Here is a 72,089-nt window from a genome sequence, read left to right on the forward strand (position 1 = left end):
GGTGTGTGCCATTGTGCCAGAAATAAGATTTTTAAATGACAATGTGAAGCTCCTCTCCTCTCCTCTCCTCTCTCCTCTTCTCTCTTTTCTCTTCTCCTCTCCTCTTCTCTTTTCTTCCTCCTTCACTCCCTCCCTGTCTCCCTGCCTTCCTCCCTCTCTCTTCCTTCCTTTCTTCCTCTGTATCTCTTTCTTCCTTCCTTCCCTCCTTCCTTCCCTCCTTCCTTCCTCCTTCCTTCCTCCCTCCCTCCCTCCCTCCCTCCCCCCCTCCCTTCCTTCCTTTCTTCCTTCCTTCCTTCCTTTCTTTCTTTTTCAGGAGAACATCAAGTCAACAAACTGCCCTGGGCCTTTGTAACTGTGTATTTCTTATGCCAAGACACCTAGGTTTCACACTGTAAACAAAGGACTGAGGACTAAGAATAGCCTGACTCGCTGCAACCAGACTGGCTACTAAATCCATCGTCAAATGTTTACAGAACCTTCTCTACACTCCATTTTGACCTGAACTTTTCCCATTCTTCCAAAAACATTTTTTCTGTCGCAGATTTTTTGAATTCTTTCTTCTGCCCCCACTTCTCCTCTTTAAATGGGCCAAAGAAACAATCAGTATCACAGTGTGCTCAGCAGGGAAAGACTGCCGATGGTAACTGAGGGGACGAGCTCCTTCTAATGCAGTTTGAAGTTTCCTTTGGCTTTTGTGCCTACTCCAAAAAAAGCAAAGAAATTTGATTCATTACATTTGGAAGTATGGATCTAGGCAAGCACTTGGACAGAGGCAGATCGGGCTGGGTCAGGTCTATTTGTAGGTCAGTAAGTGGGGCTAATTCTGGTTTGTCTCAGCACAGCCACAGCCCTAGAGTGTGCTGAAATGTTGTTTCTATTTAGGGGTCAGAGTTAAAAGAAAACATGTGCCCTGTTTGAACTCTACATTTCAGAATTATAGCGTCACACCAGCCAGGCCAAGAACTGCAACTCTCCATGGGAAAAAAAAAAGAGAGAGAGAGAGAGAAGTTAAGAGAAAGGGAGAGAGATTGGGTTTAGAAGGCACATATAAGAGGGTTGAATACAAGGTTAAATTTCCATTAAAAAATTGCTGCGGGCTGGAAGTGTGACTCAGTGGTACAGAGGTTGCCTAGCACAAGCATCCCAATTTCATCACCAGTATCACAAACCACACACACACACATACACACACACACACACCAAAACCAAACACACTCACACAAATATACCAACATAAATATAATGCACACACACCCCAAAACCAAGCACACTCACACAAACATACAAACATAAATATAATGCACACACACACACACACACACACACACACACACACGGGGGGGGGAGTTAAAATCAGTACCCACATTTTAATGCATTTTAATTAATATTTCAAAGGAAATCTATTTATTTTAGCACACTATCATAGCATACATCTGCCTTATCTTTTTTTATCTACCCATCTCCTTCCTTTCAAGTAGTCAGCATTTACAGAGATCTTACACATCAGATAATGCAGAAAGCATTTCACAAGGAAACGCCCATTCCTTGCCCTCTGTCTGTCATTTGCTATGCAGACCTATGAGGCCACTGCAGTCTCTCACTGAACCTCCTCCCCCTCCCACTCTCTGATCCCCTTTGACCCTGATTTGAGGCCACGCCCAAATATCTGCACCGATCCAGTTGCTAACCACGCCGTCATTCTTCGGGCCTTCTCATTTTCTCTAAGTAATTAAGTTCCTAATGATAACGAAGCATCATTACAATAATATTGATACCTGCTGTAATCACCAGCATTCTGGCTTTTCAATCTCCAGTATTGCCTCGGATCAGGTAGTTCTATGCTAACACAGCAGAAGGTCACCCGATGAAGGGGCTGATAGCGGATCGGACCGTTCTACTTAGCATGCAAAAGGAGCTGCACTTTGCTGGCGTGGGCTGGCTAATCTTTCAAGTTGTCCTTTTTTGACTTTCTCAGTTTAATCAGTTTAATCTAATCTTCCCTCTCCTCTGATTACAAGGATTTTCCATAGAAACCTTGCCTCCTCAGTAAAGACCATGTGGCAATGTATTCTCATATTGATTTTGACATTTCTTTTCCTCTACCGATGGGCCAAAAAAATGGGCGGATGGGACGAAGCTAGAGAGACCAGAACTAGACAGAAGAGGAGAAGGTGATGCAGAGGCTGTTGTAGTACCCGATTCGGTAGATACACCATAGAATCTGAACATCTTGATGAGCTGTTTTTTGTTTTTTGTTTTTTGTTTTTAAATGCACAGAGAACAGAAATAACAGTCAAAGAGGGAAAGGTCTCCAGCAAATTACCATTAAAGGGAAGTATATCAGGGGCAAGCCTTGAATTCCACAGTGAAGACAGACAAATGGACACACACATAACCCAGACAGACAGACAGACATGCCCTTTGTGAAATCAGAGATGTATTGAAGAAGATGAGATACATACTTAACTCTCTAAGGATTCTCTGGATTCTCTTTCCTACCAGAGGAGGGAGCAGAGTCTCCCAGAGCCCTGGACAAAGACCAGGCACTTAGCCGATATCTATTGAGGGACAAAAGGGAAGAGCGCAAATCGTGTAGTGCAGACAGGGACTCTGGCTGGCAGCACCAAGTCTGGGGATGGATGCAGGGAGGAAATCACAGTAAGAGAGAGCTTGGCCTGTGGATACATTTAGAAAACAGCTGGCCCTGTAGGGCATATTTAAGTGTTACACAGTGAACTCATACAATTAACAATACCAGCCTTATAGATTTTAGACACTGTGGGAACTTGGTTACCATGTGTTTAACCACATGATGTGCACTGGGAATAAAGAACACATAAAATAAACTGGGTTTTGCTATTGTTGGTGTTGTTGTTGCTAACTAAGAAAACGTTAAATTTCTCTTTGGGCTTTGGATTTCCTGTAGGTCTCATGAGATGGCATACGATGGTGGGGGTGGGGTTCAGTGAAGTAAAGGAATGGGTCATGAAGGAGCAGAAGTGTCCACAGGAATCCGTGCAAAGTACAGAACTAAAATGAATTGCTTCTGTTCAGTTCTCAGCCGCCTTCCAGTTGTTCTGATATGCGCTACCACAATCATTAAATGCTCAGTGAGTGATGGAAACGGTTTTATTTGCAATGATTACACTTGGGTTTGAGAAGCATAAGCTTGTAATTCAAAATGGACTGTTACAGCTTAAAGAGAAATGCCCCCAAAGGCCTCCTGCTGAATGCTCAGTAGTCAGCCTGTGGTGCTGGTGGGACAATGGAAGCTTTAGGGTGCAGAGTCTAGCTTGAGGATATGGGTCAGGAATATGTGCGTTTGAAGGATGCATGGAGATCCTGGCTTACTCTCTATCTGCTTCCTGTCTATTGCAAAGGTAACTAGGCTCCCACTATCTCTGCATCTGCCTCACCACAAGCCTAAAATCAATGGGGCCAGCTAACTACTGCCTAAAAGCTTGGAAGCATTTAGCCAAAATAAACCTCTATTCCGTAAGCTGGTTTCCACTGAGCACCTTGTCCCAGGGACAATTCTCTGACTTCATTGTACTAACTGGTCTTTGGCAGAATGGTGCCTCACACTGACAGCAGCAAGGAAATGTTACAGCTTCTCCTGGGTAAATACACAGTTTCCATCCTCTGAATGGTGCACCTTTGTGTTTGATCTCTGGGATTTCTGGAGCTAATGATATACTGTAGCCAGCTAGAAAAAGCATCTGTTTTAGGAGCTGTGAACTTACAAGAGTCATTTGTCTAGCTGGTCTGTTTCTATTATTCTTTTCCCATTCTGCGTCCCTATATTTCTCCGATGATCAAATTTGCACAAAATAAAGGGATGAAGAAAAACACCAAGCAGCCATAATTTCCTCTCCTCTCCAAAGGCTACCCGGCACCTTCCTGAAGTTAAATAATTCTTTACACTATAAAACACTCAACTTTCTTTTTCCCTTTCTCTTGGTAAGTGTGAGTTTTCCTTTCCCTTTAAATGAAAGCCTTTCACTCACTGGGGCTTACACGCTTAAGGATAATGTGCTGGAGTTCGCCCAGGAGAACAATACGTCCATTAATCTGCCTCGTGCTTAATTGGTAACTACTGTATGGGCTGGCATTTCAAACACAGATTGCAAATGTACTTGAATTAGTTACTGTTTAATTGATACAAGTGCCACTCAGCTGAGAACCAACGTGCACTGCTACTGTAGGAGACTTGAAAGGAGAGATTGGGGGGAGAAAAAAAAAGAGAGACTTGATTGTGGCTCGCCCTTTGTATGTTTATATCAATTATTCACAGAATATAATTACATTTCTCTTCACATTGCTGTAGCAGGCAACAGAGCAAAACAGACGGCAGAGGCATACCTGTAAGGCTTGCTGACATAAGGAGAAGCAGCCACCTCCAATTCCCTCACCCACAGTCTTCATTTTATTCCTCCCCTTCCAGCGGTAGTTATGTATGTATGACCGAGGTTGGGGCGTGTGCTATTTATCACAAGATGGAATGCTTAAGAGGATAATTTTGACAATCTCTCCAGAATAGCAGGATTTCAAGGAAATAGAACACTATCGTGGCAATAATTCAACTCTATTGCCTTTCACACCAGTGTTTTCTTTGAACATATTTTTGACAGAGAAAAATTAATTCTTTGAGATTAATTCCCAAATAATTCTATGTAGGCAGGCCTGCCTTACAAGAACCATTCAGCTTGCCTTTGAACTGAAAACAGTTTGATCTGGGATGTGTGCTAAGACTGGGCCTCACACTGGATGTAGCTCACAGGCTACACAAAGCATGCACAAGGCTCCGGCTCCACCCTACGTTCTTCAAACAGAAAGGCAGAACCTCTGGGCTGACTATGTCCTATACACTCAGATTTACACTCAGGCATTCAACATACAGTTTCTTGCATAGCCCTCCAAACAGCCTTTCTTTCTTCTCTAGTAGTAATCTTTACATCATTTACTGAGTCTGTGCAAAGTAACTCAACAGAAAAAAAAAATCATTAAACCAAACTTTGTTAGAGTTTGCACATTTTCAGGCTTTAATGATTTTGATTTACATAAGGCAAAAAGCTGCTGTCTTGATTTTGCAGGTGCATGTGGATCACGGAGTAAATGAAAGCTTTTTTATACTCAGAGTTCACAGAAAACAATCAAATTTATTTTGTTCAATCTTCAGTGAAAATTTTGTCACTGGTCCAGAAAGTGGTTATTGAGTATCTATTGAACACCCACTTTAGTCTGATACTATGAAAAGCTCATCTCAATAGAAATGCCAATGAGTTTCTAGCTGACACAGAGAAATAGTTTCTATACCATTTAGGAAATTATCTAAGGGTAAGGAAAAAAACTAAGTAAAAATGCTTGCGAAGCAAACACAAGGACCTGAGTTCAATCCCTGGAGCTCAGGTAAGAAGTTTAGGTATGGTGCCACTTGCCATAATTCTGGTGAATTAGTCTAATTGGCAAACGTTCTGGGTCCTATTGAGAGATTTTTGTCTTAAAACACAGGATGGGTGTTGCCTGAGAAGGAGTAATACCCTGCATGGTGTTTTTGTTTCTCCATAGACATATTTACACAATGGCACACACATACATACACACACACACACACACTCATACAACTCGTTCTTCACTCTGTACATTGTAATTTATCTATAGTATGTGGACTTACTTATTTAGTTTGGTTTCTCTGATGCTAAAGTCCATCTAGTTTGTATTCAGCCCCTCAAAGGGCTGCTTTTCAATTGCTTCTGTAAGCATCACACTCCCTGCCCCCTACCCCCCCCCCACAACATTTAAAAATGGGATGACTGGCTGGAGAGATGGCTCAGGTAAGAGCACTTGCTGCTCCTGCAGAAACACAGGGTTTAGTTCTCAGCACCCATATGGTGACTCCTAAGTCCCTGCAACTCCAGTTTCAGAGGCTCTAGCACCCTCTTCTGGCCTCTGTGAGCACTGCACCATGTGGTACATATACAATCAGGCACATGTGCACATACAGATAGAAGGATAGATGGAAAGATAGATAGATAGATAGATAGATAGATAGATAGATAGATAGATAGATAGATAGATAGAGATAGATAGACGGATGGACGGACGGACGGACGGACAGACAGACAGACAGAAGACAGACAGACAGAGAGACAGACAGACAGAGAGAGAGACAGACAGATAGATAGATAGATAGATAGATAGATAGATAGATAGATAGATAGATAGATAGATATTGGAGGTTAACATCTCAGATATCTTCCATATTATGCACTGTCTTTGCATAATCTCATGTTGGCTTCTGACTCCCACCATATAACCTACTCATATAAGAAAGTAATTATGTATCATGATTCTTATGGATAATTTCCCCTGGGAAAATTTTTAAAGACTTTTCTAAAGACCTTTAGAAAAAAACTCAGATGAAGAACCAGTTGTGCTTTAGGTCCCTGTTTGGTTCCTTGGTTATCTGTAGCCATATTTATAAAGCCCTGGCCTCTGCTTGGTGGTTGGATAGCCATTAATGTTTACATGGAATACTCCCTCTCCAGCTCTTTTGTCTCTTCTCTCATTGAATGGTAACTCCACTTAGTCAATGACAAGAACTACAAGCTCTTGAGAGCGGTTCTTGGATTTTGACCCTTACCTTCATTCTTTACCACGTGCATCAACTTAATTTGGTCACTAAATTACATAAAGTTCAATGTTCACTTATTTAGTTTATCACATTCTTTCTGGCCTGGCCAAGTGTCTCTGTTAGTAGGCGTGTAGCCAGGATGGGAACTTGAGTTTGGAGCACGGCACGCATATGAAAGATGAGTCAGACAACATATATCCATAATCCCAGTGATGGAAGGTGGGTGGCAGAGATAAACAAACACTGGGGCCCATTGGCTAGATAGTCTAGACAAATGAGTGAGCTCCAGACTCAAGGAGAAACTCAATTTAAAAACTAAGGTCAAGAGTGATCAAGGAAATCATCCAACATCGACTTCTGTTTCTATACATAAACACATGCACATGTATGCACACCCATATGGTTATATAAATAACACACATATACACACTCACATACACACACACAAACACTTCCTCTTGATCCCATCTCTGTGTTGTGTAGGCCTTTCTTACTCCTCACTTGAAGTATGGAAGAGCCTGAAGCTAAGGTTTGGAATGCTTTGTTCCAAGGGTTTGTATGATGGAGTTAGTCCTCAGTATGATGGTACTAAGGGATGGGACATTTCAGAAGCAGAACCCCGGAGGAGGTCCTTGTTGTCACTACCATTAAAAAGAATTAAACAGCTCTAGTACAGCGGTTCTCAACTTGTAAGTTGTGACTCCTTCGAGGAGCAAATGACCATTGCTCAGGGTTACATATCAGATATCCCACATATCAGATTGATATTATGATTTATAATAGTAGCAAAATTACAGTTATGAAGTAGCAACAAAAATAATTTATGGGTGTGGGTCATCACGACTTAAGGAACTATGTTAAATGGTTGCAGCATTAGGAGGTTGAGACCCACAGTTCTAGTGGAATTCTCTTGAGGGTGAATTTTTATAAAATAACTATTCCAGTCTTTCTCCTTTCTCTGCCTTCCTCTCTCATCCTGTTTCCATTTTTTTCACACCAGCCCCAGACAATGATGCTGTGATGTGACATGGCCAAGGAGACCCTTGGAGAGCGAGTGCTTTGCCATTGAGGCTTTCAGCCTCTAAACCATGAGCTGAACACAACTCTGCCAAAAAGTGATCCATCCTCCAATGTTTCATTATTGCAACAAAAGACAGACAAGGCAAGCACACCATCTCAAAGTCATGCTGGCCCACTGCTGAGATTTTCTCCAACCACTGTGTAGAGATGATCTCAAAAGCATCGACAAGTACCACTCCTTCCTGGAAACTTTCCAGACCTCCCAAGAGTTAGGGAAACAGACCATTACCTTCTGCTCCTTGCCTCCTTCTCCACCACTGTCCACTCTCTGGAATGACCTCATTTCATTATTTCCACTTTTTTCTTGAAGCCCCTATTTATTTGCCATCATTGAATGTGGTAGGTCTTCATCCTCTGCCCTCCTCAGATCTCCACAATCCTTCTCTCTCCAGCGCAGCCACCTTTACTGCATCTATACACTGCCCTTGGCTTTCTTGTTAGCCAATAATCTGATTTTTCTTGCCTGGATTTTTAACCATTCAGTTACTTCTCTACATTTAAAAAGTCTTGTTTCTTAACATTCTTAGGCGAACTAGAAAAAGATAAAACAGCATATGGACATTTATTCTCTCGCTTTCTTTTAAATTTCCTTTGTCATTAATTAGCTGAATGACATTGGGTAAATCATTTGGCCTTTCTCACATGAGCGTTACACTCTGTGGAATTATCTCAGAGGCCCTTGTTCACTAATCTTTATACTTATGTGGTTCTGTCCACATTATGTTGTGAAATTAGGCATTTAATAAAAGTTTTGGTGGTTTTTATGGTTGAATAAAAATGATCCCAGAAGTTCAGCTTGTAAGTGCTCTTAAGTGCTGATTTTTTTGTCTTTACACTAAGGGCACAGTTGTGGTATGTCATTTATTTTCATGCATCGTGATTCTATTAACCCAACTTAAAGTTTAAATTTAGGAGTATATCCCACAGACAGTGAGAAGGAGAGAAATCTGACATGGTGGACTGTGAGGAGAATCAACACAAAGTCCAAGCTACATACCAATAGAAGGAGATGTCTCTACAGCATTGGTGAGAAGCAACGGTGATAGGCACCCTTTCAAATGTGATTCTCAGCTTTCTGCATTCACATTGAAAAGAGCAACAGTCTCAGATGTAGAAATTATCATCGGGAAAGCTAAGCTTTCCAGCACAAACTTCTTAAGTGAAGATTTCCTCTCCGCATACCAAATACCAAATGGTGCACCAGATGTTGGCACAAAGGAAGTGTCTACAGACAGCATGGGTATGGGATTAGTAAGGCTTTACTTCCCAGCACATGAGACCATCATTCCCAAAGGAAGATTGATCCTGAAGATGGGACTATGATACACTCCATTACACAATTTTCTGATGACTCAATGAAAGTCTGGAAGACCTAGATAAGTCGATCAAACATCATATTCTGTGAGGTCAACATGGTAGCCCAGAAAACAACAATTATTCTCTGCTTCAAACGTGTGTGTGTGTGTGTGTGTGTGTGTGTGTGTGCATGTATTTGTGGAAGACATATATTCTTACTGAACTTGGAAAGTACTTACTCAGCCTCCCTGGCTAACCAGGAAACCCCAGAAGCTCCTGTCTCTTCCTCTCCAGCATTAGGATTCCAAGCCTAGGTTATCATACCCTGATTTTTCATGTGGTTGCTAGGGATATAATTGAGGTACTCATGTGTATATGGCAAGCACACTACCAACTCAGTCATTTTCTCAGTCTAACTAGCAATAATGTATGTATGTACGTATGTATATATGTATGTATGTATATGTATGTATGAACACTCTTCATGTATCTTCTCTTGGTTACGCTATTAACAGACCATGACTTTGAACAAATAGACCAAGGTCTCTGCCATTTAGTTCCGTTGTCTATGAAATGGAGTGGGCTGAAACACTTAGCTCACAGAGCTGTCACAGGGTCGGAATCAAGACGACCATGTATCAGGAAGTGCTATTTCAGTAGACCATGCTACATTTTATCATCATAACATGTACTTTTGATAAGTACTAGAATGTGGAAACACAACATAAAAAGAAATGCATCTTTGTGGCTCAGATTACTTGTTTTTTTTTTTTTTCAGTGTGGAGGAAATATCCAGGATCCTTGCATGTGACAGGAAAACATCCTGGGAAGTTATCACTGGACATGATCTCAGATACTTTGGTAACATAACACACATAGTTATAGGAAGTGTTTTTCCAGTTCATATACAGGGAGCTCTTATCAATAGGTATGCTGCAGCTGTGTATATGGGCATGGAGCGCAGGTCAGAGGGTAAGCTCCGAGTTATTCTTCTGAGCTTTCACCTTTTTAATCAGTTGATTAATTTTGATGCAAGGTCTCTCGTATCCTGAGCTCACTAAGCAGAACAGGTTGGCTGGCCGGCAATCCATCTGTCTCTGCCCGGCCCCCAAGCTGGCATTCCCCATGTGTGCCACGCACCCTTCTTTCTTTCAGTGCATGTTCTAGGCACAAAACTCAGGTCCCTTATGTGACATAGCAAGCACTTTATTGAATTTTGAAAACATCGGTTTTAAACACTTCTAAGCACTCTTATACCACTTGCTGAATAGAGGAAGACGTCCTACAAGCCTGAAAGCTTGACTATAGCCTAGCCTAGCGTCCCCACATCTTCACCCTGATCTGTGGCATGGTGTTTTCTACCTTCGAAATTCCTGGTTCTAGAATTTCTACTTTGGTTTCTGCTTTTTTTTTTTTAGATCAAGGAAAACAAATGCTTAAATATCTGGCTGCGAAATAGCACTTCTCTCTGATGTATAGCCCTTATTTCCCTAAATTTCTTCAACTCCACAGAGGACCGATGCTTTCCCAGTCAACTTTCAGCTCCCTTTGAAGTTCCAGACGATTTGAGGCTAATCAACCCCCGGAGGGTATCTTTCTAAGCACTATCCTCTGCCGCAAGAAGCATCTCTCTGAGCTGCAGACCTAATTTTTCTGCGTGTTCTCACCCCATTTCAGTGGAGGCAAGCTTCTCATGCCTGGACCTAATCCTCCTTTCTCCATTCCCATTTTTTGATCAAGACTACAGGCTCTGGCCTCTGGGAGAAGAAAGCTCATGGGGAACATGTCCTCTCTCCTCACGTCCTGTCTCATCTACCCAAGAATGAGGCAAGATCAAAGATGCCTTTCCTGAAGGGATCAAGAATTGTGATCTGAATTGTTCATACCTTGGTGAAATTTTCTGGGGAACACAAGAAGCAGTTCCTGGAGGAAAGAATTATAACAATGGGCTGGAGCCATTTGCTTTATGGGAATATCAGCAATCTCACTTTATATGTGAGTCTCTCTGTCTCTAACTATGTCTCGGGCCTTACAGAGCAGCCTTGGATAAAGGCGAGATTTGAGCAGGCTTGCAGTAGGATGCCCAGCAGTAAACCATTAGGGCTTCTGCGCCCGCCCCCATCCTCTCCATCACTCTTGGCTTCCTCCTCCTGCCACCATTTGGAGATGTGCTTTACCCGATGTTAACATGAGAGCCCCACCTGTGGGTTTAGTGACTAGCTACATAGCTGTGTAATCAAGACCAGTGATTCAATGGTGACTGAATGATAGCACAAAATTAAAGATGGACATCAAATCCCAGGATCCAACCAACCAGGCAGTGTCTGGCTTGTGACCAAGTGACCATGTGACCATGTGACCATGCTGCCCTCGGGTACATATCTATGACAGGGCAGCACACAGTTATGTGTGAGTTCTGCAAATAATACCACAGTTACCTTTAATTGTAAATGAATTTCATAGTTAAGACCTATAGTTGATGTTAAGCTACCCCACTATTTTCCTACCAGACAGGCAAATCCCTGTTCCCCTCTGCACTGCTCTCTATCTGTGGCCAACTGAGGTGGAAGGTTTTCTCCTTTACAGTTCCTGTTGATTTCCTGTACACATCACATAGCTTGCAGAGATGCTTAAACTAGATAATATTTAATGCCCTAAGCCTCAGTAAATATGAGTACACTGTCACTGTCATCAGACACACCAGAAGAGGGCATCAGATCCCATCACAGATGGTTGTGAGCCACCATGTGGTTGCTGGGAATTGAACTCAGGACCTCTGGAAGAGCAGTCAGTGTTCTTAACCACTGAGCCATCTCTCCAGTAAATAAACACTGCTGTTTTAGAAGCTTTTTCCAATCCTGTTCCTGTAAAACTTTTGGATTTTTTTCCTTAATTATTTTTCAGTAAAATCAATTTCTGAGCATCCTCATGGTAATTATTTCCAATATAATCTATTCTTTTGTGGACCAAATAAAGTCTGGAGCATAGAGTCTATATTCTGTAATTATCCCCTATTTTGCAAAGCATATAATAATCTTGTAATAAATATTGACTAGAAAACGGCTAAAAATCATAGAATGATAATTACAGGGAAATACGCATAACCAATAAATATTCTAAAATATTCATTCTTTCTAGTTATCACAAAAATTCACATTGAAACTACTAAATTGGGAATAATTTTAATATTTGATTAATATTACAAGAGAGCTAGCTATCACAGAATAATTCTGAGAGATAAAAATCTTCCTGAGAAGCAATTTGGTAACAGGTTTTAGAGATCTTTAAATTTTATATTATCAGAAATACTTAACACCATAGACCATTACATAGAATGAAATGCTAATATATATATTATTTTTATAATATATTATATCATATATTATTCAGACAATGTTTATCAAAGGTTCAATCTGTACTAGGTATTGTTATATGTGTATATATGTGTATATTACATGTATGTGTATATTACATGTATGTGTATACTATGTATGTATATATGTGTATGTATTATACTTTTTATATACACACATAATATACACATACATATGGTATACATTTACATATATATACACACACACATACACATGTGTATATAAATATAACCCTTGTCTTCAAGGAACTGAAGTAAATAAAGTCCAGCTGACATGTGACAAGAATACAGGTCTTGTCCCTAAATAATTGCTAACATCAGAGTGCTACACTAAAACAGTGAAGAGGACATATTATTTTCAGCAGGGAAGTCTCGGGAGCTCCCTCTCAGAGACAGTGACTGGAACAGAGACAGAAATACAGTGACGTGAGCCCCATGTTTCCCTGGAATGGGGAGGGCACAGCAGGAAGGATCTCATCACTGGGAACTCCTGAGGGCTTTGAGGAACTCAAGTCCAGTGCTTGGCTGATGTCCTGGGAACAAAGGGGAGATCGGGGAGATTTGGGATCAGAAGAGGCTGAAAATAAGAGACAACCTTATGTAAGTGTTCCGTTGACTTTTCTGGGAATGTTAAAGCAAATCGGAGTCATGTGGAATTCAGCTTCATGGCCTGGCCTGGACAAAGCCTGTTCTGTAGAAATCGCTACAGGATCCTACAGCTTCCATGGTCGTAGCAAGATCAGAGTACCTGTTGGCAGTGGGGTTCATCTCTCTGGGGAGAGCCGGTTTTTGTCATAACAAACAGAGAGGCGGGAACAAAGGCTCCTTTGCCCAATATCCTTGTCAAAACCCTTTTTCATTTATGTATTTTTAATGTGTGTGTGTGTGTGTGTGTGTGTGTGTATGTGTATGCATGTGTGCATGATTTGTGATTGTGTGTACACATGTGTGCATGTTTTGTATGTTTATGTGTAGGAGAGTATATGTGATTTGTGTGTGTATGTGTGTGTATAATTTGTGTGTTTCCATGCGTGTGTATTCCATATGTGTGATTCCTGTGTGAAGGCCAGGTCTGTGCATGTCACAATGTGGGAGTAAAGTCAGAGGACGGCTTCAAGCATCAACTCTCATATCCCGTCCTTGTTTGTGTCTTACACAGAGATTAATTCGCCAAACTCTTTTTTTTTTATTAACAGTCCTAAGAAGATAAAATATCAAGGGAATTTATTTTTTTAAATCTTTTAAGTGAAATTCAGAGACCCACGTGAGCTGTACAGAAGATGAAAATTATAGCGTGTGCTTTTCTCCTTGCACTTTGACCAGTGATGCAGATTCTTCATTGGAGAAAACCAGCTGCGACCAGTGTTCCATCTATACAGGACTTTGAAAATGCCCCTCACAGTCACTGAGTCACACCACGTGGGTACCAGGCATTCTGTCTTCCTGGCGGCTGCTTTCCAAGTCCTCTCTGTTCCTAAACCCGAAAATGCTTTTAAGAACTCGAGCATATTCTCACGTATATTTTGGGTTGACTTCTAAATTTTTAATCGCAAGTTCAAATTATTGCAAATGATTTGATTTCTTGTAGGTTACAACTCTTGACATTTTTAAAGAAAACTAGTCTATCTCTCTCTGAGCTGTATCAAATGGAATATAAATACCGGAGCAATTTGCTACCCACCATTATCCATTTAAACATATTAACAAGGTGTTTCAGAGTCAGGAATTTTACAATGTTCATTTTTCTTCTTAGCTCACTCTTTTCATTACAATTAAACATCATATCTGTACACAGAAGACATATTGCACAAAAAGCTGCATGCATATTTCTCTTAGGCATCAGGACGTTAAGTGTTGAATAATGTTCTGCAATGACTTATTATTAATATTATATTACAAATCTTGATAATTGTTAAAAATAAAGGTTAAATTTTATAAATGCTTCCTTTGTGCTGAGATTATCTCTGACCTAACATTAAATCCCATTTTACATTTGTTTTTGTAAAGGTAATTGCTAGAAAATTCCATTGCCATTAATAAGCAGAGAGGAATGGACGTCTAATGTACCATCACTGACCTCTCTCTAAAATATATAGCAAACGCAGCAGACAGATTAATGGTGAAAAACTTTTATGACTAGCTGGAAACTTGTTTAGTATGTTTTTCAATTTTCAGAAAATAAAAGTAAAAAACAAACAAACAAACATGACTTGTAAAAAATATTTTAAAATAAATTTAAAAATCTACCCAGATAGAGCATGAATCTCTCTCAGTGGGGAACAAATACATAAAGGCTTTATCAAGATTTATCAAATGACAATTATCACATCATTTATCCTCTCATTCTTGGAGGCATTTTGTAATAAATATTTATACATAACCTACTAAAAATATTTGTTTAAAACATTTCATTTCAAAACTCTTGCTGACATAATGAATCTGACATGAATAAATAAATATTTTTTAAAGATTTATTCATTATTATATGTAAGTACACTGTAGCTGTCTTCAGACAGGCCATAAGAGGGTGTCAGACCCCCTTATGGATGATTGTGAGGCACCATGTGACTGCTGGGATTTGAACTCAGGACCTTCGGAAGAGCAGTTAGTATTCTTGACCGCTGAGCCACCTCTCCAGCCCAAAGCATTCTCTTCTGTATCACACACTTTGAACATATTTTGTCAACTTTTGGGGATTCATAGTCAGCTCATTTGATGTATAGAACCATCCACCCTGTAAGCTAAGTGGCAAATGGCTTCTCCTTGCCAAAGTCACCAGCCAAGTCAGATTTCTATCTACAAAGTTATAGCTATGCTTTCCTGATCAAAGAAATGAATTAATATGTGTCCCACAATAACCATCTCCCACCTGCATCCTAATTTCAGGATGGAGACAATGACAGGAGTGATGAGAGTCTCCATGGACCTGTTACACAGCAGAGTGGGAAGCCTCTGTGCCCACATGATGCAGCATTTGAAATGGGATGGACACAGTGCTGTGCATACACGAGCAGCTCAGTCCTTTGCCCGGCCCTCAAGATCTTCTTACATCTTAAGGTCACAGAGTTAAGATGGTGAGAATACAGAGTATTTTTGTTTTTTTGATTTTGTTTTTTGTTTTTTTGGTTAGTATGTTAGCTGTACTTCTTGTGACTGTTGTCATATACCTGACAGAAACAACTTAAGAAAAGAAACGCTGGGTTGGAGAGATGGCTCAGGAGTTACGAGGGCAGACTGCTCTTCTGAAGGTCCTGAGTTCAAATCCCAGCAACCACATAGTGGATCACAACCATCCATAATGAGATCTGATGCCCTCTTCTGGTGTGTCTGAAGAGAGCTACAGTGTACTTACATATAATAATAAATAAACTTTTAAGAGAGAGAGAGAGAGAGAGAGAGAGAGAGAGAGAGAGAGAGAGAGAGAGAGAGGTTGACTTTGAGTCATGGTTTCAGAGAATTTCTGTCCATAATAGGATGTAAGAAGGAGACCAACTGACAGGCTCTGTGATGACCAGGTTGTGTAGCTTTTCCTCCTCACATTGTGACTGGCCAGGAAGTTGAGAGTACAGACTGGAGGCAGAACTGAGTATACCCTGAAAGAGGCCTTCCTATTATGATTTCTTTCTAATCAGACTGGCCCCACTTCTGAAAGAATTCTTCAGATTCCCAGAACAGCGCCACCTACTGGGAGCCAATGATTCCAAACATGCTCCTGTGGAGGATATCTCACATTCAAACAATTGCAAACAGTGCAATGTGTGAAGATAGTTAGGCAGGGAGAGGTGAGGCAGTGCCCAGAACACCTCTATACCATGACCTCCTTCTATGTGGGGAAGGAGTACTCGAGGAAGCCAAGGACCTGGACACTGCTTCCTCCTAAGCCTTCCATATTTGTCTACATGTATACAACAGTGTTCATCTATGGACATTAATGTCGAGGAAGAAGGCTCAAGGCTCTCAAGGAAAGCATCACTTAGAGGGGATGCATGCATTTTTCAGCCTGTGAGACTCATTTGGAGCTTGATGAATTCAGGTAGCCGAGGTTGGAACGGCCATGTGGGGGTGACACAGAAATGGCTCAGTTAAGGATCTTCTGTGTCACCATAGCAATGGTCTGGCCATAGGACAAAAGGTGCAGTTGCTGGGGGAGCAATGGAAACCCGGAACCAAGTGTGTTCAGAAGTGGTAAAGGCCAGTCCCTGTTTGCTCCCCATGAAGGAGCTTATGCGAGAGGGAAGAGGAACATCCCGTGATATATCTGTCACACAAAGAAACACAAGCAGGTGAAACAAAAGCACATACGGTACACCTGGTGTGTGAACCTGGGAAAGAATGATGACAAAGGAGTTAGGGTGTGACACACAAGCCTAATAGATCTCATATTGATTCTGAAGGCATTGTAGCTGGTAGACTTGCCATAGAAGGCCCTTGAACATGGCAGGAATCTGTAATCCTAACAATCGGTAAGGCTGAGGCAGGAGGATCTCAAGTTCTAATGAACCTGGGCTATGGCTGAGATGTTACCTTCAAAGAAGTGTAGGACCTAATAGAGACCCATGAGCAGCTGGAAGACTTTACTAGCAGTAAAATTCAGTGTGTTGTTGGGGGAAGTATGTAAAAAGTAGATCCCGCACGTTCCTGTGCTCCTGCCTCTACCCTGGCAGCCTGGCTGGCAATGGCTGACCTGTTTTTATCTCATGGAGATTCTGACTCTGAATTCCACAATCTCTTCACCCAGCTCACTAGTTTCCCCTGGCGAGTCACTACCACACCATCCTTGTGCTTCAAATCCTCTATGGCCTTTGTGAAGCACCTCAGGCAAACCCACACGTGGCCACCGTACCCTTCTCTCTTGAAATCAGATGAGCCATCATATGAAGGAAAATGCAACACAAACTTAGTTCAAAAACAATGGTAACTCAATCTCTGGGTGCAACAACTAAAACCTAATCTTGTAAACCTTATTAAAATCTGATCCCTTTGGTGGTGGATCCTTGTGGATCCACCATGATACTAGGAAACTGTAAGTTACATCTTACCCCTCTGCTGTCTCGGCTCCAACAGGAAGTCCCTTTCTCGTGCTTCCTCTCTTCTTCCATCCAACTTGGAAGTCCTGCCTACTGTCCCAGTGATTGACTCCTGTATTCTTTAGGGGATTGGTTCACAAGAACAGCACCAGGCCTATTGTAAAAAAAAATATATACATACATATATATATATATTTAATTATATTTAATTATATTTTTTAATTATATTTATATAATATATTTTATAAATATATATTTATATATATATATATATATATGTGTGTGTGTGTGTGTGTGTGTGTATGTATATATAATATACATTCAAACCTTCTGTACATGAGTTAGTACCCATTGTAGGCCCACATTTATATTTTTCACATAAATGTGTACTGCAAAATATTTTCCTATCAGTCAATTGTTTGTGCACCATGCTTTTTATAGATGATGGCATTAATCATATGAATATATGTACGTAAATGCATACATACATATGTGTGTGCACTCTAGGGCAATAAACCTAGAGCCCAGGTTCAATCACTACCTAATAATATCCTTTACCACTAAGCTACACTATCAGACCTTTTCCAGAATCGTTACTAAGTTGTAGCTTTAATGAAGAATGCTGCAATTAAGAAATTGGCACACTGGGTTGGAGAGATGGCTCAGCCACTAAAGGCTAGACTCACAACCAAAAATATAAGAAATAAGCACAGATTACTCAGCCTTACTTGTCTGAAATTATGCATATGTGATTTAGGAGAATTTTAAGAGATTACAGCACTTCACACAAACCATTGTTCACAAACTGTGTTTGTTTAACTTCAATCTCAATCATGTTAGGCACTTTTTAAAGCTTACTAAGAAAGATAAAGCTAAGGAAACTCATTCTGTGAGTCATGTTTCTTTGCTTTCTGGTGATAATCCGTAGGACTCCTCAGAGGCTTCTGGCAACTCTTTGAATATCTCTGTTAAGTAGTGTGTGTGTGTGTGTGTGTATGTGTGTGTGTGTGTATGAAAATGAAGAGGGCTCAGAGAACTACATTTAAGGAAGTGTCTAGGTTGGTATTTAGAATAAACCCCAGAGAAAACTGTAAGCTTAGTTTTTTTTTTTAATTTTATTCGATATATTTTTATTTACATTTCAAATGATTTCCTCTTTTCTGGTTCCCCATTCCCCGAAAGTCACATAAGCCCCCTTCCCTCCCTCTATTCTCCCACCCATCCCACTTCCCTGTTCTGGTTTTGTCTTATACTGCTACACTGGGTCTTTCCAGAACTAGGGGCCACTCCTCCATTCTTCTTGTACCTTATTTGAAGTGTGGATTATGTTTTGCATATTCCAGTTTTCCAAGCTAATATCCACTTATTAGTGAGTGCATACCATGACTGATCTTTTGAGACTGGGTTACCTCACTTAGTATGATGTTCCCCAGCTCCATCCATTTGCCTAAGAATTTCATGAATTCATTGTTTCTAATGGCTGAATAGTACTCCATAGATTTTTAAAAATCTACTTTAATAAGGATTCTTAAATGCCTCAACCCCCCCACCACCACTGCTAGCCCACTACCCTCTAGAGGTAGTGGAAAGGAAAGTTAATAAGGCAAAGAGGGATGTGGACCTGTTTAGAAATAATTCTTTGGTCCAGGTAGTTGTGGTGCATGCCTTTAATCCCAGTATTTGGGAGGCAGAGGCAGCTTCAGCCTGGTCTACAGAGTGAGTTCCAGGACAGCCAGGGCTATACAGAGAAACCCTGTCTCAAAAAACAAAAACAAAACAAAACAAAAAACAAAAAACAAAAAGATATAGTTATTTGGTACTATTCCAGTACTTGTTGTCAGCAATCTACTCCTCTAGCAAAACACCAACACGAATCAGCAGCTGCAGTACAGTCCACTCGGCAATGACAGTTTGATTCAGAAGTAAGCAAGAGTTTCCACCAATCTGCCCGAGTCTGAGGAAGCATTAAGAAGCCTCAGGGCTATCACTAGAAGTATGGAGTCATGACAAGTGAAGATCAGCAGTGCAGTGCCAGGCAAAGCAATCCAAGAGTGTCTTCACTGAACATTATCAAGGCAGAGCAAGGTGAACCAATGCCAGAGCCTCCTCCTACGATCTGTGGGGTCATATTTATATTCTCTGTAAACATAACTGATCTGCTTCATCAAAACATCTTACCTTGTATCTGCTTTAACAAACCATCCTTTCACCTGTGTCTGCTTCAGCAAAGCATCACATGACATAACTGAGTTTCCAAAGAAACCCGAAATTTCCACTTCAGAGAAGAATCAGACTTAGGTAACAGAGGGATTAGTAAATTGGAAACCATAGATGTTGGAGGACTCCTCTGCTGAAGGTCACAATCCTCCATGTTTGGACAGTTCTCTTGAGCTCAGTGCAAGATGGAAGACTCCCTTGTCTCAACAGGGCTTCCTCTTCTCTGCCTGATCTAGGGACCCTCTATTTGGGGATGTGTCCTGGGAGAGATTACAGGTTCAGCTTCCTTTCTGCCAATAAGAGCCTGTCCAGTTTGCACCTGGAATTCTTGTAATATTTCTCCATGCAAACGAGGCACTTCTCATAGCCTAAACTCCAGACAATGGTACACACCCATCCTGGAAACCTCTATCCTCTTCCTAAAAACTATATAACCCTTGATTCACCCCAAATAAAATTGAACTGCCTCTCTGGAGTTAATCTTGGAGGTCTTTCACTTGCTTATTACTCACTGGCCATTAGAACCCTGCCTTTCCACTCTGCTTCCTTTGTCCTTCAGGGATAAAGGAAGACCACACACAGAGAGCAGTTTCTGTAGAGCATCCTCAGTCCTACGGCTGGGTACAAATCACCCAGCAACAGATAACCTCTTCACACCTCCATGGAGAATGAAAGTGTTAGGAGGGCATGGGACTCTTATAGAACTTAACACACTGTGGCTAAGAGCTCTGAGATGGAAGTTAAGCAAAGGAGATGAGTGTTAAAACCTGGCCTCTGGCTTTGCGAGGCCCACCAGTGAGGCTAGACTCTGGACCAAAAGCAAGAGAGACAAGGGATAAAAAGCCAGAGCCTGAGAATTCCCGTCTGAGGAAACCCGAATGGCTTTAAGGCACCTAAAGAAATGTTCAGCATCCTTAGTTATCAGGGAAATGCAAATCAAAACAACACTGAGATTCCACCTCACACCGGTCAGAGTAGCTAAGATGAAAAACTCGGGACAGCAGATGCTGGAGAGGATGTGAGGGAAAAGGAACACTTCTTCACTGTTGGTGGGATTGCAAGCTGGTAAAACCACTCTGGAAATCAGTTTGGGGATTTCTCAGAAAATTAGTCATAGTACTACCTGAGGACCCAGCAATACCACTCCTGGGCATATGCCCAGAAGATGTTCCTGCATGTAATAAGGACACATGCTCCACTATGTTCATTGCAGCCATATTTATAATAGCCAGAAGCTGGAAAGAACCCAGATGTCCTTCAACAGTGGAATGGATACAGAAAATGTGGTATATTTACACAATGGAGTACTACTCAGCTATTAAAAACAATGAATTCATGAAATTCTTGGGCAAATGGATGGAACTAGAGAGTGTCATCCTGAGCAAGATAACCCAGTCACAAAAGAAGACACATGGTATGAACTCACTAATAAGTGGATGTTAGCCCAAAAGCTCAAAATAAACAAGTTACAATTCACCCAGCATAGGAAGCTCAAGAAGAAGGAGGACTTAAGTGAGGGTGCTTTGCTTCCTCTAAGAAAGGGAACAAAATCCTCACAGGAGCAATAAGGGAGACAATGGGTGGAGCAGAGACTGAAGTAAAGGCCACCCAGAGACTGCCCTACCTGGGGATTCAACATATAAACAATGAGCAAAACCCAACACTACTATGGATGAGAAGAAGTGTATACCAAAAGGAACATGCCATGGTTGTCTCCAGAGGGGCCCTGCCAGAGTCTTACAATTACAGAGGCAGATGTTAGCAGCCAACCATTCATTGGACTGGGTATGGGGTCCCCAATGGAGGAACTGGAGGGTGGTCCGGAGGAGCTGAAGGAGTTTACAGCCCCATGGGAAGAACAATGATTTCGGCCACCCAGACACCCCAGGATTCCCAGGGATTCCCATCAACCAAGGGGTACACATGGTTCCAACCAAAAATGTGGCAGAGGAATGCCTTGTTGGGCATAAGTGGGAGGAGTGGTCCTTGGTCAGGTAAAGGCTCAATAGATGCCCCAACAAAGAGAAATCGAGGTGGGGAGGTAGGAGTGAGTCGGGTGGAGGGGCATATACATGGAGATGGGAGGAAGGGTAAGGGGTCTTTGCTGAGGGGGCAAATTGGGAAAGGTTTTACCACTGGCAATATAAATGAAGATGATATTCAATAAAAACTAAACAAACAAACAAACAAATAAATAAATAAATAAATAAATAAATAAATAAATAAAAGAACATCCTAGGGTGGGGGAGCTGGAGCCTGTTCCTGATAGGACCCAATGCATGCTGTTATATAAGAATATCAAGGAATATTTAACATAGCAAGTGTTGTTTGCATGGGTATAACATGCAGCAGTAGCAGCAGCAGGGAGCCCAGGAGGCATGGGCATTTCCTATTGAATACTACAGGGCATGGAGGGTATGGAGAAAAGTTATGGAGCCCTTTGGCAGGGCAGATAGGGTCTGCAGAGTGGGGGAACCTGCTAGCTTAGAGGGACTTGTGTGAGGGACACCCAGGATGGGGAAATAGGGTTTCATATTGCATCTGTGTCTTAGATTTACATCCAATCTACACCTGAAAACCCCCTCCTGTATCCCTCTGAGCCCCCCCCCCCAGTATTTCGACTTGTTATTCTTATTCCCCAGATGAAAGCTCAAGGCCTAGAAGGCTCACAATGATTGAAGGTCAAGAGCAGAACTGATAGGAGCTCGCAGGGCTCCTGACTTCAAGGACAATGCTTTAGCTTGCCCTAAATGCCTCCATCTGGCGTAGGGGGCGGTTAAGAAATCCCATGAAGACTTCAGGGCCCATCAGAGGTAGCGGGCAATGTTACAAAACCAAACACATTAGTCACTTTCTCTCCTTTGAAAGTTCTCAAAGAAGAGAGGAGAACTTGTCCGTGACTGGCATATTTTTATCTAGTTCAAAGGTTCATCAAAGTCCCTCAGAGCTTAAATGAGTTAAAGTTTGCTTCGACCTGGTAGGTAAACGCGGCAACCTAATTATGCTCTCTGCATATCAAAGGCTGCAGCTCACTTTGCCTAAATCTAATTTAGATATTTATATACTTTCTAAAAATAGAAAATTGAGAATTATCCATTATCCAGAACTAGTCATTCAATTAACAAGGAGGAAAATACTAAAGAACCCTGGTCCCAGTCATCAGAAAAATGAGGGCACTGTGAGATCAAGGACATAAAAGCTACTTACCCTTACAGCTTACCTTAGTAGGGGAAGTCTTGGTGGCCATGAGGCCCACATTTCCTCAACTCTACTGCCTGTACTGGAGCCATCACATGTTTGTAGCCTTCTATGGGGTATTACCACTGTCCCTTCACTGACAGAATGTTAAGTGTGTCCCATTGACCGGGAAGGCATCTGTAATACCACAGCACACCCATTGAAGGTAGGAAGTTGAGACAGAAAACGTCCTGCGAGTTTGAAGGCCATGTAGTCTGGTGTTTGCATGATTAACGAGAGAGAGAGAGAGAGAGAGAGAGAGAGAGAGAGGGCCCTGTCTTAGACAAGGAGGAAATAAGAAGGGTTATTTGCAGTTATTGTCCACCCTCCACATGCAGACATAGACATGAGCACATACACATTAACATGCATTAGGGCACAACTTGCATGCATATAGACTATACACATGAGAAAGAGAGGGGGGAAGGAAAGAAGGAAGGAAGGAGGGAGAGGGAGGAAAAAGGGAGGAGGAGGTAGAAAGAAAGGCAGGGGAGAAGAAGATAGGGAAAGAAGTGAGGGAGGAGGAGAGAAAGGAGGGGGAGGAGGGAAGGAGGGGAGAGGAGGAGGGAGGGAGGGGGAGGAGGGAGGGAGGGAGGGAGGATGGAGGGAGGGGAGGATGGAGGGAGGGAGGGAGGTGAGCGAGGAGGGAGAGGAAGAGGGAGGGAAGGAGAGGGAGAGAGGGAGGGAAAAGGGAGGGAGGGAGGGAGGGAGAGAGGGAGGGAGGGAGGGAGGGAGGGAAGAGCTATGTAGAGTTCTGTGACACTGGCACATATTTATACCCCTGCTACTCACTAACAGACATGTGTCCGCAGTGGCCCACAGTGATCATCCTCATCCTCACAGTACCTAATCCATCTACCTGATCCTTCACAGAGGAAATAATGAGGAATTGGGGTGAGGATACCACAAATAAAGCATTTACCTCTCAAACCTGAGGACCAGAGTTCCAATCCTCTAGAACCACAATGATAGAACAAGGAATCTTGTCCTCCTCCTCCACCTCTCCTCCCCTCCTCCTCTCCTCCTCCTCCTCCTCCTCCTCCTCCTCCTCCTCCTCCTTCTTCTTCTCCTCCTCCTCCTCCTCCTCCTCCTCCTCCTCCTCCCCTCCTCCTCCTTCCTTCCTTCCTTCCTTCCTTCTTTCTTTTTCTTTCTTTATTTCTTTCTTTCTTCTTTCTTTCTTTCTTTCTTTCTTTCTTCTTTCTTTCTTTCTTTCTTTCTTTCTTCTTTCCCTCCTCCTCTTCCTCCTATTTCTTTCATTCTTTCTTTCTTCTTTTTTTTCTTTTTGTTCCCCTCCTCTTCTTCCTCCCCCTCCCTCCTCCCCCTTTTCCTCCTCCTCTTCCTTTTCTTCCTCCTCCTCCTCCCCTCCTCCTCTTCCTCCTCCTCCTTCTTCTTCTTCCAATTAGCAAAATATGAGTTAGTTCCTTTAAAATGTTCATGCCAAGTGGGCTCTTTTGCAGATTCTCAGGTATTTGTTATAGGATCTGACTGGGTGGTGGCTGGTGTGACAACTGAGCAAATGTTAATGCAATCGGCCACTATGCAAATGAACACTTGCATCGAGTGCAGGTATCGTGTCCTGATTTCTCCCTGGGGTCCCAGAGGGTCCTAACGCCATGTCAATAGGTTGAGGGATACATATTTCAGAAGGGGTGTGGCAAGCTGAGGAAGGAGTACTTAGCTGAGGTTCAAGAAACCTTTTAGGAGACACAGGCCATGATGATATATAGCAAGCAATGAGGCTAGGTATGACTCAGTTGGTTAAGCATGTGTCTTGCAAGCCCAAAGAACCCATGCTTAATAAGCCAGTCACAGAAGAATGTGATTATAATAGAAGAGCCAGAGATACGGGGACAGAAGGATCCCAGGATTCCCTGGCCATCCAGCCTAGTCAACTACTTAGTGAATGTCAGACCAGCGAGAGCCAGTCCCTGAGCATTCCCTTCTCCATAGCCTCCGACACACAAGGAGGCAGAATCTGAGGATAACATCTAAGCTTATCCTTTAGTTTAAATACAAGCATGAACATGTAGACAAGTACACACACACACACACACACAAACACACACACATACACAGAAACAAAGGCCATTGTTAAATCAGACACATCTTGGTTCAAATGCTACCTCTATCTTATCCAAACACCATGATTCCAATGGCTTGCCTTGCATGAAGCCCAGTTGTTAACATTTGCAAAGTAGAAAATAACTTGCTTTTCCCTATTTGCATTACAGGAGTTAGTGAAATACATGTGGAGTAACTTGCAAGGAGCTCCTAGCTCACTGCCTCCCACAGCGAAAGGGCATAGTAAAGGCTGACATCCCTTATCGTCCAGGGAGAAATCAAGCTATGAAATGAATTCTAGCATCTGTACAGTATCTCTAAAAGTATCCTTGCATCTTGCAGGAGGAAAAAGTATATATGCTGGCAACTGGCTGATATCATCTATATTTAATGATACATGATATAAATAAAAGTGATAAATATTTTTACTTCCATATAAATCAAAATGTTTTGGTCATGGGTTATGGAGGCAATAATAAAATATGCACAGTGGTTTATTTGAAAGGCTTACTATTTCAGATCCCAAATCAATTCGGAAGCGTGGTATTTTATTGGAGTTTAGTTCCTTTCAAATGTAGCTATTCTCAGCAAGGACCGTTTCCTAACCTAACAAAATCTTTAGTTTCAGTAAACACTTCCCATTATAGGTTAAACTTTGCCTCCCACTGAAAGAGCCACACTGCTGGCAACTTCCATTACCTGTAAAATCAGAAGATCAAAACGCTTTCTGGAAGGGCCCAGAGACCTCAGTTGCTGCTGCCTGGTTCTCAAGGTGAGCTACACCTACCAAGAGGATCGATGAGAAATAGATCTGCGAATCAATTAACAGAACAGGAAGACCAAACTGGGCCTCATTCTCTCAATTAGGGGAGATTATAGCTTCAAACACACGGTTGATTCCTGGGACTCAATTGTTTTGGACATACTTCCAAGATCCTTGCTTTCAGTGGGAACGTTATTTCCTGTATCCCTTCCGCCAAGAATACGCGAGCATTTTCTCATTTGGTCCTGATTCTTTGATGCAGGCTGCTTTGTTTGAATTGTGGAGACTTTTGAGGCCCATTCTCATAATTCAAGATGGAGAATCCAATTGCTAAACAGTGAGGTCAAGTCAGGGAGAATCTGTTGAGTGGTCCATTGTATTTTATTTTTATTTGGGTTTTGTTGTTGTTGTTGGTGGTGGTGGTGGTGGGTTTGTTGTTGTTTTCTTTTTTAATTAGATATATTCATTTACATTTCAAATGATTTCCCCTTTCCTGGTCCCCCCCCCAAAAAAAAATTCCATCAGCCATCTCCTTTCCCCCTGTTCCCCAATCAACCCTCTCCTGCTTCCCTGTCCTGGCATTCCCCTACACTGCAGCATCGAGCCTTCCCAGGACCAAGGGCCTCTCCTACCTTTGATGTCTATCAAGGCCATCCTCTGCTACCTATGTGTCTGGAACCATGGGTAACTCCATGTGTTCTCTTTGGCTAATGATTTTGTCCCTGGGAGCTCTGGGAGTACTTGGTGACTCATATTGTTGTTCCTCCTATGGCACTGCAAACCCCTTCAGCTCCTTGGGTCCTGTCTCTAGTTCCTCCATTGGGACCCTCTGCTCAGTTCAATGGCCGGCTGAGAATGTCCCCCTCTGTATTTGTCATGTACTAGCAGAGCCTCCCAGGTGACAGTTATATCCGACTCCGGTCAGCAAACACTGTGGGCATCGATAATAGTGTCTGGGTTTTGTAACTCTATATGGGATGGATTCCTAGATGGGGTAGTCTTTGGATGTACCTCGGACTCAGACTCTGCTCCACACTTTGTTTCTGTATCTCCTTCTGTGGGTATTTTGTTCCCCCTTCTAAGAAGGACCAGAGTATCCATACTTTGTTCTTCCTCCTTCTTGGGCATCATTTGATATGTGAAATATGTCTTGGATATTCCAAGCTTCTGGGCTAATACCCACTTGTCAATGAGTGCATACCATGTGTGTTCTTTGTGATTGGGTTGTCTTTTGACAGATAGACCATCCTTAAATTTACATAGTTGAGAAATGACCTTGAATTTCTGATCCTCCTGCCACAGCCTTCCAAATGCTGGGATTGCAACAGGTTTATGACATTCTGCAGATCTAACACAAGGTTTGACCCCCCAAAGTGAAATACACTCTCGTTCCTTCCTTGCCCATTTTAATAACAACAAAATCTGTCATTCAGTATTGCAGCAATATGGTTACAAGTACTTTTAAAGCATATGGTACCTCAAACTTGAGCATAAATTCAATTTCTGGGGCCCTACTCTATATATTTAAGGAATTACAATTTTTTTTTCATTTTTCAAGTTTGCTAATTTAAATAGGAACAAATCAGGATACTGTACTGTGTGAATTTGCCCTACAAAAGATGAATTTTGTTTTAGACACAGGAACACTGGTGAAAGAAGGGTTAGCTCTTGAGTTAAATCCAGAGACTCTCTTTGATAAGAGGGGAACAGGACCAGAGTCTGTGCTATAGTACCATAGGGTGTGTGAGAGTGTATGTTATCTTCAATGGCATACCATGCCCCTGGTTACCTCATCTTCTTCTTGAGCTGATCTTCACTGAGCTTGTCTTCCAGGAAAAGCTACTTGTCTGAGAGCAATCAAGCGTTAAAACTGGGATTTAGCCACGTACCAATTCCAAAGACCCCATGCTACTTGTCACAAGTAAAACTACTCATCCCACACTGTGGGTCTCAGGTTAGGTGGCCCAAGGCAGAGTCACCAAGGGACTTTGTACCTTCCTACACATGGGAGTACTAGCAAGGTGACCTGCAGCTCTTGGCTGTACAGTTCTTATGGGAGCCCCATCTCTGCTTCCTACCGGACATCACAGGTCTTTACTTACCCAGCTCCTTGATTTTTTCCTTCCCCTGGTTCCATGCAGACCCCTTACCTCATATACCTAAGTTCTCCCACAACCTGTAGGACAGAGTCTTTGGCTGTGGACACATCTTGCAACTACTGTTAGGATGCACGAATATGTATGCACCTCAAAGACATATACCTATATGTCAAAGGGTGCACACTCAATGCCTTTATTCTGATGGAACTAAAATGCTGTTTAAAACAACTGCCTTAATGCAGCTGGAATAGTTATCTCTTCCTCTTGAGTCCCATTTAGCCTACCTTGGGTTAAAAATTGGCCATCAAACCAATTATGCATCCTTTTCTTGTGCAGCTGGATAGATATGTCATGTTTCAAGCTTGGAGTGAGAGAGTTATGTACTGTGTGGACTGCACAGCTACATGGTGGGGCCTTCTGGAATGCATCCAGGTTGTCTTGCACTCAAGCTATGTACCTCCTTTGTGGTCAACCCCATGAAAACAGCGTCTTTCTGGACCACATCCGCCCTTTAGAAATGCCGTTTGGATACCTAATGAGGTCCACCCTCCCTTTCCGGTTAACTTGAGTACCTGCTGCCAACGTTAATAATTAACAAGGTGTCACCATGCCTCTCACAGCGCTCTATTCTTGCTCACCTGCCTCCCTGCCTTTTCCTGCTGCTTCGGAATTGCTTGAACTCCCCAGGGATACAAACTCCCCATAATAACTCTGGGCACAAAGGCACAGACTTTTGTCGCTCTAACTGAAATTCAAAATTGGGCAAACGCAGGAGGCAATCACCTGGCCATTGCCCTAACCTGCATGCCGCCCCTCAGTGCTGCTGGAGCGCAGGTGAGCATGAAGCTTTAATGAGGCCTTAGCTGCAAATACATTGTGCAATTACTGCTAAGATGGGCGAGCATTTGGCCCGGAAAGAATTGCATTTTAAGCAATAGGGTTTCCCTATTAGCTGCTCCCAGCTATTAATTCAGCCAGTTTGTTTATACATTTTGACAATTGTTCGTGTGAACGAGACCTAGGGATTTTATTTGACCACAATTTCATTATGAGCTAACAGTGTGATATGGATGCTAATACAAGTTAATACAAGTTTAGGCCGCATTAAGTGAATGGTCTAAATAAGGTGGAGACAGCGTTCCCACTGTCCTTTATCCTTATAGGTACATGGGTCTTACTTTTTCAGACTATAAAATCTGGCAAATAGTGCAGAGACACTGGCATGCACCATCTGAAATATTATCTGTCCTCAAAAGTCCAGGACTTGTGGGCTAGCATATAGAAGAGTCATCTATCTATTTAAACTTGGACTTGCTCTTTTGCCAATGGGAGCCATGCTGCTGATCTGTCATCTACATTATGCACGGATCATTTCTGCTGGCTTCTTTGACTCTAGATTGTAGAATCTGCCTCTTCAGCTGTCTCCCTCTACCTACCAGCTCTAACCATTTGTCTCTCCTCATCTATTCTATAAGTGTCTCTCTGGCTCCTGCAGCCTGCTGTGCCTCCTAGGGACCATCTCTGGCATCAGGAACCTACTAAACGCCCTCAACATGAGCATCTACTAAAGACACTTCTTCCCTCCCTAGTCCCCAGAACCTCTCCCTGTCCACCTCCTCAACTGCTTTCTCCCCCCTCCTCTGTTGGATAAATATCACCCTGGAGTTGACTTCTCTGTCTCCTATTACTACAAAAGTCACACTGCTGTGCCAGGACACTCCTGTTGCCCTATTGGGCCCTTATCACATGGAAAGGGACATCTCTTCTCTGTGGCATTTGGGACACTTCTTTCCAACAAGTTTCTCAGTCTGCCTTGCAGTGCCCTGGATTGGAATTCTGGTCACTAGAACACTGACCTCTCTCCTCCCTTTGTTTTCAGCTCCTTCCTGAAGCTTCCTGGCCTCCCACAGGAGATGCCTGCTAAGTTCCTCAGCTTCCTGACATCCTCATCTCCCACTCAGATTTGCTTGCAGCTCCCCCTAGAGTCTCCTCAACTCCCCCTGCCTGCTCTGTCTCTTCCACAAGCCCTCCTGGGCTTCTACAATATTGGAATGTCCTCTTGGGTGGAACTCCTATATATTGAGACTCTGGTCCCTCTCAGCTCCCTTCTGAAAGTCCCAAAGCTTCTTTTTGCCCTCCTGAGCCTCCCCTCCCCTTGGCACTGCCCGCTCTGTCTCTTTCTTGTGCCCTCCTGGGCCTCTAGCTTCTCTTTGGCAGACTTCATTTTGTGTCCCATTCTCTCCTCTTCCTCAAACTCAGAGATTTCATTAAAGCCTCGCTGTCTTACTGCAAATATCTTGGCCTCAGAACAGCTCAATCGGTGGTCAAAATTGGCTACACATTCAATTTTCAAATTCTCTCTTATGGTAACAATTTCTGCCACTGCACAAATAAATGATCCCCCAAAGCTCTGACATCTAACTTTCTCTGCTCCACACTACCAAGAGTATCTTATCTCTAAGGCTTGTCTACTTTCGACTCTTAAAATTGTTTGTCTGTATGCTTTCTTTGCGTTCTGCTCTAAAAAAAAAAAAAATAAAGAAACTCTTAAGATTATGCTGTAAACTATCTCAAGCTTTGTAAGTTCACTGGGTATAGTTTTTAAAAGTCTGTAAAAAAAAATTTAGCCTAAAACTTATAACAAAAGGCTGATACTTAAAAAATAATAATATCAACAGGGCTCATCTTAATTTGCTTCCACATACTATTTATGTGATTCAATTCTTATTTAGAGAGTATATCTGCTTACTGTATATGTTACTTGAACTCAATTCTTGTTTAGGAAAATAGATGTTTTTAAAGTAGCAACTGGGTGGCTGGTTTGTTGCAAATGAAACTTATAAATGGAGCAGGTACCACAGCCTTGAGAAAGGCAGGGCTAAAAAAGTAGTGTCTATGAAGGAACCTGACAGCTTGCTAGAGATAAAGAACATGGAAGTGTTATGAAGGAAGAGGGAAGGAAGAGGGCCCCAGGCAGAGGGAGCAGGATTCAGTTAAGCTGCTGTATCCATCAATGAAAGCAGGGGGTCCAGAGAGGCTAGTGGGAACCTCTTAGAACTAAGGGATCACTTGATCTTTAAACACAATAAAGAAATGAATGTAAAAACCAAACATATAAGCCAAGCAAGCAAACATGTCTGCCTTTCTGTATCACCAAGGGTTGTGGGAATGCCCAGGTGTCAGTGTGTGACTCTTCCTGCAGCGAGCCATGGTGAACGGATGGTTAAGTTGGTAATGGTGAGGACTGGCCACACAGATCAGATCAGGGTTGTCTGTGCAAAACTCAGAGTAAACAGCTGGCTGTGATGGAGAGTGTGGGGAGAGGAAAGAAAGGAGGAAGAGCAATAGGGGCTGGTGTGTCCTGATGTTGCATGTCTGACCTGCTGTGGAATTTTCACTTCATCCTGTGAAGAAACCAATGAAGGATTTTCAACAAAGCCATGATCCTTCTCATTTCGACTCCAGCATCACAAAACACTTCAAATTTCAAGGGCTAAAAATAGCATCAGTGTTTAAGCTGTCCTGATTCCAGGGTCAGCAAAGCAGTCTTTGTTGGAGGCCGGGGCTGAGGGTTGGCTGCTGTCTGCACAGCTGTATCCAGCTGGGGACTCAAGAAGGGGCTGGAAGTCCAAGATGTCTCACTCATGTTCAGGAATGACACAGCTGGAGTGCCAGTTCCTCCTCTTCCCCGGCCCTTGGTTCTTCCTTAGTTTATGTTGCAGGATTCCAAAGCGAAGGCTTTGACAAGCTGACCCCCACGATCTTGCACTTATAAAGTCTTCAGCTCCATCATAATAGGGAACATAGCAGGTAAAGCAGGTCTACTGCTGTACCTCAGGGTCCATGCTATTTGTAGCCATTGTGGGTCATGAGTACTACAAGACACAGTGTATTGGGGGTGGCTGGTGTGGTAGACTTCCACAAACCTGATAAGGATATGAAAGGGTAAAGAAGGAGAGTATAGACAAGCTATTTGAGTGAATAGCAAGTGCTCAGTCCTAAATAAGCCATATAGCCCTTCCCAGAGAAGGTTAGAAAGGGGTTCAGAAGGATTATAAAGCAGAATAGAGAGGAGCTCCGAAGAACGCTGGCTTCAGAGATGGCATGGTCACTGCAATCAGGAGCACATGGCAGATTTGCCTACCTGCACACAGACATGCACACACAAACAGACGCACACATACAGACACAAGTACACACACATACATACACACATATACATACATGCACACATACAGACAGACAGACACATACAGACACATGCACATGCACACACACATACACATGAACATACAGACACACACATATACACATACACACATAGACACTCACCCATATACACACATACACACATATATACACACTCAGACATACTCACAAATACATATATACACACACACATACACACACATATCTACAGACATACACATATATACACACATACACATATATACACATACAGACACAAACATATGCATATACACATATTTACAAATACACACACATACATATACACACAGACACACACATATATATATACACATACACACATATACACACATACATGCACATACACACAAATACACACACATATACACATCTACATACACACATGCACTCACACATACAGACACACATATACTGACAGACACACACACAGAGGTGGAACTAATTTGAAAGAAGTGTGCTAACAGAAGTGTAGGAGCAGTAAGAGGCTAATGGGGTGAATACCTTTGTAATGCACTATACATACATAAATGTATATATAACTATTAAATAAGTGTAAATGAAGCTATTGTTACATTTTAGTAAAAAGTGAAGAGAAACTATATTTACATAGAGAATAATATTGCCTACAACCATTGATAGAGTCAAATAAATAACACTTGGTGAGGGTCATAGAACATAGAAGGTAAGGAATAAGTAGCTTCTTAAGAGATACGCAACAGAGAACTATACATATATACATATACACATACACATACACATACATATACATGTATACACACATATGCATATATACATACACACATATATCAGCCTAAGACTACTCTTAAAATCAAGGTGATACTTTGTAAATGATATATAAAGCCAAGGTAATACATTTGATCATAGGGGAAAAGGGGAAAGCAACCACCAAAAGAGACCATGCCAAGGACGTAGACATATCAAAGCCGACGTCTCACTTTGGGAACTCTGCACATCGCGAACAAAATAAGGACCTGTATAGTCAAACGTGAGACCAGACACAAAGATGGAAATTTGCCATTGTGATCAGCAATCAGGAGGCTGATGTTTTGCTTTGAGATTCAGAACAGCTGAGTCTTTGAAGAGGATAAGAAACTGTAGAGAACCAGAATGAACCGGCCAAGGAGACTAGAAACACAGCTTCCTTGGTTTTTTCAGGTCTCCAGCTCCTGTCAACGCTGAAGTCTAAATTGGTCCCCATCAAAGAGGATCTGTAAACAGGGAGACTGAGCTATCTGCCCTCCACTAGATGTCAAACAAGTTGGGATGTGGTTTCCAAGGTCACGTGCCCAGTCAGCAGCGCAGCAGGGGCATTAAACCTTCAGCAGGTGTAAGCACATAACATAAGGTGCTAGTTACCAATCTAAGCAGACATAGTTTAAAAGGGGATGGGAGAGCAAGGAAGGAAAAAGAATGAGTTTAAAAGAAAAGCAAAGCAAGAAAGATGTGAAGACTGAAGGAAAGGATTATGTAAATCAGTTATGCCGCTTCCGCTGTAAAGTCTGTATCACCACTCAAAGCTAAAGTCCATGTTGAGGGTTCTAACCCTGTGACTCATTTAGAAAATCCTCTGGTACCAGGGATGTGCCATAGGAAGACACCCTGGTGAGCAACAGCATCTTCTATGAAACAAAATCCAGTTAGCTAAAACGCCATTCCAGCTGTGACCAGTCTTCTGCTCTGGAGTGGAAAGCTAGGCTTTCTTTTGTACAGAAGTCACAGAGCACACAAATTCATGCCCCAGGCTGTGCTGGGACAGGGAGAAGAAGTCCTTCTTTTCTCTATGCATTAAATGTTGCCAAAGCCAAACAAAGGGTGTCTGTGAGTGCAATTCCAGTATCACAGGGAGGGCCTTCCCCAGCACTTCACTAACAGGTGCTATGGCCTATGTGTCCTGTTCCCCACCCTTTTGTGTAATCCGGTCACCTAAAACTTCCCCTGATATTGTCAAGCATGTTCAAAGCAAGAAGAGTGGAATTAAGGCTGCTTCGGGACCCTTGTACTGCCTGGACTCCTACTCCTCTAGGTTTGTTTTCTGTTCTACCTTTATTGATGTCAACCCTTTATTCTCCACTGTAAAATTGTCAAAAACAAACAAACAAAAAAGAAAAACAAACAAACAAACAAAACCCTCCTGCAAAGACCCTGTTTAAGCTTGCCCCAGGCAGACTTAGGTGTAGTACACACTCGTAGAAGTGCAGCTGGGTCTTCATATGTGTCCCCAGCAATTGCAGCAGGGGTTGTCTCTGACTCTGTTGCCTGCCATTGATTGCATCCCTTTTACCTAGACTGCTTGATTGAGCCTCCATGGGGGAGGATGTGTTTAGTTTCGCTGTGAGATGATGCCCAGGGCAGGATAGTACACCCAGTAGGGCTTCCCCTCTCCTCAGAGAAGGGGTAACAGGGAGAGGGACTAATAATCACGGGCCTGGAAAGAGAGGAGGGCCATGATCTAGAATTAAAGTGAATAATTAATTACTGAGCAAGACATGATAGATCCACCTTGGGTTGTCTCCTTCTGGTGTCTCTTTGTCCCTCACGCCAAGGTACTAGCATTCCACGCCTCTCTAATCCCATTCTCCATTGCTTCTGGCTTCATTCAATGGACCCATTTCCTGACATTGGGATCTCACATCCCTAAGCAAAATGCTTAGTGCTTCCTTCCCCAGTGAAGATAATCTCAAAGACAAAGAAGAGCTTTAGCAATTGAGGGGCACCCGCGTCACTAATGAATATTCGTTAGCTGTCCAAAGTCTCACAACTGCTATGAGATACACACCAGAGAAGACCACTTGGACAATAGAAAACCTTTATGAGCTTCGCCTGTGACTACACGGGGTGTTAGGGAGCCACAGGCAGTCCAGAGCCTTTCTCAGGGTGGGTGTTTGTGCATAAAAAGCACATCCCAGCACTTCACCTAGCAAGAACAGCTGGACAGAAGCAGAATTACTGAAAAAGCTTAGTACATTTAGGGACTTTCCCAGCACTATGGAGTTTGATGCATTAGGCCTTTGTTTTGGCGGGTGGGGCTATCGGTGTGCTGGACTTCCATCATGGTTCATGGCGTCAGTTGTGTTAGGACCTGGGGACTTTCTAAAGTCTGGGGGCCTGTAGCACAGATTTAAATTTTTGTTTATTTCTTATACATATAATGTCTATGCTTCCTTGTCTACATGTACACCATGTGTGTTCAATGCCCACAGAGGCCAGAAAAGAACATTGGATCCCCTTAAATTGGAGTTGTAGGCATTTGTGAGCCACCATGAGGGTGCTGGAAAATGATTCTGGGCTCTCTGCAAGATCCCAAGTGCTCTTAACCACTGAGCTAGATTTCTAGACTGCTGGTAATTTTTTTTTTGAGAGCCATGTTAAATGTTATAGCACATTATTATTTTCGACACATGCGATTCAGTCTACACAATTGGAATTTAAATGATAAAAATTTAAAAGTTAAATAATAATTTTAAAACTAAATAAGTATGCTTTTGTAGCAGTCTATAAGTAGTGGCATGTGGTCAAATTAAATGTCCTATAGCCATATGTATACAAACATATGAATAACTTCAAAAAATTCATTCATCAGGTGATGGGCACAGATTTATTATTTAGAAAGCACTGTAATTTTATTGGTAGTGATCGTGGCTTAAAAATATGAAGATAAGAGATTAGAAGCTCATGCAATGACAGTCATGCTTCTTCTTTTGCAGAAAGAAACTAGATAAACATGGATATAGTGTCTTATAATTAATAACATGCCTCACCTCCAAGGACCCCCCACCGAGAGCAGCCAAGGACCAATAGAAACAGTACCAGACTTAACCCAGTTCAGCGTAACTCATTATAGACTTTGTAATGATGCAAATGTGCACCCACATAGCCTTGTGCTTGTCACTTTCAAAAGGTATCCAATATTTTATTACAAAATTGACCATGCTGTCTAATTTTACCCAGTTGACAGCAAACATAATGTTGTGAGCATATCTAGAGTACACTAAACTCTTCTACGATGTCTGGGAGGTTATCAAGTGTACTTTGACTCAGTAGTTCAACATCATGACGGTTTTGTCGGGGCATGGTACACAACTGTATGTCATAAGGAGTGTCTTTACCCCTTCTGCAGCTCACACAAGCCCTCATGACACCCTGGAGACCCAGAAGTTGAGTTGTAGTGCTTCCTTCCTACACAAAGATACCACATTTTAGGAAAGAATACAAAACTGGTCTCCACAAGTTCTCTAATGGTAACAAAATGTTTGCCTCTAGAGTGAAGAGGCTTCAGTTCTGCCTCCAGCATATGAATTGGGGTTCCAACTTTAAACATATTGCTTAACTGTTCTGTGTCCCAAGGTTGATATCTGGGAAAGAACTGCATCTGCCTCCTTTGCTTATTGTGAATACTAAATGAATCAACGTGTATGACGCTCCCGGAAGAAGCCTTGGCAGCCAGGATGTACTCATTGAAGTCCACCTGCTGTTGCTATTTCCAGACTCCTATGAAGAGGCAATTTCAAAAGGTAACATCTGAACATGTTGCTGGTCTCCCCACAGTAGTAGAGATAAGGGCCAACATAGTGACATCTATTTGATGAACATTTCATCAAGGCTTTGATATTTCATTTATTGCTTACCTCCAGCAGTATGAGGAACCAAGGGAACACCAAATGCCTTGGGCTCTGGGTGGCTTCTGCAGGTTCACCCCAGACTAGTGGAGCACATCACATGCTCCCGGTCCCAATAGCATGCAACATCTGCAGAGATGTCAGTGCCTGGGTTTCTTCTTCAAAGAACACTGGTCACATGCTCATCACAGAGTACACTGAGTCAGAGAATTTTGCTGACATTTCTGTTTGGAGTCTCAGAATTCAAATCACATATTACCTTGGAGCGAACTTTCACGATCTTTTTTATTCACAAGCAATAAAATACTGTACTTACAATAAGCCAGTTCTTAGCACTAATTTTTACCAAAGGGAGTTGACTGCGTTCTGTGAAGTGAATTTTTCTTTTCCAGGCTATTATAGTAGTGTGTGTCTTAGAGTTGGGATTATAATTTGCTATGAGTTTGTTTTTAAAGAATTACATAGCACTTTATATTAATTATGAAATATAAATTTGGCAGTCAGAAAAAGTTAATAAAATAATCTTATTGACAGATGGTAGTTATTTTAAAATTTTGTGCATACATTCAGAATTATCTATGTTCATAAGCCTTTTAAGAATTTCATATTTGTATACAATATATTCACACATTGCAATTCATACAATTAGGTGTGGGGCCCTTGTAGGTTAGCCATGGAGACCCTACCCTTGCACAAATGGACAATACTAATTAGACTCAGTGGGCTATAAAAAAGAATATAATTAATTCTTGCACTACATACCCGCTAATATTCACACTTTCAATAATTTTTAAAGTGTCTTCATTTACATTTTAAAAAAATGTAAAAAAGAACATGAGTCCCTGAAAAATGGTACTAAAGTAGCACTGTGAATGTCAACATTTCCTGGGCATGTCACTCCTCATAGGAAACAGTGACAGAATTGGCTGCTTGAAATGTTTATGATGCAAAAGAGTTGTTTATACACACTGGTACTTAAATTTAACTGTGTTTTACCATGTGCCTTTGTGTGTGTATATGTGTGTGTATGTGTATGTTTGTGTGTGCATGTGTGTATTCATGTGTTTATGCATGTGTATGTGTATGTATGATGTGTATGTGTGTGTGTTTATATGTATGATGTGATATGTATGTGTGGATGTGAAGTTTGTGTGTGGATGATGTATGTGTTTATGTGTGTGTATTTATGTGAGTACATATGTATATTGCATGTGTGTCTGCATATGATGTATGTGTATGTCTGTGTGTTTATGTGTGTGTGCATGTCTGTGTATGTGTATGCATATGTGTGTATGTGTGTATATATGTGTGTGTATATATACATATTGATGCTTATTTCTATATAAATATCAGGAAATGCAAACCTCTAGCACTTTCCTGGTTACATTGATAAGCATCATTAGGAGTTTACGTTGAAATTTACTAAGGCTTCTAGCTCAGAGCAACACATTGTTTTTAGTTTTTTAAGAGTCAGCTTAATACTAGCTCCCACTTAGTACAGTAGCTTCATCCAGGAGGATCCCCAGAGCTCAGCACAATGCATAGAATCAGGATTCCTCACCCAGCAGAGGGAGGCATGTGGAATCCAATAGCCATTCCTCACCTGCCACGTTACTAAACCCGACGCAGTACGATTTAAGAGCATGATCAAAGAGTTACTTTTCTAACTAAGTCTCCAGGGGGATATAGGACGACAGTATAATTACCCAAGTTAGAATTTAGCCAGACACAGAATTAATACTACCACCAGTCTTGTAGGAAACAGAGAAACTGCAGGTTCCCTGCAGGTTTTTAATGGACCAAAGAGGTCAAGCCCTTGGTTTTATATCTTACCCCAGAGACACGTGAGATATTTCCCCCATGACCAGGATGCCATCCAAGCCTGCCTGCTCTATTTCTTAACCAGACTGGAGAAAATGGTCATAATTTTAATAGGACATTGACCTTGTGTTGCAAAGGTCTCTTAGAGACTGCAAGGACCTAAGGGCTATATAGGTAATCGTAGTGGAAATGACAGCTTGGTCCTCATGTCATGGTCATGGGCAGAGCTGACTCGGCCTTCATGTTGGATGGAGGAAGACGCACAGAGTCCAGGGGTATCTTTGGCATGTGAAACTGGATTCATCTGACTGCACTGCCTTAACTCAGAACCTTTGTATGAGGAGCATTTTGGGGGTGGTTTCCGGTGAGGTCCTTACAGCAGCAGTCACTAGAGGCAGGCACAAGCTGCTGTCTCTTCCTTACAAGGTTCTGCTTTATAAACACCCACATCTCAGCAACACTCAAGTTCCCTTCGCAGAACTGAAAGCTGGAAGCTGTCGAGTCAGCCCTGTTGCTGCCTTCGAAGGGCAACTCCAGGCTCACAGACACAGCTACTAGGGCTCTTGGAAGATGCATTCTAAAAGTTGATCAAAAGTTTTCAAGTATTCGCACATCCTTAATTAGGAGCACCATGGGAACTCTCCCAAGATGCAGGATGTACTCGTGCCCTCAAGAGAAGCAGGCTGGATTGAGGCATTTTCTTCCTCTGTACAGGGAAGGTCTGAAGAATAATTTTTACAATTAGATACCATTAAGGATGATGAAAGTCAGAGAGCGGAAAGCAGAATTAATTACTTACTTGAGGGTCTGCTCAGGCCTCTTTGGTAGTGTTCATGCTGATGGCAAATTAACCCTTGGTCCCTAGTTCTGAGAAGGCTCAGGGCCACTGCAGGCTCCAGGGCTCCTCTGAGTGGAGGAAGCCAAGCTACATCTGTTTCCTCCTGCAGTCGATATCCTGCTCCTCTCCTTTCAAGCAAGTCAAGCATCGCCAGCCTCCGCCTCGGCCTCCGCCTCCGCCTCTGCCTCCGCCTCCGCCACCGCCACCGCCACATCTCCCCATCATCACCATTCTCCTGTTAATTTCATTTCTGTGTGATCGCCACATGGACATGGTATTTCTGAAAATCAGATTGTTGGATTCCACTTTCCAGCTCTGTATCCTGCTCCAGCTCCCCTGAAGGCTTCACTCAAAAGTCCTCTTGTAGTAGACGAGTTTCTGAATAAATGATGTGCAAGACCGAGAAACTCTTTCTGCTCTGTTCTCCAGAACACATGTGACTACTATTGATGGTGTTCTATGCACCAGGAGCATGAGAGGGTTATGAGAAAGTCATGTGTATAATTATGAAAACACAGGGGACGTGCTCAGTGGCACAACACCTGTTTCTTGCTCAGAACACAGCCATAGGTTGCATGTTCTATTTCAGAAAATGATGCATGTTTTCATAAAATATCATGAAATTACACATCTTAAGCATAGATTCACGTGCATGTTCAAGGTAAAAAGTAATCATTTAGGGAAACATGGAGAAATAATTACCTTGGAGACCATGAAAGCCATTTAGGAATTTAATCAATCCAGGAAGTCAAAAATCCTGCATCAGCGTTGGACACTGATGGATGTCTAGCTCAACATGAGTTGAGTCAGAAGCAGTATTAACCATACTGAAATACAAGACTGAGCCATGGTCACCAATCTTTCAGAAGAAACTGGAAACAACTTTTAAAAAACCTGTAAAATATAACAAGTGTTTAATTGAAAAATTATTATGCATGTGATAAGAGATAGACTTGCATAGGAAACTCTAGATCCTGGTGTATTAGTGTTTACCTACAATCCCAGAACTTGGGAATGAGGTAGGACAATCTCAGGGTTATCATGGAGTACATGAGACACTATGTAAACAGTCCAAAAAAAATCTAAGGCAACATCATTTCATTATTAAAAAGATAAGTTCAAGCAGTCAAGTACAATGGCTTATTCCTTTATCAGAAGTTCAGAAGTTAAAACAGGAAAATCACCTTGTAGTGGTTACTAAGGACTGATAAGTTGACTTTCTTCAAGGAACTCTGAAAACAGGACCTCAACAATTTTGTAAAATGTGCAGGAGAGGGTTTTTTCATATTTTCCCCTTAAATCAAGTATTAATGAATTTTTGAAATAGGACAAAAAATTCACTAAACATAGGTAAAACTGGTGAGCAGACATTTCTTCAAAAATATCATCACAAGTAATTAATAAGCATACAAAAAGACACTAATGCCCAGGTATCAGGGAAGTGTAAGTTTAAGCTTCAAGTAAATACTGCCTTATACCCACTGCAAGGGGTAAAATAAAGACCTCAGGACTGGCAAAGATATAGAAGAACTTGAACTTGCATTCATTTCTGGTGGGAATTCAAAATGGTAGACCTTTGGAAAACAGTTTCTTCTACATTTAAATGCCCTTCCTATCAATATTTGACCAAAAATGTCCATGTTGAGGCAATAGAAATGAAAATGTGTGTCGCCACAAAACCCTGTATATATGTGTTCTTACTAGCTGTAATTTAACTCAAGGCAATGAAACCTGATGACTCCCAAACATCACTGTGTACACCAAGAGTTTGTCATTGGATAAATATTTAAGAAAAGAGTTCTCTCTTGACCCTCTTGGCATTTCCATTCCTAGAAGAAGCATTAACCAAGTGTCTTAGTTAGGGTCTTAATGCTGTGAACAGATACCATGACCATGGCAAGTCTTATAAAGGGCAACATTTAATTGGGGCTGGCTTACAGGTTCAGAGGTTCACTCCATTGTCAACAAGGTGAGAGCATGGCAGCGTCCAGGCAGGCATGGTGCAGGAGGAGCTGAGAGTTCTACATCTACCTCTGAAGGCTGCTAGGAGGAAATTGACTTCCAGGCAGATAGGACAAGGGTTTTAAAGCCCAAGCCCACAGTGATATACTTCCTCCAACAAGGCCAAACCTACTCAACAAGGCCACACCTCCTAATAGTGCCACTCCCTGGACCAAGCATATTGAAACCACTACGCCAAGCAAAGAAATATCTGTGAATTTTCCTAAGTAGTAGTCAGTCTCCCAAAGATAGTTTACAGGGCAAAAAGCAAGAAAGGTAGACAGCAAGACCTTCTGAGGACTGTACAGTGGGTAGTGAGGGGAGCTATGTAAGGGTTGAATGGAAATATGAAGAAAGAAAAGGAAGGAGCTGAGAAATAATCTGTGTGTACCTGGGCAGAAGAAATGGAAAGTGGAAGGAAGTGATATGATGTCCTGGGTCAAGAGAAGACATCTTGGGCATGAGGACCACAAGAAGCAAGGCAAGTATGGGAGGAGAAACAGATGTTATACGGCCCAGTAAGCCTTGGACAAAAGTAGAACAGTTTATCAACAGACAGGAAGTCATTATCTCCTCAGCATGTTAAGAAAATTGTCCTTCCAACTTTAATCTTCCCAACTTTAGTACCCTGTCAGTAGACCTTATGATAGCAACATGCGTTTGGACACTGTAGCCCCAGATGACAATATGTGCCGTGTTTCTCCACCAAAGTAATGTTATTCAAAAGTACCTTTGACACTTTCTATGAAGTGTATTAACAGGTAGCAATTTGGTGACACAAAATTCAAGAGGAGCATATACTTTTTGATTCTCCAGGAACACTTTCTAACAGGCTACCACATCTGCCGTGAGTTGGAGACTTTTACATAGGATGTGCTGTTACCATGGCAACGTTAACACACCACTCCTTCCAGCAAGTGCAAGAGCAAGGTGTCGACAAAGCATGCTTTAGTGATTTTTCCCATCTCCTGGTGTAAGGAGGAGTCCAGGGAGATGTTATCTGAAGCAATTGTCACTTATTCTTGGGAAAACAGTCTCAGAGGAATACAGTTATTAAATCGGTTCTTCATTTTCTCTTACTTAAAGAATGCTATTACCGTTCCTGTCCCTTTGCCTAAGATCTACTGTCTTTGTCCTTTCCTGTGCCCCTTTCCTCTTTCTCTTCAACTATTTTTCTTACCTATTTAGTAGCCATCTACCATATGTTTAAGTAATGAAGTGTCTAAGTTCTAGAAATACTGTAGTTGATAAAGCCAATAAAGCCCCGATTCATTTCACTTACATTCAAATTAAGAAGAAATGAAAAAAGTGTAAGTAAAATGGAGCTATGCATAGTCAAATAATATCATATAAGCAGAGAGATATGAGTAAGTCTAGGTAACATGTCAGAAGAGATAACCAGGGAAGATTGCCGATGCGTTGATTTATAAGAGAGAGCCCTTTAGGACTTGATGGAGTAAGAAACTATGGTTTAGGAAAGAGGACAATGAGGCTGAGTACTGGAATTGTACAGTGTCATGGGCAATGGGGGACGTGACTAGTGGAGAAGAGCTAAGCAACAGTCCACTGATATAGGGGCTTCTATCTAGAAATGACAGAATTCATTTTAGTCACAACTGTAGGATGTCAATAAAGAATTGGACAGCTGACTGGGAGAGGTCAGGATTTCACACATGTTTTTAAAAGTGTCACCAGGTGACACTTTTTTTTGGCAAAACTTGAAGTGTTTGAATCAAGCCATGAAGGATACTCTATCAGGAACATAGTAATCTTAGTGTAGAAATGACATTATAATAATTTAACCACACAAGGAATTGGATTATTTTCTTATGAAATAAAATGACCAGAGAGAGGGCTTCTGGTAATTCAGGCCTCTAACTAACTATAATTCCAGTTACTCAAGGGGCTAAAGGGGAGGATCACAAGCTCAAGGCCAGCCTGGGCTACATGGTTAGTTCAGTCCCTGCCTAGACAACTTAGGGAGATTCTGCATTTGAAAAACAAAATAAAAACAAAAAACAAAACAAAAAATAAACAAATGAAGTGCTAGGCTTGTAGCTTAATGATAGAGTACACCTGTGCCACAGACAAAGCTCTAAATTTAATCCCAGTAATGTACAAAATCAAAATATAAAAGTCTAGATAGTTGTACAGTATGTTCTGTGTATGCCTGTGACCCTGGGTTTGATTCCCAGCAACATTAACAAAACAAAGGAGACAGACAAAAACATCTGGAAATATTTGATACAGAATACGTAGAATTGTTCAAGGAAGTCATGGAAATCACAGGCTGTCCTCGGCTTCCAGTCTTATTACTATCAGCACATGCTTTGCAACCTCCTGGTTGCCTGTATAGCAGCTGCACTCACAATGGCTGCCCTCACCGAGGGTGGAAATCCTGCCCCAAGGTGGAAGCTCTCCTTTAGCAGGGAAGTTCTACCTCAAGGTGACTGCTCGACCTCAAAATGGCAACTCCACCTCCAGATGGCAGCGTCACTTAGAGGCAGAGCAGCTAAGTTCCTGCAAGAGAGAATGAGAAGGGGCTGGAGAGATGGCTCAGTGGTTAGAGCACCGACTGCTCTTTCAAAGGTTCTGAGTTCAAATCCCAGCAACCACACGGTGGCTCACAACCATCTGTAACGAGATCTGACTCTCTCTTATGGAGTGTCTGAAGACAGCTACAGTGTACTTAGATGTAATAAATAAATAAATAGATAAATAAATAAATAAATCTTTTAAAAAGAGAATGGTAAAATAACAAGGAAAAGAAGATAGTACTTATTTAAAAAAAAAAAATTAAAACTTCCCAGAAGCACACAGGACCTTTCCATACCTGCTAAGTTGCTCTGACCTACATGAGATGTTCTAACTGAAGGGCCAGCAAACTTTGGAGATGGAGATGAACTTGTGTCCTTTTCTAATACAAGGAGAGCTCTGGCTTTATTGATATGAAGTAAGAAATAAACCTTAATTACCTACAAGAAACTAGCAATGTCAACGACAGAAGGAAAGAGGTCAACGGGTAAGGCTAGTATGGAAGAGGAGCTGATCACTTAAGAGAAAGCAGACCCAGCAGAGACTCATGGGAAAATAAACAGCAAACAAACAGACACACAGAAACCATGTGAGCATTGTAAAGGACAGAGTATTAGCTGCAGAAGTTTGTCCGACATCCAGGTGTCTGTATTCTGGTCCGCAGTAACAATTAGATAACTCTGGAAGTCTGATTGAAGTCAGACGCTAAGGGTGTTAAAGGCCCCTGGACTTCATGCAATAGGCAAAAGAACACCACTGAAAATTCAAAAGCATCAAAGGGAAATCAATAGAGTGTCTACACAATACCAATCTGTAACCTCGGGGCACTAGTAAAGACACACTGAGATAATTTGTGCAAAGTGCTTAGCCCGGTCCCTGGCACAGAGGAGCGGAGGCCGTTATTATAGGATGCACTAAACTGGAGAAAGACCACAGGTAGGGAGTCCAATTAAGAGGCTTTTGCAAAGCACAGGGAGGAAAAGCAGCCAGAAGTGGGAACTAGATGAAAGGGAGGTTTTCACCATCCTAGCAGCTAACGTGTAAGAGCCACCAGACAGGTGGAGAATGTGACTGCTTCTCACACACTGCCTCAGAGAAGGCAGATCGACAGTGTTTGTTCTGATCTGTTAGAGAGACGCTCATGTCAGGTGGCAGGAAACTTTATGAATATATTAATCTGTGTTTTGGGCACTCTTTGTGTTCTGAACCTGCCCTTTCTACACTGAAGAGATGATGATGAGTTATCTGTTGTGGGGCCAAAACCTGAAATGAAAACACAAGATGATCTTGCACTTGGGGTTAGGAAGGTTAGGCTGGGAGTGGAAGAGTTTAAGAAAAAAGAGAAGAGAAGGAAGAGGAGCAAGATGCTGGGGTCTGGGAGACATAGATGCCCCTGTTCTCCTCCCAAAACTTCATTGCCCAAGAATATGCTTCTGATAGATGGGGACATCGGGAGATGATGTTGCCAAAGTCGCTCTGTGGGATGCAGTGCAGAGAAGCCAGGTACCACACTTGAGATCTTTGCAGGAAGAAGAGCTGGAAGAAACCTCAAGGGGGCAGAAACAGATATCTAATCATGGCTACTGTAAGACAGAGGGTGAACAAGGGGTGTGTCTTATCCTTGTGATTCCATAGCAGTATCTCATTAAATGGCCCAGCATCCAGAACTTGGGGGTAGAGGGCTACTTTCGGGAATTACATTTGTATCTTAACTCTATCGGAGGAGTGAGAAACCCTCTTCAATCCAATTTTGAGGGCTTCAGAAAAGCCTTCACACCTTCCCATTGCCTGAAAACTAGTCAAGGAGCCCAACGCACGGGAACATCTGCAAACCTCCACAGTATCCTACCTCCAACCACACAAAGGCATTAGTCTTACCTTGTCACCTTGCCTGGCTTTAAAGATGACAAGTGTGAAGGACCAGCTTACATTAGGGGGCTGGCGGGTCACGCCTTGTTTCCATCAAGGAAAACGGATCCGTGCTAGAGAGTTCAGATTTAAAATGTCATTTTAAGGTTTTATGATCCACGCCGTAAAACAAAACAGATTTACGAGGTAAATAAAAGACAGCTCCTTCCCTAGGAGTCTGGTCACAAAAGACTTCTTTATTTATACTCGGTATTATACTTGTTGGGGGTAGGCCCTTTGTCTAAAAGGAGAACACGTGGATTGCCTACCCTATGGGAAAAGGGCCGCAGCCTCTCTGCTGGCTCTGCTCTTTTCCATTGGGCTTCTATTAATTGGTGGCAAGCTGATTGGAGAGAAAGAGACAGAGCTTCTGGCCTAGAGAACTGACTTCTGTTACAGTTGAATGGCCGGGGAATGCTATAGGAAGGTGAAATGCCTCACCCCACTGCAGGGGAATAGGTCTCTATTAGCCTACATGCCCGGTACAAGGAACCCAAGATGGAATAATCTATTTTTCTCCTAAATGAAAGCTATTGCCCAGGTGTCCCATTCAGTCTGCTCTATCTTTCTCTCTCTCTGTCTCACTAATTGCACTTCTCTTTTATTCCCACCATCCTCGCGTCAGGCTGGCAGACAGCCGTGCGTCTGGCAGATCACTTCCATGTCTGAATTGGCTGCCAGACCGGCCGTAGTCAACTCCTCCTTGAACTCTCTGTATGCTAGTTCAGAGAGCACTGTTCCTCCATCGTCCCACCATGGAACCTCCAAATGGCTGCATATAATTGGGTTCAGAGGAGTTCAAAGCTATGCTCCAGCATCCTTGTATCAAAGCTCATTGAGTAACGGGGGAACCGCGTGCTGGCACGCAGGCATGGGGTGAGGAGAGTTATTAGTAGAACACATTCAAATCTGTCACGCTAGGTCCCTGGGTACACAACTGGTTTGGGGTTCAGCCTTGACGAGCTCAGGTGTGGTCCCCAGGAGATGGCTCCCGTAATCGGTATAAAAAGTATCTCATTTGGGTTAATGCACTTCGCCTATTTCATAGCATATCCTTGCGAGATTCATTTACATGTACTCTTTAAATGTCAAAGCTTTCTCCAGAGATTGTTCATTTATTATATTTATTTTCTTGGACATGATTTTAACAAACCGTCCCCTAAAGAGCTTAGAGCTATTAACTCTACCGAACAAGTTACACAAGAGAGAGTGGAAAAGGCAAGTAGTCTAGGAGAGAAAGGATTAAACTTCTGTGACCCAAACATATTTATCTGTCCCCAAAACTCATTGCATTAGTTCTTCGTTCATGGGCCACAAGCTACAAGAGTGACAGCAAGAGCATTCTGTCACTCACCGAGATGAATGGGAGAGTCCAACCTAGGCTAAATACTGTAGTCTGGTATATTCTGACTTTAGCAAGCCATGTTAGGGGACCTTAGGGACAGAAAGCATTTCACCAGCATGCTATCAGGAAGGAAATCAGGGAGTCTCAACCTCATGGGGTCTGACAGACACATGGTGCACCTTCATTTAATCAGAACATCTTCTATCATGTGCAGTAGTGATTGATGTTCCTAGCTTCTACCTGGAGGATGTCTCACCTCTCAGCACAGATCCTGGATCCCCTCAATATCTGGCATTCACAGCATCCTGAATGCCCCCACAAACTCCCGACTCATTAGTACACAATGTCTTCTAGCGTGTGACAGATCAAGTTCATCCTCAATTTAATGATGTCAGTGTCTGGAAGTTTATTTCCATTGTACATTACACTGCCTTGTGTATCATGTGAATCATTATGTAGTGCTCGTTTCTAAAACTGAGTCCTGTGTCTAGAATTACCACCACTTCCTCATATCTCTTAGAACAATAGGTGGCCATTCACTCCTGCTGCCGCAAATAATAGCTCTTTTACTTAGGACTGTGTGTATTTATATTACACATTCTCCACTCTATCATTCAGCAGATTTTTGTCGAGCAATTACAGTACACCAGGTCTGAGCTGGCTATGGGGCAGGGCTGCTGGATCCATAGGCACTCCTAGCTCACACACCACAGAGCAATTTTTATTTTCCCCAGAGAGGAGAGATTTCAGCTACCCTAATTTCTGTATCTCCCTTGACTTACTTTTCTCTAATCATACTAAGTGAGGTAACCCAGACTCAAAAGGTGAATCATGGTATGCACTCACTAATAAGTGGATATTAACCTAGAAAACTGGAATACCCCAAACATAATCCATACATCAAATGAGGTACAAGAAGAAAGGAGGAGTGGCCCCTTGTTCTGGAAAGACTCAGTGAAGCAGTATTCAGCAAAACCAGAACGGGGAAGTGGGAAGGGGTGGGTGGGAGGACAAGGGAAGAGAAGGGGGCTTACGGGACTTTCGGGGAGTGGGGGGCTAGAAAAGGGGAAATCATTTGAAATGTAAATAAAAAATATATCGGGAAAAAAAAGTCCCACAAAACATTATTCTTTCTAAATGAAGAAAGCACCTACCTTTCCCCTCTACCCACATTCTCTAACCAGTGGCATGTGCTGCTGAGACTGGTATATATTTCCATCGTATCCTTTGCCCCGGCAGCCTAGCCACCATTCAGGGGACCCGCTCTCATCTAAGATATTGTTTGTGTTAAGGAAACATGGGCCATATGCTTTGAAATACCAGGGCAGGAAGGGACAAGCCAGGGTCAGGAGATGGCCACCCTAACCAACAAAGACAACCTCACTTCTCCAACACTAGTGGGAGGGTCTGAACCCAGACTCACCGCAGCTCGGGTGAGATGCCTTTCCAGAACACATCTTCTGACAAACCTTAAATACGCCCAGCTTTCTTCTCCTAAGCAATCCTGCAGATCCTTCAAAATCACAGTAACTGATTTTTTTTCATGAACCTATTGATAATATGATAAACTCGTAATTAGAATTAGTAAGAATCCTTAGGAGATTCACCCAAGGAAGGTCAAAGCAGATGATGCAAGTGTCTTGAGCTCCCTTCTGTTGGTCCTCCACTAGGGTGTGGCATTCACAGTGTTACTACATTTTCAGTAAAGGTTTCTCTGACTGTCATGTTCCAGTAACCTTCTGGAACATACTTCATCTGAAAACAAATAGGGCAAGAACTCGCAAGTTGGCCCAAAGACCAGGGACATGGCCCGAAGCCTGATTATCTGAGTTCATTCTCTAGAACACACTTGGCAGAGAGGGAGAACTCCAACAAATTGTCCTCTGACCTCCACAAGCTCAACAGCAGGACACACATGTCCACACATCTGCATCTCAGCACATGCAATCAAGACTTAATTAATTAATACAAGTATAATAAAATTTAAAATAGTAGCCTTATAGTGGACAATGCCTATTTCCTGACTCATTTTCCTAGAACTTAGACGTGAACGCACATTACTTTCTATGGATTTATTTGCCTACTGCCATCTCTAGTTGACAAAGATTCTTCTGTAGATCTCTCTAGTCTTGGTTTCCAAATCTAGAACATATTTGCATTTTATATACAGAAACACAAAGGATTGTGGTAAATGGTTTATATAGATCAAGGCTAGAATCTAGCATATGTCACACATAGGGAGTACAGCGCTATGTGTGGTAGTTTCAATGTGCTTGACCCAAGGAGTGGTACTATTAGGAGGTGTGGCCTTGTTGGAGTAGGTGTGGCCTGGTTGAAGAAAGTGTGTCACAGTGGGGGTGGACAGTGAGATCCTCCTCTTAGCCATATGGGAGCCAGGCTTCTCCTAGAGGTCTTCACATGAAGGTGTAGACCCTGACATGCTCCCACCTTGATGATAATGGACTGAGCCTCCGAACCTGTAAGGTAGCTCCAATTAAATGTAGTTCTTATAAGAGTTGCCTTGGTCACAGTGTCTGTTCACAGAGATAAAACCCTAACTAAGACACTATGTTAAAAAGTCATGGCTATGATAATAGAACTTGGTTCAAGCTATGACTTCACCAACTCATGGTCAGTGGCAAAAACAATTTAGCTCTTACTGACCCGATTTTCTTTTCTCTCTTATGGCTATAAGAGTTACAAGGTTGCGTGTTCTTCACCTGATAGTTACACTTAGAAGATACTGAGGAAATATTATTTTTCATCATTATTGTTTTAAAGACATTCATTTTACATTGAGAAAATCTACAGAGATTTGGCAAATATTTATGTGCTATATATATATATATATATATATATATATATATATATATATAACACATTAAGAATAAATAACAAAACTTTAAAAGGATGATTGGGCCATGGTGAGGTGAAGGGAACATGAAAAACAGAAGGGGGAGGGAGGGTCAGAAGACTGAAGAGGAAAGGGGCCACGCCCATGGTTGTGAAAATCTTCTATTGCTGTCTGAGTTCAGACCTTGGAAATCAAGCTACCGGTCCCCGTTCCTTATGTTTACTTAAGAATATTACTGGCCAGGAGAAGCCACAGCTAATGCAAAGCAGTGTTACGTGACATGTCACTGAATTTAGATCCTTGGGCCTTTTCGGTAGTCAGGTGGAAATCATGGAGATAAAGCCTATACCAGAACTCCCTAGTAGATTTTGGGGACTATTAGAATTGGAATCAAGGTAGAATGAGTTTTAGTCCAGGTAATACAAGATAGAAAGGAATGAGAGCAAAATAAACAAAAATAGGCAGGGGGAGAGAGAGAGAGAGAGAGAGAGAGAGAGAGAGAGAGAGAGAGAGAGAGAGAGAGAGAGAGAGAGAGAGAGAGAGAGAAGAACCAGAAAGATGTAACATGAATAAGATTAGGCATATTAGGATATAGAGACTTTTACTTGCCACAGATTTGAAAAATAAGAAATTAAACCAATCCCGGGCTCATGAAAGAATCATGACTCAGATTAACAGGACCGAAGATGGAAAGCAATATCATCAGAGAAAAAGTGGCCAGACCCAAAAAGATTCAGTATACAAGAAAACCCTGAACTTTAGGTATACTTTTATTACTATAAACAGATCCTATGCTATACTATAAATACACTGTCTTAGTCAGGGTTTCTATCCCTGCACAAACATCATGACCAAGAAGCAAGTTGGGGACAAAAGGGTTTATTCAGCTTACACTTCCACACTGCTGTTGATCACCAAAGGTAGTCAGGACTGGAACTCAAGCAGGTCAGGAAGCAGGAGCTGATGCAGAGGCCATGGAGGGATGTTCCTTACTGGCTTGCTTCCCCTGGCTTGCTCAGCCTGCTCTCTTATAGAACCCAAGACTACCAGCCCAGGGATGGTACCACCCACAAGGGACCCTCCCTGCTTGATCACTAATTGAGAAAATGCTGGATCTCATGGAGGCATTTCTTCAAGGGAGCTCCTTACTCTGTGATAACTCCAGTTTGTGTCAAGTTGACACACAAAACTAGCCAGTATAGACACCAACACAGACACACACACATACACACACACACACACACACACACACCACACACACACACACACACACTGAGAGAGAGAGAGAGAGAGAGAGAGAGAGAGAGACAGAGACAGAGAGACAAAGAGAGATTTGTAGTTTTCTGTAAGTTAAAAAGTAACTACTTAATCTCTGTTTAAACAGCAATCTTACCTGGAGAATTGATTTATTCACTCTCCATTTGGTAACCACGAACAAAGCAGATGACTATTAATTAGCTTTAGAAAAAAAAAAGAGATGAGTGGGAAGAGACCCCAGAAAGAATGTAGAAAAGATCCAGTGTGGTTGGCAACCTCAGGGAAGCATTGAGCCACTATCTGCACGGGAGTTGAGAACATGAGGTCAAACCCGGAGAGAGAAGAAAGCTGTCCTGGAGTGAGACGTGGATGCTTCCCCGTCGAGTTTCAGGACATCTTGCCTTATGGTCATGGGTTCTCTTTCCATGTTCCAGCATATCCAGCCTTGCTGCCCAGCACTCTAATACTCTATATCGAGACAGAGGACGTTTCAAAGAAGCTTTGAAATGCCTGCAGGGCAGGCAGCAGCCCTTTATGGCACCGAGAGATGAGGATACAACGTATGCATGTATGCAATGGTGCAATATATGCATACAGCATGCTTGCTACTCACTGGTGATGCTGAAGGGGGGGGGCAGAATGTTTATGAGCTGCTGATTCTTTGGGGCCCTTCTTCTAATAAGAACTCTTAATGGAACCAGAAATTCTCCATTTCCATAAATGCTTCAGATGACTGCTCAATATTTAGACTGAACTCATCATCGCCTACTATTTAATAACAGAATGTGGGTCAGTGTATTTACCTTAAGAAAAATAACTAGGAGCCCGACAAAAGAAAAGACAAAATGTTCTATGAGACATGACCGATACTGCCAGGCAAGGCTAAGACACTCATCTAGGCCTCCTGGTCACTCAACGTTTCATACCAAACTCTTCTGATTTGAGCGTGGCTCCTTTCCCTCAATAATCAGCCATCTTTCAGACCCTGTGTCTTTAAATACCCGTTTACAGGCTACGTACCATGATTTTGTACACATGCATCATTTCAGCGACATACATGCCCAAAGTTTACCAAGGATGGGTCAACATAACACTGTACAATAGGTGTCAATCTCACCAGGAGGAAGGAGTAGCTATCAATCACAGTGGCTTATTAGAACTGATTAAACAACAACAACAAAAGCAATCTTCACTAAATAGTCTGTTTGACTCAAGGTTGAAAAAGGCCTTTCTTATTTTTTTTTTAAGGCTCATGAGACCAAGCTGCCAACAGAAGGTGCTCTTGGTTCACAGAGCAGCTCTCTTCGCGAGCGTGCAGATGCAGTCACGTTGCTCTGGCGCGCGCGCAGCGCGCGCGCGCACACACACACACACACACACACACACACACACGTCACTGCAGCAAATGGAAGCAAAAGCATGCCCCTGTCAGCATCAACAGCATCAAACTTCCTCCCCTCTCCCAGCAAGACTTGCTCACACCCCATCCTGTCCCTGGGAAACACAAACCAGGGAGTTGGTTAACTTCCATTTTACAGAATTTAAAAAAAAAAAAAAGGCAAATGTTCATCCAAGCCACTAGAGCTAATTAGTCATCCCAGGGTAGACACCATCTTGTCACATACTCTGAGAGATTACATAGAAATTGTTCCTCATTCTCTCTCTCTCTCTCTCTCCATTCCTGCACGGAATACCAATCTTCCTACATTTTCCATTTCAGCTACCAGACCCAGGATGCTAGAAAAAAAGAAGTCTACACCTAACAGGCTCAGTATGGAGTAAGAAGGTAGGACGGTCCAGGCTCTCCTGAACAGCATTAAGGACCAAGGAGATGAGAGCACAGCTGATAAGCCAGCTGGTTTCTATAACTGCTTCTCACAGGAAACACCTGAGAGTGGGTGTGCTTAAAGCTAGCAGGTGTCTTGCGCAGGTCCAGGAAGACCAGGTCTTCCTCTCAGGCTCCCACCACTAATGTGAACTTTCTTGGCCAACCTGATGGGCGTTCAGGCTTGAAGAGCCTTCTCTGGTGCTCTGTCTAGTCCGTGGATGTAATGTCTCCTTTGAAATGCTTTGGAGATTCTTCTTTTTTCTTTCTGTTTAAAAATCCAATAGGGTATAGCTCAGCGCTGGAGCGCTGTTCAAGCCTCTCAGGACCTTGTGTTTGATCCTGACAACAAAGTTTTTTTTCTCTCTTAATCCCTCCCCCCAAATTTAAATTTACCAAGTCTGACAGCTATGGAAAAGTAAGAGTTCTAGTTGAATGTGCACATGAGCCATGGTATATCAAATAAGCCGAGATCTTTATAAGCCAAGATTATTTTAGTTTCATTTGTTTTTTTTTTTTAACCAGTTGAGCTTTATAACTCATAGGAAATATTCAAATATATATATGCATATATACATATACATATATATGTGGGTATATATAGATACTCCCTTATAATAAACACAGAAGCACACTGCTCCCAGAATCTCTGGCTTGGCTGAATAAAAATGATGATATTCTTAGTACCTCACATGAGGAGTGGAAAAAAAAAACCTCCAACACTCCAGGCTTTTTATAGCCCTGGCTGCTGGGTAGCAGCCCTGGATAGCAAAGGAGCCAAACAATGCTAATGGGGCAAACAGAATGTAATTGCTTATGTGTGCTGGTTATATCCTGAAACAAATTGTTTCTTAATGCTGAGGTCAGACAGGGTTTAATTAGGAGAAATACAATTGGTGTAAAAAAAAAAAAAATCTGCAGCCGCCTGCTTGTTTGGTGTCATGCCAAGTCAACACCTAGTCTTCTCCAAATGGAAATTTTCATTAGAGGCCATTGGCGGCTCTAGTTAGCTGAGTTTCAACTTTTCCAAGTCTCCTGGTAGTGGAAACCTAAAACTCAGCATATCTCCTGCCTAATAAAGGGCCGCCCCCGTTGCATTTACAAACACTTCAACATGTGCATACTGTCTCTCTCTTGCTTTCACACACGCTGTGGCCCTGTTTCCTCCCTAACTACGCACACAGTTCCCACGGGAGCTGCATAAACTGAAGCAATCTACTGTTCTCCTTACCTCCTCTGTCCACCCCCAACTCCTCCCAATGCTAATAATACTTAATCTCGGATCAGCACATTATTACTTCAAAAATATTTTCACATGCACCACTTCATCCAATCTCGCCAATAAACTGAGCGGTTAGTGAGTTTTATATTTATAGATAGTGACTTGTCAAAGGTCACATCTCTGATGGGCTAAAAATAGATCCCAGCCTCTCTCCTGCTTGTTGGCCTTGGATTTAGGCTAAACTACAGATCTCAGGGCTTATACATACTTTAAAAAAAAAAAATCCATATCTGCTCGTGTCAATGAAACACTTGCAAAATGCTCTCTGTTGGTTCTCTCCTTCTTGATTCATTTTATGCAATAGCTATAAAGACATGAACAAAGGGTGCTATTATTCAAAGCGGCACGGATTTCCCCAAGATTTTGCAAACACCCTTTATCGCACGTGACCTTTTCTTCTGTGTTTGTCCTATATTCGCCTTCCCCTGCATATAGCAGTCTGGATTAATGTCTATGACAAGAGTACTGCTATTTACATTAATTTTAAGAACTTGGGTCTTCACACCTTCAAGGACAAGGTTGTACCAGTGTTTCTAATATAAGTCTTGTGTCATGAAACGTGTTTAATTTATTTGGAAAATTCGACTTGGAGGCTGCTATTGTTTCTCTCTTCCTCTCTTCCTTCTTTTTTTCCCTTCTTTTTGGCTGAAGGCAGTTTTCATTACAGTGACAAAAACCCCACTATGTTAAAGAAAATTGCACAGAGAGACCCCCCCAAATCCATCTACCCAACAAAAAATCTAAGTCATTTTCCCCTGCAGTATCATATCAGCAGTAACCGTCATGGGTTTAAAGACATATGGGACCAAGTTTTCATTTTTATATGTGATTCTGAATGCTGAGACCTGAGCTCCTGGTGAATTGAGCCACACTTCATTTAGGTGCTGGGCCTCTGGGCCTGAGGTAATGGGCCTGGTCAGGGTCAAGGTAGAGCTAGACAGGGCAAGCAATTACTAAGCCATCCTTCCTCCTGGGCCCTGCTGAGCAGAAAGGCCATGGGGAATCTCACTGTGAAGGGTGGTTTTTCAACCGCCCAGGATTTGGTTCTAGAGAGAGCAGAAGTTATTGAGATTCCTGGCTGACATGCAAGTCTTTCCGTCCCCTGCCCTCTTCTCCATTCCCCTTTAGACCAGGGTTGCTCCTATTTCATGTCAGACACATATTGGAAAGGAAATGGCTCTGGAGTTGGCTATATTTACATGTCTGATATTTAAACTTTTCTAAGTCTGAAAAAGCTTGCTGCCTGGTTAAGAGCACTTGCCGTCCAAACCTGAGAATCCAGGTCTAGATCCCAGCATCTATGTAAAAATAAACCCAGATGAGGTCATCCACAGATAACCATTATCCCAGTACTATTTGGAGTAGAATTAGAGGGCCAAATGGTTAGGGTTTGTTGGCCACCAGCCCTACTCCAAGTTCAGTGAGCAATATTGTCTCAAGACTTTACGGCTCCTGACTTCCTCCCCTGGCCTTTAAATGAGTATACCTGCACACATACAGATACACACACACACACACACACACACACACACACACACACAAAGGAAATAAATTTTACCATTTGTACAGTTAAGTCCTCCATAGCCTTGTACTGAAATGGGGTGCTTGTCTTATGAAGGCGATGTACTGGGAAACTATTTGAGCTTAAGTGTGCATTTTGCATTTGTAGATACTCAGTTGGGTCCCTGAGAAGCAGAAAGCCACCTTCAGTTCAACATCACTGTTCAGGGTCTTTATGCCTTCACCTCAAAGACCTACCAGCCGCTGAGGCTCCCAGCCAGGATAAGTTAACCCACGAGGCCGTGTGCTTTATAATTCTTTCACGTTTGATAACTTTATCATCAAAACAGAACTCAAAAAGAAGAAAACAAAACAAAAGACAAAAATCAGGCATAGGTTGAACATCTCAGAATCACATCTTTGAATGTGCCCTGATTCAAAATACAGGAGAGAAAGCCCGTCTGTTCAAAAAAAAAAAATCTTCAATAAAAATTGCTAGATCTAGTGTCTTCTTTAGATGCTAGTGATGGTTTTCTGGTTTCAAAAACAGGGCTACAGTTTCAGATCCATAAAAGAACTTCCAGCCATGGAGCAAAGCTAATTAAAGAAATAGGGCACACAGAGCATTAACTCTCTAGTTTTGATAACACAGGTATCTGTTATAAACGTTGCCTTGAAAGACTTTCTTCTGATAGACAGGAAACTATGCTCCAGATTCTGAGCCTACTGAACGTGGCTTGTCTGTGACATTCAGTGCCTATGTTTAATCAAGGACAATGAACCACACCCCTGTGGGTTGCCTCTCACCATGTCCCATCCTACATGTGAGCACAGAATACACGTGTTAAACTTTATTTTGTTTTTGGTGTATTAATGAAAATATCTGAATATCAATTTCCCCCTTAAGTCTGTGGTTCTTGTGTGACATTGCAAGCTTGTTTAAGAAACACATATGTCCACTGTAGTCAAAGTGACTGCTTCATTATTACCTTGGTGTGACCACAGGCTTCACATATTTAAAGTGACATAGGCTAGGCATGGCCAGAACCGAATTTCCTATAATAAGTTTCACTCGCAGGCCTTGTCATCCAAGTTACTTGGTGTCTCAGTCAGGGTTTCTATTCCTGTACAAACATCATGACCAAGAAGCAAGTTGGGGAGGAAAGGGTTTATTCAGTTTATACTTCTACACTGCTGTTCATCACCAAAGGAAGTCAGGACTGGAACTCAAGCAGGTCAGGAAGCAGGAGCTGATGCAGAGGCCATGGAGGGATGTTTCTTACTGGCTTGCTTCCCCTGGCTTGCTCAGCCTGCTCTCTTATAGAACCCAAGAACACCAGCCCAGGGATGGCACCACCCACAAGTGGCCCTCCCCCCTTGATCACTAACTGAGAAAATGCCCCACAGCTGGATCTCATGGAGGCACTTCCCCAACTGAAGCTCCTTCCTCTGTGATAACTCCAGCCTGTGTCAAGTTGACACACAAAACCAGCCAGGACACTTGGCGATTCCTTCCTTTCGTTTCCTCAGCCTAAACATCCGCCCCTCCCCTCATCTCCCAGCACACCCTTGTGGCTCTGTTCTCAGAATCTATCCAATTCTCAACCTTTCTATCAGCACCTCTCTTCTTCCAATGGCTTCTAAACCTGTCTTCCTCCTCCACTTGTGACTGACCCACATTCCTTAGCTGAGTCTATTTCAAACTCAGGTACCAAAGTGGTCCTTTTTAAGCGTGTCAGATTTTACACTTCTCTGTGCAGGGCCTGCGCTGACCTTCCCCACCCCTTCCCTGCCTCAAACTTTTGCCCATCTGTACCAACTTGGCTTTTTCTGACTTGCACTCTCAAGCCATTGCTATTGAATGAGGTGTGTTATTTTTCTAACGCTTTTTCTTTCCTAACATGGGATTCTCCAAAGCACTCTGCATAGCCAGCACATCTCTCCTAGTCTTGCTAATGCATCACTTTCTCTAAACATTATTATTTAAACATAAAACACCTCTGGCAGCCTGGCCGACCCCTACCTCTGCCTTCACTGTCTAAAGAGCATTATAATTCTGTCTTCCTTTCTCAATGTCTTGCTTTGTTGCAGCGTCCTCTTCTATTGGCATATAAATTACCCAAGGACATGAATTCTGTCTTATTCCCGATCTATCCTTAGTCTCCAGAACAATGCCTGACATGTAGTGTGTGGCCAAGGAGCAAACAAATGTGATAGGAAAGTCGCTCTGTGTTAGAGAGGTCAACTAGATAAACAAAACGGTTGTTTGGAAGCTCTATGTAAAAACTGATAATTCAATGTACCTGCACCCATGGGTTGCATGAGACCAGAAAGTTCTCTGTCATGGGATGGTCTTTAGGAGAGGAGTTTGCCACACCACAGAGAATGCTGAAATGAGAGACTAGCTCTCAAGAAGGGAAGATCTCTAAGGTCCTTTTTATTTACAATGGAAGTCAAAGATTCCTGCTATTGTGACTGAATTTGTCACCATTGGCATTTATCTGTCAGAAGATCTGAAACTATCTTCATATCTTTTTTTTTTTTACTCATTTGGTAGTTAAAATTAGGGGGTTTATGTTATAATTAAAAATATGCACTAATACATACAAATTTCAAATAACCTTCTTATAGACTGTCTCTCATCTGCCTCAAAGGACCTGCAAAAGCAGCAAGTAGGACACTTAGAAAGCACTTTGGCAAAATGACTCAGCCAGCGGAGGTAGAATATAGATAAACAGCAAAACAGGTGGCTTTGCCATGTGCTCAGACTTTAATATCTTTGTTGTTAACATATGTAACTTCTTTATAGCAAAATGAAGTCCCCAGTCATAGACTTGCAGGGGACAATCACACTTTTTTTTTTCAATATCAAAGCAATACTAGGGAAAAACTCATTTTTTTTTAAAAGAAGAAACTTGTATTTTTGTAGTGTGGGGTCTGTTTGTAATGATGATCTGACATTATTACTCCAAACCATCCCCCAGAGGGCTAGTGTTACTCAGTATAAGACTAATATCAGCTTACTATCACTGTCAATTTGGATACACTCTATCAATTTTTTTGCAAAGTAACCTTGTCTTTCAAAAAAGAAAAACTTGGTTTTACTATTAAAATAAAACGTGGAGTCTGCAGAGATGGCTCAGTGTATGCAGCACTTGTCACAAAGCATGAGAACCAGAGACTGGGTCCCGAGCACGCGTGTAAATGCCAGGTGGGTATGATGACCCCGTTTTAATCACATCTGGTTAAATCACATGAGAGACCTCTAGAGCTACACTGCCTGAAGTGGTGAGGAAATTCACATGTTAGACTTTGCCTTGCTATTTAAGGTGAGTGATAGAGAAAGTTATTGGACATCTACCTATGATTTTCATACATGTACACATATGTCTACAAACACACATGTGAGAACATGTATACCCACATGTACACATAATAATAATAATAATAATAATAATAATAATGAGGAGGAGGAGGAAGAAGAAGAGGAGAAAAAGAAGGAGGAAGAGAAGGAAGAGGAAGAAAGGAGGAGGAGGAAGAGGAGAAGAAGAAGGAGAAGGAGGAGAAAAAGGAGAAGGAGAAGGAGAAGGAGGAGAAGGAAGAATTTAGGAACACACACCACCTATTCTGAGATACAACTAAGCCAGGAAAGTTCACAGTTCCTGGAAAGTGAGGACACTTTTATTTGACTCTATCTTAGTCTGCAGGATAGTAAGATAAAGAAAAAAATGTGGGCCAACGAAACGTTTCAGCAGGTAAAGGTGCTTGCTGTCAAGCATGACCATCTGAGTTCAATTCCTGGTGCCCGGGGGACGGAAGGGGAAAACCAATTCCTGCATGTTGTCCTCCTACCACACACAGGTGTGCCACGGGGCTTACACATGTCAACCCAAATGTGCTTGCAAGCACAGAGAGATAGGTAGATAGATAGACAGATAATGGATAGAAAGAGCTAGGTGGCTAGGTAGAAAAACACAAACAATGATAAAGAAAATCTTGTTCTTATCTTTCTATTGATTTTTTGCTGGGTTTTTTTTTGGGGGGGGGATATTTTCTGTCTGATCTCAGCTTTCCGAGGTACAATGGAAGCACCCAGATGCACTCCAGAGCCCTTAGCTCGCCCAGCTCCCAGGACTGACTTCACTATGATGGATCTCAATCAAGATTTAGGGAAAGAAAGTTCAAATAAGTTCTTGGGACTTGTTATGATTTGCGCACGTGTCAGCCTAAAGCCCGTATGTTTCATACACATGTATGAAAGGGCTGACCTCCAGTATGCACACTAGTGTGTGTGTATTGGGGGAGGAAGACGGAACAATCAAATGGTGGCACCTGGTAGAAGAAGCTAGGCCATCAAACTTAGGACCTTGCAGTCACTATCAGAATCTTGCTACGCCTTGCTCTCTTCTTCCAGGCTACTCTGATCTAAGTAGTTTTGTGTGATGCGTTTCCAAAAAGGAGTCTGCCTTGAAGCAATATGGCCAAGACCATAGACAAACACCATGAATCAAAAGAAGCCATTGCTATTTAAATGATTATTGATTTAGGGTACTTGGCTTCTGTTATATTAACAGAACACTGATTAACATGGGAATCAGGGGAATTTTTAACCTGGCTTCGAAGATTTTCTAGAGAAGGTGCGCCGTACCTACTTAGTAGCTCTAGATGGCTAGCCTGCTTATGGGTGCTGCCTGCCGCACTCACTTTTTGCTACGAGAGGAAATAAGCTTCCTCCTTAGGATGAGCCGGTAATAATATGCTATGATATTATCACAGCACTGTTCATTATCAGCTAGCAAGAACAAGCCAGAGCATTCAGCACGTTCAGCTGAATGTAGGGGAAAGAGGGAGGGGCTGTCCTCTTCCAGGAGGCAGAAGACTCAGACGGACTTAATGACCACGGGGAATGGGCTCTGACGAAGCCTAATGGTCATTCATCCACAGGCCGGGGTCGCAGGAGTGTCTATTAACAGCCTTGCCCAGAAGACAGTCATCTGCTGCTAAGAAAAGCATCAGGAGCCTGGAGGGGCAATGAAGCCCTGACACACTGCTATTTGCATTCAGTCCAGGGGAAGGAGTAGCTGTTTAAAGGCGAGGAAGGAATTTTAGCTGCACTGGGAGCTTTGGCCTTTTCAGTGGAGACACCCAGGAGACTGCCTGTCAAACAGGAGTCTCACTAGAACTGCAGAGCTAAGAGAGAGCCGAGGCGGCAGGAGGGGCAGGAGAAAGGGGTAGATGAGAAACCGGAAGCTCCACTCCCGCTTCCCACAACAGTCTGAGAAAGCTACAGAAAGAAGGAACCGGGGACCAGGGCTCAGAGGGAGGAATAAAGGAATTCGTGAATAGACTCTGCACCTCCACTTGCTTTTCCCCCTGGACAGCACACTGCAGCGATGCATATATGTGAAAAAAAAATCATTAATTCAGCTTTACAAATAAGAAAGTAGGTTTCTTTGCATTTCCCTGATTCCACCTCCCCTGTTCTATTTCCTCTCCATCGTGATTCCCACCGAGACCAGCACCGAGCTGAGCTAAGGAACGGGAGGGTTATGGGACTGCTTCTTGGCACCTCTCTTCCCCACTTTAGAAAATCCAGTCAAAGCTCCTTTCCTTCCATAATCCTTGGTTGTCCCCCTGGAGCTGAGTTAAGATTTAATTGTGAAATTTGCATAGTAACTCAGCAAATAAATTCTCCCGTCTCTCATAGACCTTTCACTGCAGAGGGCCATTTTAGCTATAAATCACTTATTTCGAGATCTCCACTGTGTCAGCATTTCGAGCCACTTGACGAGAGCGGCAAGGGAGAGAGAGCAAATCCAACGCCAGGCAGAGATGGCGTTTGGCTTTCCGATCTCTGTGTAGGACAGTGACAGGCAGAGACTGGCGACAGGGTAGCTAACAAGGGCCATCTTTGTCCCTGGTGTCCCTCTAAGGACACTTCACCTGCTAGCAGCCTGCTCCTCTGACTTGCCTTGGGAAGCTAGGTATCTCTCCCCCTGGGCATCTACATGCTAGAAAATCTAAACTTGTACACGGCTATGGTGGTGCTCTTGAAAGTGCCCACAGCTAGAATACCACGGTAAACATGCATGAGGACCGAATCTGGCAAGCCACTGTCCAAGAGTGCCGTCAGGTTGAAGAATAGAATCTGTCCAGTTTGGAGGCCTGGAGATCTGATATTCAGTCTGAAAAGGAGATTTGTTTGGTTTGCCTCTCTTTTCTCATAGTCTACCAACACCGCGATTGAAGAAGGTTCTAGAATGTAGACACAGGGTTTTGCTTTGTTTTATTTTCTATTGAATCAGATTAAGACAATTTCACCAGAGTTCAAATAGGAGCTCTCTCTCTGTCTCTGTCTCTGTCTCTGTCTCTCTGTCTCTCTCTCTCCTCCTTGTGTCTCTTTTCTGTCACCACACAGGCACGTGACTTTAACAAAGGGCCGCCAGAGGGCATTCCGTGACTACAAGAATCGAAGAAGGGAAACTGAGGAAGAAGATGCAAGTTCACAGAAACGGGAGACAGAAGTGTCTTTAATTGTGCACCCCTGGAATCCACATTCAGTCTTCTCTCTCCTTTGGCCTTAATGCATGCCCCCCCCCCACACACACACTTTAAACAGTTTGTATATTTTAGTTAACTTACATAATAAAAGGTTTGCTTGTAGTATTTAATATGTCCTGGTAGTGGTCACACCCTCTTTCTACCCCACCCCCACCCCGTCCTGCCACCTGGCCATGCTGTACCCCTTTACTCCCAGTCTTCCAGATCCATCTTAAAGTAAATCATCTTCTCTTGATTTACATTCCTTACTCTGCATCCTTAAGGCATCTGCTCTCCCCTTCTAACGACCCCTTGCTAGTTTCTTTGCTTCTGTACATGTTTACTCCCAGCTAGGTAACCATATTGAACAGTCATAAACTGACAGTTGAATGAGAGATGGAGAGAGAGAGAGAGAGAGAGAATAGTCCATGTGTCCCTCTGAGCCTAGGTCTCCTTGTTTCCTGAAGATTTGATGATTTCCTTTTTCTTTACTACTGAATACAGCTCACTGCCTCCTGCTCCTTCACTGACTTCAGAAGGGAAGTCCTGCTGAGTGGAGGCTTCGATGAAAGCACAACACGACCCTTTGAGAGCTTAAAGGGTGTGGTTCTCTGGTTAAGAAAACAGCTTACTGGATAGTGTTTGCCATGTAAGAATGGGAACCTGAATCTGCACCCCAGAACCCAACCTGAGTCCGAGTCCCTAGAGGTCATGTGATTCTAAGCATGGTAGCACACATCTATCACCCCAATGTCCTGCTGTCAACGTGTAGGGTGAAGACAGAACGGTACCCCAAAGCTTGTAGGCCTGTTGGTCTGGCATATAAAGCCACTAACAACAAAAGACCCTCCAGAAATGATGTGTAAGGTGAGGACTGACCCTAGGTTGTCCTTTGGCCTCCACACATGCACTGTGGCGTATCCCTTCCCCCAACACACAGGGTGTTTTGTTTTGTTTTTAAAGGTTGGGTTCTCTGAGAAGGAAGCCATAGCAAACCTCTTGGGACAGGTCACTTATCTGGATTACCAGAGGTTAAACTCCTAATAAGTTTCCCAACCTCACTGTGAAGAATATTGCTACTCTTTAAGAAGAAGAAAAGTTTACAAAGAGCAAACAAGGAGTTTTATGCAAGTTAACTTGCTTTTCACCTAAAAATCTGAAGATTGCTGATCAAACGCACACCCCGTAGTCATATTTCCTTCAAACAACTGATTTCAGCTCCTTATTTATTCTGTAGCTGATCAAAACATAGTGCCCTCATTTTCAAGTTATGCTTGTCAGCCCCAGGAGATCAGTGGAAATTTGAATTCCACAGATGAATCAACAAGCCAGCATCTCACTGCAGATGCGTCCCTTCCCACTGGCATACACCAAGACACCCTCTGTGTGGGACTTCCCTTCTTCACTGCCTAGTTTGAAGCAATGGAAGAGCCTGGGCTATATTGGAGATGATTTTCCCCTGACTCCAAGAATATGTCAGTAATAATTTTCCCTAGAAAATGCTATCACGGGAAATTGTTTATGATTACTATACCATAGGAAGCTAGGTTAAAAAAAAATATGTTTTTTTCAAGCTACCCTCTTGTTTGTGAGTGGAAGACCAGCAATACGATACACAAATCAGGGAAAGGAAGAGCCATCTACTCTTCCCTATGTCTGAAGGAATTACTATTTTGGAAATTACTTACTAAAACGGGAGGGGGAAATCAGAAAATCAGAAGTAGAGCCACAGGAGATTTTGTAAAATGCAATTATATATGTTATAGCAGACCATTTTATATTTTGCACAATTTCAGTTACATTTGAGAAGACGTGGTCCAGAAATCTTTGAAACATTCAGAAGCAAACAGGTTCGTAGGATTTGACTTGAGACCCAGCGCTCAGCCTTGTGTTCCCTATCTTGCCCATCATGCCCACTGCATTGGTGAGATTCCATTGCTGTGATTAAGCACCATGGCAGGCATGGCGGCAGGAGTTCTCAGCTGAAATAGCACATCTTTAACCATGGAAAAAGCAGCAGAGAGTGAACTGGACCTGAAGCAGGGTTTTAAACTCGTATAGACCACGCTCTCTGTGACAAACCTACTCTATGGGGGCTGCACCTTCACACAACCTCTGGGAACCAACCCAGCCTCCCCAACTGGGAACCAAGTGTTTAATCCCTAAGTCTGCGGGTGATAGCCTCTGTTCAAATCACCATAACACTCCCTGTGTATAGCACCCACTCCTGATACATGGAGCAGATAGACAGCCAGAGCCTCTCAGTGCTTATGTTCAGACAAAGCACCTAAGTCTGAAAGTCACTGTTCAGATACTGCAAGCATAGGCTATGATGTCCTTCCTCTCAGTTAATGTGAAAGGGAAGAAAAATATGCTGAAGTTGTTAAGATTTACAGTAAGAATGAATCATCTCTTTTTTTTTCCCTGTGAAATGATGTAGAAAGAGAAAGAAATTCATTAGCTATGGGGTCAGAGCCCTAATGGCAGGAGTTATGGTAGCAGCTGCTGAGAAAGGCTCAGTGGAGATACTAATAGGATTAAACGGTAAATTCCTTATTGCACATGGAGTCAGGCTTCCACCGGTGTCTGAGAATGTCCACCCCGTCGGTAAAAAGGCAAGCAGGAAAAGACCTTATGCCTACAGTCCAGGGCAATCCATCTAAAACCAATAAGAATTAGTGTCGAGATAACAGGAAACCCTGATAAAAAAAAATAAAGCATCCCATTCATTTGTCAGTATGAGTAAAAACATCAGGCTCTTCGGAAGAAATGGCACAGAGCGTTGGCATCCCAAAATGACAGCATGGTCATTCCAACCCCAGGAACAGCGGTGAGGTTGAGCCTGAATCAGGAAGCCTAATCCAGAGTCTACAACATCAAATCCTTTGCTCCTCATTGATCATCGGAGTAACTGATCATCATCATCCTCTGTGAGCATCAGAGTCATGAGCTGACAGGTGCTAAAAGCCATCATAGCTTCATGCAACAGTCAGAGTTTGGAATTTGCTGGGACACATGGCCCTCATTGTGGTGACCTCGGAGTTTAAATGCCACCTCCCTATTCCACTGAAGCTGCCTGGCCCCAGCTCTGTCTGTGTTCAGGACCAAGAGGGAAAGAGGGCATAGGGTACTTTGCCTCATTTAATAATTCTTCCTAAGCAGCTTGAGAAAGAAAGAAGAGGGAAAGAGAAAAACCTAGATAAGTCATGAATAAGCAGGAGTAAAGAAACCAAAGAAGTCAGAGAAACACAATAGCTTCATTAGCATACTTGGATACAAAATAATAAGAGTATAGAAAACACACACACACACACACACACACACACAATGGAAGCTGGGAGATAGCTCAGCTGGTAAAACGCTTGCTATGGGCTGTGCATGAGGATCTGAGCTTGATACCCAAAACAGGTAAGACATCCAGGCATGGTCATATGGACTTGTAATCCCAATGGTAGAAAAGCAGAATCCAGTGAATCCCTGGTCATCCAGTCTGGCTGAATCCAGCAGGTCTAGGCCAATGAGAGAGATGGGACCAACAAAGAAGATAGGTGACATCTGAGGTTGGCCTCTGGCCTTCACATAAACATGCATACTCAAGCATGAGCACCATTATACATGTGTGCTCTTGGGCACATATATGGCCATATACACACAGGCAAAAGACAAGTAGGGAAAAAAGACAGGGAAACAAGTAAGATCTGGTCATAGGAAAACAACTTTAAAGACAGAATTTTGGAATGACTGAAAGGTAAGGTTGTCCTTATACCCAGGAAAGGGGGAATAAAAAGAGAATGAGATGAGAAATGATTGGAAGGAAACTGGTCAGCTCAGGAGGCAAAAACAGCGAGAGAATTATGAATAAGAATAAAGAAAACAAAATGGGAAAGGTTGGAAAAGCAGCACAAGCCATATTTCTTGGAGGTCTAGAGAAACGAAAGTCTTGAGAAGGACAGGCCCACTGAGAACCCCCAAGACTCCGTGCTGCTCACAGACACAGTCTCATCGGTCCACTCAAAGTGGGCATGTCCCATTGGCAGATGTTGGGTCACAGAAATAGGGATTAATCTGTTGTCTTATCAAAAACCTCATTGGAACCTGAACTCCAGTGCCCTGAAAAGAAAAACCAAAACCAAACTATGTTTAGCATGAAATTCTTTGTCCAGCAACCACCTTTCTATGTTGGCAGAGGAATTGAAAAGATACTCTTTGAAAGAATTAAAATTGGATTATTCTCTGGATTCATAGAGATGACTGAGGTCACAGTAGTAGCCATCTCAGAAACAGAAACAAGCCACCAGCAGTGCAAGGACCTTCTCACATTGTCTTCCAGGATAGGGAGAGAACAGAGAAGCTTGTATTTGACAGGTAAGATGTATCAGATGTATCCCCCTCCAAGGGATAGAAGAAATCAAGAAAAAACATTAGCGTTCTGTGCAATCATCTAAAAAAAAAAAAAAAAAGGCACACTTCCAGTCTAGTTCCCTGAAGTGTGGGACACTAACGAGGAAGGTCCCGATCTCTGTGCCTTACCTTGTATCTGAACAGACAGGATCACCAAACATCCTATGCAGGCTGAGACACCAACAGTGGACAGAGACAAAACAAACAAGTCCAGATGGAGACAGGGTGAACACTTCTAAAATGGCATCCTTGGGGTGTGAGAAGACATAAATCCATCAAATAAATCATTAAACTATAAAATTAATACTCAATGGAGAAAAGTGTTCTAGATCTTAAAATATGGCATATAATTAGAAAATACGGGGAAAGAAATGATGGAAAAAAAGCCTTTAAAAAATAATCTCCCAGAAGGTAGAACAAAAGAGAAAGAGGTGGCTAACGTGGAGAATATAAAATTAGATCAGTGCAGAATGTTTCAAGCTCCAAAACCTAGAAATTCAAGAAAGAAAGGACAAGGGATAAAAAAAGGAGATATAGTTAAAAACTTCTTCTATGTGTTCGTCTTAAGTATGGTGGAGAGGTGCGGGGAGATGGTTCGGTGGGCTAAGCACTTGTCTTATAAGGACAAGGACCAGAGTTTAGATCCTCGGGATGCGTGTAAAAGTCAGATAGGTTAGCACACGTCTGCAGTCCCTATGTTCCTGCTGCAAGGTGGAATGCGGGAACAGGAAGATCACTGGAGGCATGTGGGCCAGCTAGTCTCACATACTCATTGGTAAACAGGAGACACTTTATTACAAACAAGACAGCATACAAGGAGAACACCAGTGATTGTCCTCTGGTCGCCACAGGCACACTGGGCAAGAACCATCCAGTACTCATACACACACCTATATGAGGGTGTTCATGTGCACATGTGGGTGCTTTGCACACACACTGCACATTAATAAATTGTACATTAATAAATTAGGGTGCTAATTACATTAAATTACAAAATATTTTCATGCATTTATATGCTTTCAGAATGTTTTGGAAAACATAACAGAGAAAACAATCTTAGATATGTTCGGGCTGGATGGCTAATACAATCTACATGCAATGGCCCAGGGATATGCGTTGTAACTTACAACCCACATCTTCAAGTCACCACTGGAAGTCAGAGCATGTGAAGACATCCCCTCTCGCCTGTATGTTAATGTATTTCTAAATTAGAATTCCCGTGTCTCCAAATCTCTCACGTAGAGGAGCGCAGGGAGATTCCTTTGGATGCTATTTGTGGGTTGGTAAGAGTGTGCTGTGCAGAAATGGTGCTTCCTGGATCAGAACCACAAATAAAAGGGAATGAAAACAGGAGTGAGATTTGGTGGATGTTGAGGGAAGGCAAGGAAAGTTTCTAGATGAAGACCCAAGGAAGGCTCAGGAGGACAGCTACATGGGAGCTGGAGAGAGTCATAGGTCTGGTTAGAGTAGGAAGACCTCCGAGGCAGGGGATTGAAAGTGGCTTACAGTTGCATTCATAGTACAGAAACGAAGCAATGAGCTGTTTGCAGACATGAAATGGAAAACTAGAACCATGAGAAGGCTCCAGAGGCAGATCTTTATGAGCAATTTTGAATCATGAGTCACTATGAGCAGTGTTTTGTGGAAGCATTGATCAATTCTGGGGCCGAAGACTCGAGCTGCTGTCATATCTGATCGCTCATTCCTTATGCCTCTCAGCTGGATCATCATGACTTAAGCACTTGCCACACCCTGGTAAGGGCACATCTTGTTTGCCCACTTTGCCCTCTGTTCCAAGTGGAAGTCACCACCGTAGGTTTTCCTTCTATTCATTGCGAAAATGCCAGTACTTAGAATAGTAGCTGGAACTAATCAGATAAACGGCAGAGAGACATTCAATAAAGAACATAAAATTTATTCTGCACGGGGCTTTCTATTGTTGAAGCAATTGGTGTTTAGTTATTATAGGCTAATTCTTTCTGGAATTATTGAAAAGCGATTGACGAACAACATTTGTAGATGTTTAAAATACAAAATGTGGTGATTTGTTATACAGTAAAATCATTACTCCTGTCAAATTAATCAACACTCTTATCATCTCTCTCAGAATTACTACAGTTTTATGTGGTGGGAACATTTTAGGATCTACTTTCTCAGCAAATTTCAACTGAACAACACTGTATCTTTAGCTCAAGTCACCAAACTATAAATTAAATCTTCCAAACTTACTCGTTTTATATTCAAAGGTTATTTGCACTTGACCTGTAGCTCCTTGTGTCCCCAACTCTTAGCCCCTGGCAACCACCGCTCTGCCCTCTACTTCTGTGGGTTCCGGTGTTTAGATTCCACATTTATAAATGAGATAATTCAGTATGTCTGTGCCTGGTTTATTCCACATTTGGTGACAGGATGCCCTTCTCAGAATAGTGTTTGAATAGATTTGGTTTTATCTGTATATTGCAATTTTGTTGTTCGTTCATCTCTCCATAGATTTTTGGCTCATTTCTGGGTTGATTGTTAAGAATGATGGAGCCTCTTAAACTTACTGATTTAATTGCTTCTCGTTACAGAGGTGTATTTGCCAGATCATACCATCGTTCTATTTTATGTATGATGAAGAACTTCCTATAGATGCTGCAATGTTTTCCATTCTTACATGGGGGAAAGACTTCCTTTTCTCCACTATGGCCAATGCTTGAGATCTCTCACAATGATTAACACAGCCATCACAGCATAAGCAAGATGATAATGCAAATGATTTTGATTTGCATTTCCTTAGTGATTAATGGTGATACTTGTTGACTAGTTACATACTCCTTTAATAAATATCTATCTAGTCATATCTTTTGTCCATTTTTAACTGAACTCTTTGTTCTCCAAAACGAAGGTTATTTGTTTGAATTCCCTAAGTATTTTGGGTTCCACCCCATAAACACAGTCTCTGTGTTGAAATGGTATCTTCCATTCCATCAAGTATTTTTCCACATGATCATTGTCTTTCCTCTACCGAAGTTTTTTGTATCCCTCATTTATTTTCCGGTTTGTTACTTGTGGGCTGGATCGTATATGATTTTTTAAAAATCATTGCCAAGACCAAAGTCAAGGAGCATTCTCCCAGGGATTTCTTTTAGAAGTTTTACCATTTCAGGCTCCACATGTAGGCCTTTGGCTTATTTTCAGTTGAATTTTTGTGCATAGAGTGAGATAAAAATCCAATTTCATTCTTCTCTGTATGGTTATCTGGTGGTCCCAGTGCCGTGTAAAGATACTGTCATTTCCTCACTGTATATTCTCGGCACCCTTGTGGAAGAAAGTTCGAACACATGGATACAACATTATCTCCTGACTATGTTTGTTCTATTATTCTATGTATCTGGTTTTATGTCAGTACCAGTTTTATAAAATTATTTGTAATACAGTTTGCCACCAGGAAGGCTGATTGCCTGCTTAGTTCCTCTGATAGATTTGATCTCTCATGACCCTGAATGGTCACATATAGATTTAGGATTTTTTTTTATTTCTATGAAAGTACTGATGGCATTGTACTAAGGATGGATTGATATGGTGATCACATGAGCCAGTATAAACATTTTAACAAGAACCATCCTTTCAGTCCATGAATACATATATAGTATGACTTACTTGTGATTTCAAATTGTTTTATTAATGCTTTATAGTTTTCAGCATACAGACATTTCACAGAGTTAGCCAAATCTATTTTTCTTAAACAATTGTAAATGTTGCCATGTTCTTTAACTCCTTCCAGGATACTTTTGGAGGTGTAGCTAATTTTTGCATGTTGTTTTGCATCTTGTAACTTTATTAAATTAATCTATTAGTTGAAGGGATTTAGATGAAAAAAACAAGTTTAAAGTATTTTTTAAAAATAAAAGACTTCCATGAGCAAAGATGATTTAATTTTTCTCTGTAGTTTGAGTTCAATCCTTTTTTCTTGCCTAGTTGCTTTGACTAGGGTTTTTGCATTACCATGTTGAGTGGAAGCAGTAAGAATGCAAACCCTTGTCTTATTCCTGATCTTAAATGGGAAGCTTGTAGCTTTTCTCTGTGGTATCTGACATTATCTGAGGGACAATAATGTATCACTTCATTTTACTGATGTACACTCCTTCTAAATCTGGTGTTGATTTTTTTCACGATTAAAGGATTTTCAGTTCTGTAAAATGCTTTTCTGTGTCTATTTGGAATGATCAGGTGAATTATATTCTTCATCCTCTTAATGTGGTACACCACATTTAATGATTTCCATACGCTGAAGCATCTTTTTATCCTAAGAGTAAATCCCATTTGATCATAGTGTGTATGATCTTTCTAATATGCTGTTGAACTCACTTTGTTAGCATTTGACTGGGGCTTCCGTACCATTTTTTTTATCAAGGATTTGAGAGCATAATTTCATTTCCATGTATTTCCTGATCTGCTTCTATTTGTGTGAAGCTGGCCTTATAAAATAACATTTGGAAGCATACCTCCCTCTTCAAATTCTTGGCTGACTTTGAGAAAGATTGATAGTAACTCTTCCTTAAATATTTGGTAGGATTTATTTATGAAACTACCTGGTTTTACTTTGGAGATGGATTTTCAATGCTGGAACATTCTTGGTAATCATGTTATTGGTCTGAGATGATTTCTATTACCTCTTCACAGTCTGGTCTTGGCAGGTTGATTATATCTAGTCTTTGTCCATTTCTCCTATGCTAACATTTTGACTTAGAACTGTTCACTGTGTCTCCCATGAGCCTTTGTTATCATCCAATGTTTCTGCACCAATTTCAGACTGGTTATGATCCTTCATTCTCCTTTTCTTAATTCAATATGTGTTCATGAACTGTTCTGAACACTAAGATCATACTCCATATTTTATGATTTCTTATCTGCATTTTTCATCTCTCTTTCACTTATATCTGCTCTAATATATGTTACTTCTTTCCTCTGGTGACTCCAGGCTTCCTCTGTTTCCTCTTCTCTACTGACTTGAGGTGTAATGTTCATTTAAAATCTATCATTTGCTCGTACTGGTATTTTTCACTATAAACTGTCCTCTTGGAGATGCTTGAGCTGCCTGTTAGTTGTTTCTCCATTTGTATTTCTGCGAATATTTATTCCACGCCTCCTTTTTTATATACTCTAAGGCCTGGTTGCTATAAAAGAAAGGAGTTGTTTAATTCTAGTGTGTTTGCAAATGTTCAATTCTCTTCTGTTACTGATTTCTAGACTTGTATCATTGTGAGCAAGAAAGATACTTATCTGAATTCAACCTTACTGAATTCGCTAAGTCCTGTTCTGTGGCCCAGTACATCTATATGAGGT

This window comes from Apodemus sylvaticus, chromosome 23 (assembly GCF_947179515.1).
Source record: "Apodemus sylvaticus chromosome 23, mApoSyl1.1, whole genome shotgun sequence".
NCBI classification, from domain to species: Eukaryota; Metazoa; Chordata; class Mammalia; order Rodentia; family Muridae; genus Apodemus; species Apodemus sylvaticus.